The 72,089-nt window shown below is 39.3% G+C and overlaps 1 protein-coding gene across 3 annotated transcripts; it reads right to left on the bottom strand.

Moving 5' to 3' along the window:
- Positions 1 to 13,293: 13,293 nt before the first annotated feature.
- On the bottom strand, positions 13,294 to 66,682 carry Mtdh (metadherin). 3 transcript variants are annotated; one of them, XM_048457466.3, is made up of 12 exons: positions 66,305 to 66,682; positions 48,404 to 48,505; positions 39,901 to 39,985; positions 39,035 to 39,211; positions 37,523 to 37,588; positions 36,072 to 36,308; positions 31,026 to 31,124; positions 23,840 to 23,964; positions 21,852 to 21,959; positions 18,864 to 19,004; positions 15,493 to 15,649; positions 13,294 to 14,988 (listed from the first exon to the last, which is right to left on the bottom strand). In XM_048457466.3, exons 1-12 carry the CDS (start codon positions 66,680 to 66,682, stop codon positions 14,918 to 14,920), a joined length of 1,746 nt encoding a protein of 581 aa, XP_048313423.3. In that variant the 3' UTR covers positions 13,294 to 14,917. The 3 variants fall into 3 exon arrangements, with proteins under 3 accessions (XP_048313423.3, XP_048313424.3, XP_085535256.2); XM_048457467.3 differs by lacking the exon at positions 31,026 to 31,124; XM_085679130.2 differs by lacking the exon at positions 39,035 to 39,211.
- Positions 66,683 to 72,089: the final 5,407 nt, after the last annotated feature.

Raw genomic sequence — 72,089 nt, 5'->3', positions numbered from 1 at the left:
CTCTCAGAATCTTTCAGCTGCAGGCCCACCAGAAATCACTCCCCTGCTATCAGGGTCTCATGCTCAGAGCAGCTGCAGGCTGCTCAGAGCAAAGGAAAACAAGTTGTTTACAGGAAATTCAGGGTCTGGGGGTCCACAGTCCCTAACACCCCATCTCAAGGGGAGACAACCAGGCCACTGCAACAGCAAAGAAAGTTGCCCTCCAGAAGGCAACTGTCCTGCCGGTCTCACCACCAAAGCTGGTGGCACCTGCGCTGCCAGAATTTCCAGCTCACACTGATCAAGAGCACTGGAGGACCCATGTATGCACAAACGCCTACAAAGAGAAAGGGTGGTTCAAGAGTCCAGGTGAACCAATTGTTCACCCATCAGGTTTGCCACTCAGCTAGTCTGGCAGACACATCACAGCACCCACCTAGGAGAGAAGACAATACTAGACCTCCTGAAGAGAACACACCTTAAGGTTTTCGACCTTAAATCTAAGGGAGCCTGGGACCTCACAATATACACATAAAACGAGGTTATTTTTGGCTAGTCAGAGGGCTCGGCAAGCTTGCCACCAGCCCTGACAACCTGAGTTCAATCCATAGGCCCCACATGGGAGAAGGAATTGACTCCTTCAGGTTTTTCTCCTCTACAAATGTGTTGTGCCCACGCGTACTCTCTCACACAAACATTAAAAGATGAATAAACGTAATGTTTTTTCATTATTTTAAAAATAGTTAGCTATATGTGTACTTGCCTGATTCTCTGTATGTACCTTTGGAGGCCGGGGTGACATCAGATCCCCTGGAGCTGTAATTATGAGCAACTGTAAACTGTCTAATGTGGGTGCTTGAAATCAAACTGGGGTCCTCTGAATGACATGCAAGTGTTCTCAACCCCTGAACATCTCTCTGGACCCAAATTTAAAAACTTAAATGGTGATTTATTTTTATTTTTTGTTTGTTTTAAGAAAGTTTCTCTGTGTTGCTCTGGCTGTCCTGAAACTCTGTAGACCAGGCTGGCCCTCGAACTCACAGAGATCTGCCTGCCTCTGCCTCCTGCGTGCTGGGATTAAGGGCATGTGCCACCATCGCCCAGCTTGTTTTTGATTTACTTCACTGGTTTACACAGAGGTTCCTTTAGTCTGCATCTTGACTGGTGGTCCTTGGTCCTGAGTATTTCTGTTTTTGATGTTTTATATTCCTTCTCTCTGTGCAGCCTTTGCTGCCCTGTCTAGTTCACACCCTCCTCTACCCTGTTCTCTCCAGACCCAGTGCTAAAATGGATTACGGGCATGCACCACCAAACCCAGCCAGACACAATCTTTTAAACAGAGCTGTGTTTAGAATTCCTGGGAGATCAGAATCTCCTGCACCCACCTTCCTTTCTCCTTCAGAACTGTCTTAATTCTGTCCACTTTACAGTAAGTATTCAATAAATCCCAACTGAGCTGCCCATGAACCAAGGAGGGCAGAGTGGGAGGTTTTAAATGTCCTCATTATCATTCTAATTTCCTCTTTTTAAAATGCCACTTGGTCACTCTCACCGTCCAAGTTTTATAGATCCAAAGAAATGAATAATGGAATAATATGCGTTGAGTATAATTTGAATTACATTTCCGGGAACATATCTTAGTAACATTCTCTAGCGTTTCCCTTTGAATTTGGGGTAATGTAGAAATGTATGCAGAAGAGGTTTCCTGGAGCAGCTGAGCCACCCTGCATCACATAATGTCATCGTTTCTGGGTCCAGGTTCTTAGCCCTGAAGGTCTAGCGTGGCATGGAGGACTCTAGCTGCTACTGTGGTTTCTGCATAAACCCTTCAAAACCTTAGTTCTCTGCGTGTGATTCCGGAGAAACTCAACTGTTTCTCTAGTTAATCGTTGCAATGAAAATGTTTTCTCTAGCTTTACATCGTGTACCCATTAATTTCTTCTCAGCTCGCTTGCTTTTCTAACGATGATTTGATGAAAATGAATGGAAACTTATATAGGTCAGAGGCCGCTCAGACAGATGCCTGTGTCAGTGCAACTGGGTGCAAGATAAAGCAGGTTTCCTAGACAACCAGCCATTGTGACCAATCAGGGTCAGCACAGTGGGGTCAAAGCCCCGAACACCCACTGATCTTCTACGGAAAATGTGTTTCTTAAAGATAAGTGGAAGACGGTCACTTCCCAGTCACCTTCAGTCTAGAACCCCAGCCTCACCTGCACCCGTCGCCTCCCCTGGACCCGGCTAGGCTATCCTTCGGGATCTTAAAATAGAGGGATTCCACTTTTCTCTCACTCTTTGAGGGGCTTCTGATTTCCTGGGGGGACTTCTGTCTTTCATACTCCAGCGTCTCTGATATGTTTGGACCATCAGATAGAACGGTCCATTTTTCACTCGAAGGCTTTTGTTTTTTGTTTTGTTTTGTTTGGAGATTGTGATGATTAATTTTATGTATCAGTTAGGCTGTGGTAAACCACCTGTTTGGCCAGAGATCAGTCTCGAAACTGGGTAGCGTGCCAACACATTCCCATAATCCCAGCCCTGGAGAGGAGGCAGGAGAATCAGAAGTTTCAGGTCATCCCCAGCTACAGTAGGTTCCTGTATCTGAAGCTACAAGCTTGACCAAATTAGACTCTGTTAAAAGTCTCAAGTAGTCGAACCAACCAGCCACCACAGTCCACGTTACTGTGATGGTATTTTTCATACACCGTTAACAGGTCAATCGACCAAGCGAAGCAGATTGCCGCCTCAGTGGAGGAAGCCTGAGGTCCCCAGAAGAGAAAGTCTAGACTGTAGCACCGATTCCTGCTGCAATTCCCTGCCCTGCTGGCTTAGCTCCTGGTTTCAGACTAGTCAGTGCCCCCATCGTGATGTTGACTCACATCTGTAACCCACTGTTCCTGCAGCACAGTAAAAATCAGAGACAGGGGAATCACCCAAAGCCTGTGGGACAGCCACTCTGTCCACACAGCAGTGAAAAACAAGAGACCCTGTCTCCAACAATGTGAGAGACAGGGACCTGCACTCAAGACTGTACTCTGACATCCACAGACAGGTTATGACACCCACAGTCTCCCACTTGAATATTCACACACACACACACACACCACATACACAACTACGCACATGCACACATAAAATGTCACCTTATGTTTTACACAGTTAATGTAAATAAAATTTCTGGATTAAGACTGGAGAAGTGGCTCAGCAGGCAAAGGCACCTGTCCCAATGCTGACTTCCTGAATTCAACCCCTGAGAAGCACATGGTAGAACTGGCCCCTGAAAGTTGCCCTCTGATTTGCACTTATGTGCCCCCCACCAGCAAACAAGTGCACACATAAATACAGGTTGTAAATAAAAATTTTCAAAACTTAGATCACACAGTGGACATTGAAAGGCTGCAATGGGGAGCGTCAGAAAGAGTCAGAATTGACCATAGTTTGCACTGCCAGTGCCTTCAAGGTGTCAGACCTGCCCCTACCTACATCGGGAAGGTAATGTTTGGATCTCTCCCAGAGCACTACATCAGAGAACAACTTTTTCAAGGACTCTTCTGTTAGAACTACCTATTCGCTGGTAGTCCCTGATTTTGTTTCATTTCTTTTTTTAATTTTAATTTTTTTCACTTTCCATCCTTATCTTAGTCAGTGTTCTATTGCTGTAAAGAGACACCATGACCATAGCATTTTTTTCTTTTCTTTTCTTTTTCCTCTGTGTAACCCTAGTTATCCTGGAACTAGCTCTTGTAGATCAGGTTAGCCTCTAACTTAGAGATCCACCTGCCTCTGTCTCCCAGAGTGCTGGGGTTAAAGGCCTCTGCCACTATGCCCAGCCATGGCAATTCTTTAAAGGGAAAGCCTTTAATTGGGGCTTGTTTACAGTTTCAGAGATTTATTCCATTATCATTTCTTAAAATTTTCTTAAAATTAACATAATACAATGAATTTCATTGTATTTTCATACATGCATACTGTGTACTTTGTATATTTACTGCTAAATGGTCCTCCCTTGTTCCTTCTGCTAGTTTCTGTCTTCCTCAGAGTTTCCCTTCTATTTACATGTCACAGACACACACACACGCTCATTTGTGAGCATGAAGTATGTGTATATACATTTATGTACACATGTATGTGTACATACATAAGATCATTCTCTGTGGCCCATGCTGACTTGGAATGTGTTGTGTAGGCCAAGCTGGCTGGGATACACAATCATTGTATCATGACTCTTAAGTGTATTATAGTCATGAATCATCAAACCTAATTTAAAGACATTTTTTTTTCTTTTCTCTCTTTCTCCTTCTCTCTTTTCTTCCTTCCTTTCTTCCTTTCTTCTTTTTTTCCCGTTTGCTTGTCTTTTGGCTTTTCAAGACAGGCTTTATGTGTATAACCTTGGCTGTTCTGGAACTCTATCTGTAGCCCAGGCTAGCCTCAAACTCTCAAAGATCCATCTGCCTGCCTCTGCTTCTAAGTACTGGGATTAAAGGCATGCACCACTGCCTACCAGCTGTAATTCTGATTTCTTAAGATTTACTTTTATTCTCTGTATGAGCGATTTGTCTGTATGTCCCTATGTGCACTGTGCTCGTACATGGAATGGAGTTAAGGATGGTAAGCTGCCATGTGGCTGTTGACAACAGAACCCTGGTTCCCTATAAGAGCAGCAGTGCGCTTAATGGCCAAGTCATCTCTTTGGCCCCTTAAATACTGATTTTAGGGCTTGAAATCAGAAAAGTCAACGGCACTAACCATTTCACCATGAAAAAATACTGGTTACTTTAAAAATAAAAAAGTATCCCAAATTATTTGATAGGTTAAAGCCTGCTGGCCTCACCACACTTTTATCAGCTACCCAAAGATGCCTGAGGCAATGGCTTTTCACAAACTGCTGACATGCTCAAGCTTCAAGTGGAACATGTCAACTGGCCACAAGTAATTTATGAGCTATCACGCAGCGGCAGAATCTAACACTCCAGAACTTTCCTTATCTTAAACATATTCATTCTAATAAAGCCTAATAGGAATTAGATTTATTTCTAGTTAGTCTTATTTTGAAAGTCTTACAAGTGTATGTACGAATGCACATATGTATATATGTATGTTTGTGTGTATGTATGAATATATTTTGAGACAGGGTCTCATGTATCCCAGACTTAGCTGAAATTGTTATGTAGTTGAAGATGACCTTGAACATCTTATCCTTCCACCTCCGCCTCACAGATCCTGGCATGTGTCACAACAGCCAGGCCATACAGTGTGGTGGGTCTCCTGCACCCCAGGTAAGTTCTCTACCAACTAGACTCCACCCCAGCTCCAAAGCCTCACTGTTTAGGAATGTAAAATAGCACAGCTACTCTGGAAAATACTTTAATGGGTTTTGTCGTTTTAAAAGATTTATTATTTTCATAGTGTGCCTGTGTGTGTCTGTGTATGGGTATGTGTACCTGTGAGTGCAGGTGCCCACGGAATACAGAAGAGGGCGTTTTAGATTCCTTGGAGCTGGAGTTACAAGGAGCCTAATGTGGGTGCTGGAACTGAACTCAGGGCCTCTGCAAGAGTATTATGCATTCTTAACTGCTGAGACATCTCTCCAGCTCCCTTGCTTTTCAATAAAACTATATGAGCAATTATAATACAACAAAGTAATTACATTCTAGAGCATTTATCTTAGATTCATGAAACTTCTGTTCATACAAAAATAGCTACAGCAATGTTCACTGACTGAAGCTTAATTTAAAAAAAAAAGTTAAAAGCTGAAATGACAGAAATGTCTCCCAGTACATGGTTAAACAGACGGTGGTGCATTTGTAACACATTAACAAGTATATGTAGGCGTGAACTACCTACAGACGATTGAGCTCTTTTCAAGAGAATTATTCTGATTGTATTGTTCACATACAAAACACCCCCCCCCCCTTCAAAAAGGTTTTATTTTGGGGCTGGAGAGATGACGCAGAGGTTAAGTGAATCACTATCCCTGATTCTTTATCACTGCTGCTACCTCCTCCTCCTCCTGTTTGCTTTTTCGGGACAGGGTTTCTCTGTGCATCTTTGGCAGTCCTGGAACTCTGTAGATCCGGCTGGCCTTGAATTTACAAAGATCCACCTCCCTCTGCCTCCTAAACGCTGGGATTAAAGGAACACACCACCACTACCTGGCTGACTCTTGGGATTCTTATATGTGATAGAGACGCTCAGAGGACAATCTGGTAAATTTATCAAATTTACAAATTTTCATATCACCTACCCCATCAATGACATGACCTAAGATTTTTACCTTCAGCTGTGCTTAGCCATGAAGAGATTTAACAGGTAAACAATTAACTCTTGGCATCAAGAGTTCAAACCTAAATGTCCTTCCACAGGGAGCTGATTGGGTGACTGAGTAACAGCGCTGTGGTGAAAAAAGAACTGATTGCGGGTGTTTGTGGAATGATCTGGAGAGACCCCCAAGGTACACTGTGAAACAGTTAAAGCAACAGGCATCCTGCTGTTATGATACACCAGGATAGACTGTTTGTTAGTTTGTTGCTTTTCAAAACCAGGTTTCTTTGTGTAGCCATGATGTCCTGGATCTAACTCTGTAGACCAGGTTGACCTTGAACTCAGAGTTCTATTTGCCTCTGCCTCCTTTGTGCTGGTATTAAACGTGTGTGCCACCACTGCTTGGTGTATTTGATTTTACCTTTTAAAAATAATGCATTTCTCATCTCTTCAAGTGCAGTAGTATATAGCCTAGGGATGACTTTGAACACATGACCTTCCTACCTCTATCTCCCTAATGCTGGGATTACAAGCTGGTACCACCATACCCAGTAAATATTATATTGGTGGGGGGAAAGAGAGAGATAGTTCATATTTAAAAGTGCTAGCTTCTCTTCCAGAGGACCTAAGTTTGGAAAGCAGTAACATGAGGTGGCACACACATGCCTGTAACTTCAGCTCCAGGAGACCTGGGGGCCTCTTCGGGCCTCTGAGTATACACACACATCTGTGGCATTTATGCATACACATAAAATAAAAGTATTATATTTTGAATGAGTGTTAAGGTTAGTCACCAGAGAGAGAAAGGAAAGAAGAAAGGAGAACATCAAAGTGTGTGGGGAATGATGTCTGAAATTAGAACAAGAGGAAAAAAAAGACCCATACGAGAAAAATAAAAATACAAAGAAACACTGTAAGAGAGAAAACAATGAAGTAATGGAAACGCAGCTCCAGGGTGCAAGCAGAGGCACTGATGCAGGAGGACAACCACGTTGGAATTCAGGAAGGAATCTGGCTTCCAGGTCTTTGCCCTTGTTGTCTATGTAAGTCTTACCTGGTCACATGCAGCTTGCAGTCTCCTGTTTGAAAAGCAGCCCTAGAACTGGCTAGCGCCAAGGAGAAATTCCTCATGGTCAAAGCGCCCCCTTGTGGTACTATCAGATTTATTTTTTAATGTTATTTTATTTTAAATATTTACTTTTCTTTATGTGTGTGTATGTGTGTGTGTGTGTGTGTGTGTACATGTGCGCGTGAGTGTAAACCTGTGTTCAAGTTCCAGTGGATTGCAGAGGCACCAGATCCCCCGGAGCTGGAGTTGTAGGTAGTTGTGAAGGGCTTATCCTGAATGTTGGGAACTGAACCCAGGTCTTCTGCATGAGCAGCATGTGCTCTAAATTACGGACTCTGTCTCCAGTCCAGATTCCTTCTTAAACCTCTTAAACCTGCCTTGTGATTCCTAACGACAGATACCCAGGGCTCACCGGTCTGGTCAGTTGCTGTCAAAGACATCCTCGCGTTCCTCCTCTTCATCGGTGACCTGTAACTGCCGCCACTGGGGCGTTAAAAAAAGAAAAGAGATTTTGTTTTTGAGAGGGAGAGGGGAGGAAGGGAGGAGAAGGCCAGCTTCAACATACCTTGCCTGGGAAGTCCTGAAGTCACTGGCTCTTCCAGAGCTAGGGTCACAGCACGCCGTGGGCCTCCCTCCCTGGGAACTGAACTCCAGTAGGAGCTGGAAGTCATCTTAACCGCTGAGCCGTCGGTTGCGGCTTCCCACTTGGGGCCTGAAATGTACATGTAGCCAAACACTCACACACATTAACACTGTTTATTTAAAGCTCCACAAATCTTTTTGTGTGTGAGTGTGTGTGTGTGTGTGTGTGTACAAAGTTGTCAAAGGACAACTTTCAGAATGTTCTGTTTCCACCATGCAGGTTTGGGGATGGAGTTCAAGCTGTCTCCCTGGATCTGTATTTTCTTTTAGTATTTTCATGGTTTGATTTTTTTTTAATTTTACAGTGGATCTATGACCTACTTGGAGCTTAGTCCTCGCATGGGGTGAACAAGTGGTTGGTTTATTATAGACCAGTGCCTTATGGAATGAGCAGCTATTCGGCTGCTAGGTCCTCTGGAAGAACAATCAGTGCTCTTCTGAGCCATCTCCCTAGTATTTGATACATTTTCAATTAACCTTGGTAATAGAAATTAAAAAATTATTCTCTATCTATGCATGTTTTGCCTGCAAATATATCTATATACTATGTGCATCCCCTGTGCTCAGGGTCAGAAGAGGATTTCAGATCCCCAGAACTGGATACACAGATGGTTGTGGACTACCAGGTAGGTGCTGTGCAGGCAGAATTTTCCTGTGTTCCAGCAGTTGCTCCCAAATAACCACAAGAGACTTAGTGCTAATTATAGATGCTTGGCCGGTAACTCAGCCTTATTACTAACTAGTTCTTACATCTTAAATTAACCCATTCATATTAATCTACATTCCACCATGTGGCATTATCTCTCTTCCATCTTGCATCTCCTATTTCCCGTCTTGTTGGTGACTCCTTTGACTCTGCCCTTCTTCCCAGCGTCCTTAGTCTGGTTTTCCTGTCTAACCTTATCCTGTCCAGTTACGGGTCAGTCAGTTTCTTTATTAAGCCAAACAGTGTAATTTACACAGTATACAAAAGGATTATTCCACAGCAGTGCTGGGAATTGAACCTGTATCCTCTGGAAGGAGAGCCACTGCTATTAACCCGGTAACCATCTCTCCAGCCTATTCGTTTATCAGCATACATTGGGAGTGCAAGCTGCCTTGGCATGAAGGTCAGAGGACAACCCTAGCTGTGAGCCCTTACCTTTCACCTTGATTTAGGGTCTGTTGTTTTGCCAAAGGCTAGCTGCCCACCAAGCTTCTGGGAGTCTTTCTGCCTCCCATCCTACCGTAGGAAATTTAGGTGGGTTCTGGGGACCCAAACTGGGGTTCTCTATCATGCACAACAAATGTCTCACCCACTGAGTCATCCTTCCAATTTTTTTTTCCTTTATATTTTAGACAGGGTTTCTGTGTAGCCCTGGTTGTCCTGAACTTACTCTGTAGACCAGGCTGACCTTGAACTCTGAGATCTGCCTTTGCCTCCCAGCTGCTGGCTTTCTTTATAATCATTTTAATTTAATTAATATAACTAGAAATCTTTCCACTTTTGTCTCCTATCAGGGGGTCTAGAGTTTTATGTATTCACCATTTCAGTGTGCTGTTCGATTGGTACTATCTTCTCTGATTTAATAATCAAGAACTTATCAATAAGCTTTTTCAATGTTTTTTTTAAAATATTTATTTATTTATTTATTTATTTATTTATTTATTTATTTATTATGTATACAATATTCTGTGTGTATGTCTGCAGACCAGAAGAGGGCACCAGACCTCATTACAGATGGTTGTGAGCCACCATGTTGTTGCCGGGAATTGAACTCAGGAGCTTTGGAAGAGCAGGCAATGCTCTTAACCACTGAGCCATCTCTCCAGCCCCGCTTTTTCAATGTTTTATCATTGGAGTTCCTTTAATGAATATCGGTGAGCTCAAGACTTCATTGACTAGCTGATTTTGAGATGACTTCTTTTACTTTGAGATGGTGTCATTATGTAACCTAGGCTGCTCTTGAATCCAAGTACTCCAGCCTTAGCCTCCCAGGTGCTGAGAAGACTCTCAGCGCTGCACTTTAGTTTAAAAAAGGGCGTGGGGGGGGGGCCGCGGAGCATGGCTATTGAATTGCTTTTCCAAACTGGGTCTTTCTATGCCCCTGCTGACCTTGAACTCAGAGATCTCACTGCCCGGGATTGAAGGTGTGCTCCACCGCGCCCAGCTGCTACTGAATTTTGTTAAATACATTTTCAGCCTAAAGTCACAATCTTGAATCTGTTACAATTTACATTTGTGATGAAATCTGAGATTTTTGATATCAACTCCATATGCATCCTTGATCTGATTCTACTAAGAGACACATCCAATACCAGGATGGCTCCTTTGTAGGCCCCCAGTGCTTGGGCAGGCTTTCTCACACTTTTCACTATTTGGGATGCTTCAGTTCTGACCAGATATGGAAATTGTTACATTTGCCTCTTATTTTTAAATAATAAGAGCACTTCAGAGGGGAATAATTTGTAATTCCATTGCTTTAAGTCTCAAAACACTTGTTATTTATTGTACCATTGGTACCAAACACCATTGTTATCTTTGGTGTTTGGCAGATCTCTAGCCAACACACTTCATGTGAATCTCACTCTAAGTGGGGCACTTGCTGCCCCCTTACAAGAGCTTTGACCTCTGGGGCACCACTCACATCTAGCCATTGTACCTAAGGGAACTCAGGAACTTACTCAGGTGACGTGAACAGGCTGAAACCAGAGTACAAGTCACCTGGGATCCTCTCTCCTACGTTAGGCATTTGAGAGTAGTCATTTTCATCCATTATGGAACAGCCAAGCTCACTCCTGAAGTCCCCACACAGGCAATGTTTCATTTAAGTTCAGTGGTGGTTTTAAGAGGAACTTAATTGTTTATAAGTGTTAAGTGTTATATTCTGAGTGCCAAATTACATTTTAAAGTTTTAAATGTCTCTAACGTGTAAGCCCCTTGACCAAGGACAGATAGTTTCTGAAATGCTGGAGGCTGTTTATGGAGATAACAAGTCACGTGTTTTAACTCCCCAAACAAGTTTGTTTGCCCTATCTGTACTGGATGTGCTTGATCAGGTGAGGGCAGGAGGTTCACAAGCAGGTATAGTTAGGATGGAGCTTGTCTAATGTAGGCTGGAGGTATGTCAGGATGTATGCTTGCCCTTGATTGGATGGACCTGACGGGAAATGTAATGAATTACGGGTTTTCCTTCAGCCAATGCAAACTGTGACTCAGGCCATTTCCCAGGAACCCAGGCCATCTACCTGGTCAGTAGTTAATTAAAGCTTATTTCAAATTTGGCTTTAAATTGTGGTAGTTGTCTTATTCTCTTGGGATTAACAACACATATTTCGAATACCTTGGGACAAATTAAAGGGAAAGACAGACACACATAAAATAGTTATAATCAAGATGGCTCAGTTGATAAAAGTGTTTGTTGTCAAGGCTGGAGACTTGAGTTTGATCTCTGGGACCCACAGGGTGGAAGGAGAGAACAGACTTCTGGTGTGGGAAGTCCTGTATATGTGTTGCTTTTATTGGTTAATGAATAAAGAAGCTGCTTTGGTCCTATAGCAAGGGAGAATAGAGCTGGGGGGAGGGGAGAACTAAAGAAGCCATGTAGCTGCTCAGAAGAGACAGCCACCTGGGAACTTTACCTGTAAACCACGATCCTTGTGGTAAAATATAAAATAAAGGAAATGGGTTAGTTTAAGATGTAAGAGGTAGCTAGAAATATGCACAGGCTAATAGGCCAAGCAGTGGTTTAATTAATACAGATTTCTGTGTGATTATTTCGGATTGAACTTACCAATTAGGCCTCTCTCACTATGTAGCTCTGGCTGTCCTGGAACTCACAATGTAGACCAGGCTAGCCTTGAACTCTGCCGGCCTCAATAAAGGTATACATGCCAGGTTTAGCTGCTCATTTGACTCATTTGACTTTGGTAGTAAAGCCTGAAACCATGGTTTTAACAGAAAGGAAAAACAAAACCCATCAATGGAAGACCTGATTTTTTGTTGTTTTTGTTTTGTTTTTTTGAGACAAGGTTTTACAGTGTAGCTCTGACTGTTCTGGAACTTACTTTATAGACCAGATTGGCCTCAAACTCAGAGATCCAGCTGACTCTGCCTCCTGAGTGATGGAATTAACTGGAATTAACGACAGGTGCCACCAACCGTCTGGTATCTTACCAGATCACAATGTAAAAGGGCAAAGTCCCTTCCCACAGAGAGTGTAACAAGCAGTTTAAACAAAACAAAGCCGGTTTGTTTTATTTACAACACTCAGTGCATCTTACACATGACATATTTTCATTCCCCAAATCTTCTGAAAGCAATTCCAATTCCAGTTTGTGCAATGAGTTTACAGGAAAACCTTAAGATAGCCATTAGACACTTTAGAACGTAAATGCTAATTTTGATATTTCATATTATATTAATAGAGGACTGTTTTCAATTAAGAAAAACTAAACTCTGCAATTAATTAATACCCTCTGGGATCTTTAACTCAAATACAAACTGGATTAGCCTATGAAATAATACCATTAGATCTGGATAAATTATTCCGACTTCCCCTCCCCAATAAAATACATGCACAAATTAAACATGGTAAATTACATTAATGAAATTTTATTTCAATACTTTCTTTTTGGACTCTCTCAACTGTTTCTCAGTTTAGGGTACGGATGGGGAGAATGCAGTTGGAGAACTCTGATATGGCCACACTCATGGCAGGGAGGCAGGTGGCCAGCACAAAACAGCAGGCCCTCTTTATTGCCACCCCCTAATCCCCATTACCTAGGTTTCAGTGTTTTCTGGGTTGATGACAGAAACCTGTTCTTCTGTTCCGTGACAAGAAATCACTGTCCTGCTACATAAAGATCAATAAAGAGGCAATGAGCAATGAACACTTGAATAGCTGCCTTCTGAAAAAAAGAATAGCCTAGCTCATAAGCCAGAGAGAAGGAAGGCACGGAGGCCATCTCCACGCTGACCCACCCAGGGCACCACTGTGCTTGGTCTACTCCCATGACACATTGCTCCTCACAAAGACGGTATTGTTGGTACCTGGTGTAGGTGCCGTCTCCTACAGGAAGTGATTGAATCGGGAGAAATAAAGTTTCACGTTTGACCTAGCCCAAAGAATTAAAAGAAAAAGGAACAGTGAGTGAGGTAGAGTTGAGAGAGTTCAACTAAACTTCTGAGCACTGACCTTTTGGCACACTCTCAAAGTGCAGACTCCCCATCCAAGTGCCCCAGGGACACAACTGTGGCAGCCCCCCTGAGGGAACGTGAAGTTCACAGAGCCTCCTGAAGGCTCCAGTCCTGGAGTATCAGCTAATATTTACCCCAATAGTGAAGCAAATAAAAACAATGCTAACCATTTCTGAATTTATTTAAACAAGTCAATTAATTTAAAAATCCCATTCAAACAAAACTTCTGACATGTAAACACATTGCCATGTTCCTGAAACAGATGCTAACACCTGAAAAAAAGCTGTTAATTGCTTGTGAGGAAAGCTGTCCATTAATAAGGAAGGCCAGTCTGCAGCAGAACTAAACCATTTTACATCTGGTAGCTTTCCCAGCTGAAAATACCATTAAACTACAAGTCAAATATAAAGACAGTTTTGATGGATAGATCAGTACCATTGGTTATAGCTTTTAATCAGGATCATTCCCGGCGCCACATGAAAATAAGCCACTCACATCAATAAACCATGGCTTCTTTCTTTATCACGATTCGTAAGTGATGTTAAGTATGGTCCTTGTCAAACACGTTTGATAAAGGCTATTTACAATGTACATGGCCAAGCATGCACTATTAACAGTTACAGAGAGGCCTGCCAGTTTCCTAGAGATCACACAGTGCCTGAAAATGGTGACAGATCACACGTCATTTTAACCAACACAGTTTCAAGCAGAAAATGTTCCTTTTTTGACCACAATTGCAATAGGTACATGAAAATTCTTAGAAAAACATGAATCCCCTTCAAGAAATTGATGCATATTCTACACACTACAGGTTAAGGCAGTAAAAAAATGTATTCCTGATAACTGGAGGTCTCGACAATGTCAATTAAAGCTGTCTGACTACTTTTCCATTCTCCATCATATGCTCAAAAGTTGTAAATTACTTCATTTTCAAAGTAAAAAAAAATTACTAGCAACTAAGAATCAACACTGGAAAAACAGCTAGGGAAAGGAAAAATATTAAGTTTGATTTTGCCTGAAAGTTTTCAAATCATAAACAAGAGCATTATTTGTTAATCTCAGTCTTAATCATATTGAACAAATAATATAGTTTACCTTTCTTAATTTAAAATATACTGTTACTTTGAATAATTCAAGTAATGTAAGACTATCAAAAATAACTTTTTAAGCCATACAAGTCAATCGCATTTTTCAATGTTTTAATTAAGAACTTTTTAAGAACTGTAAACTAAACCAAGACAGTTTAGTTAACAAATGATAGATGACTTTTTATTTGCACTTGTGATTCTTTTAATACGAATTGCTACAACAAATATGTAAAGATATGGCAGATTACGCATTTGATCAAAGCACTTTGATTTAAGCATAAAACAGATTCAAATGGTCTAAGTTCGTGCATAAGATCCAAGGAGCTGCCTACTGGTTTCTAGGCGGCCTTCTTTCTAATCAGAATCCACTATTCCTCAGCTGCAGATGAGACGGCACAATCTGTTGTAAACAGGGAGCTGTTGTAAAACCAGATAATATTCTTCAGTTACGATCTTTCTCGTTCAGTTGAAGGTTCTCCAGGTGTCTCCCGGCATTCTAGTATGCATTCCGTTCACCTCTTACTCTCATAAATTAACTTTCCTTTGATTCCATTTTATGGTGGCTGAATTCAGTTTTGTTTTAAAAATTGGTTTAAATTTATATAAAACTCTGTACATGTTCACAAATTATTGCATAAACAGCATAATCTTCAAGACAGTGTTTGTAAACACATGTCCAATTCAGGAAAAAAAAAAAATTCACGTTTCCCGTCTGGCTTTTTTCTTCTTTTTTATTTGTTTTGGAGATTCCCAGTTAGTTTCAGACTTGGCTAAGAGGAAAAAAAAGGGAGGAGGGATGAGGAGAGAAAAGTATGAGGAGGATAGTCAGTATGGATCAATATAAAAATAACAACTACTAAGAAACTTTTAAATGTTCAGATTTTATGTTTTAAGTTTTCCAGTCTTGGATATTTTCAAGTTTGCTATTATCTGTTTCCCTTCTTTTTCAAGCCAAGGTTTTAACCGTAACTGCTTATACTCAGCTAGTGTCAACCCACAGATGATTGTTTCTTCTTTGCTTGACAGCTGGGGAAGACGAGGGAAAGAGGGAAAGGCAGCCTCAGGAACCTGAGCAAAGGAAAAGGGCAAGGAGCCAACAGAGCAGACACGCCAAGACAGCATCTCCAATCTTCACTGTTCATGTTATCTTAGCACTGGCTCTCACAACTCAATTCTGTGAGGCGGGGTGTGCTCTACTATCCTACCAGAAACCTTAGATCAGAACCTTTATACAATATAAGAAAAAAATGCAAGAAGACAAACAAAGCACTTACTCTGTGAGGGAGGCACACTGTTTTGCTTCGTATTTGACTTGGGTTTGTCTGTGTCTGGTAACACCGATGGCACTTGGGAAGAGCTCTTGTCAGGGTCACCTTTGGATAAGGTGACAGATGGCTCGGTAGAGACAGCAGGTGGAAGAGTCTTGATAGGCTATTTTGGAATAAAACCATTTCAGAATTTTGTATAAATTTCATATAATATTAAGTATTATAGTAATATCCAGAGACTAGCAGCAAGCAAAATTAAAGTGGTTTCTAGTTAGTTTATAGGTAGCACTGTACCTCACTTCTGCCCTCTAGTGATACAACTAAACAAGGTATCATCTACAACATCTATGAATATAGTAAGATAAATATATACAAGTTAAAATTACCAAAGGCTAATTTTTTTTTTTGAAATACTTTAAAAAATAACCTCTACCGATTTGGGCTACCTGACAGAATGAGTAAGATCATACACTCCCCAGTGGACTATCCATTTAATTTGGTGCATTGTTATCTTGCCTACATATGGATGGGGGGATGGAAGGTGGGGCATGCACGGCTTTAATCCTAGCACACAGGAGGCAGAGGCAGGTGGATCTCTGTGAGTTTGAGACCAGCCTGGCCTACAAAACCAGTTCCAGGACAGCCAAGGCTGTTAAACTGAGACATCCTGTCTCAAAATAAAAAAAAAAAATCACAAAAATGAAAAAGAAATTAAAATAGCTAATGAATCTCAAATAAGAGAGACTAATTCTACTCCAACTTTTCATGCTATTTCATTATAAATAGCATTTTAGAAAAGTTTAATATCTGGAAACCAACTCTGAACTAATCAAAACTGTTAAAAAGACAAAAATAGTGAATTACTTTTATTTATCTATTTAAGTTTTTTTTTTTTGAGACCCCCTGTGTATTAGCACGGACTGGCCTATGCTGGCTTTGAACTAGGGCACCCTTCTTGCTGATCCTTCTCTCCTCCCTAAGAAGCAGGAATAGTGCTAACAGTAGCACTTGTGTGCCCCACAAGCAGACTGGGAAGGGTCCTACTGATTCAAGCAACCAGTACAGATCTTCAGACTCTTGAGTCTAGTAGTGAGATTAGAAGATTAGGGTGGTAACTCATCACAGCAATATTAATATTAAAAGACTCAGGGGTGTGAGAGGTGAGCGAATCACTTCACTGCTCAGAGCTTTACCGTTCACCAGCACCCAGAACACAAAAGCAAGGGAACTCATGTTTCTCTTGCTCCTATGCTTCCTGGAGACCCCATGAACAGAAGAGAAGTGATGTGAGCTCAGAAAGCTGCTAGCATTCTTTCCTTCTACCCAGACACTGAGTCTACGTTCATGTTGCTCACATCTCCCTAAAGTTCCTTGTATTACATCACACCTGCAGCTGTCACGGACTTCTCATCTTCTTTCCTTCTGTTTTCTCACTTTACTTACATTAAGTCATAGACTCAACTGCCTTTTCATAAGCATGACTTAGGTAAAACACTAGAACGTCAAACACTCTTGGCTGTAATACTCACTCTTAAACTTTATGTAAGCGGAGATCATATTTCTTTACCACAGAACACTTTGGGGGATTGAAAGGCATCAGATTTAGATAGAAAGCATGACGGGCAGTGCCGTGGACAGGACTGTTTGTCAGAGATGGTCCTAACTCTCTGTCTTATTGTTGCAGCCTCGTTCCTCAAACAGCAGGTGGCACATAAACCTCAACAACTTTTGAATGTGTGAATGAGTCAGATAATTCAAATACATCTATTTTATTTAAATTATTTAGATTTATTTTATGTGTGTAAAGTGTTTTGCCTGCAAGTCTGTATGTGTATCATGTGCCTGGCATTCAATTAGCTACATATGGTCGTGAGCCACCATGTAGGTACTGGGAACCAAACCCTGGTCTGCAAGAGCAACATGTGCTCCTAACCACAGAGTTAACTCTGCAGCATCCTAGGATATATTTTAGACACTTCGACCAAAACACCCCCCAGAAATAGGATTTCTCTGAGAGCCCCGACTGTCCTCAAACTTCACCTGTCTCTGCCTCTCAAGTGCTAGGATTAAAGGCGAGCATGACCATGTCCCAGCCCAAGACAACTATTAATAAAAGAAAACATTTATTTTATTGATGTTATATTAATATAAACAGGGGCTTCCTCACAGTTTTAGAGGGTAGTCCTCATGGTACCAAGCACGGCAGTGGAGCAGTAGCTGAGAGCTACATCCTGTTCCACAGGCCAAAAAAAGAGACTGGATCTGGCATGGGCTTTTGAAACCTCAAAAGCCACCCCAGTGACACACTTTCTCCAACAAGGCCACAACTACCAATCATTCCACTCCTATCAAAGAGTTCTATTACTTCATAAACTGAAGTATTCAAATCTATCAGCCTATGGGGTGGGGGTGGAGGGTGCTGAAACCACCACATGTAAGTTACCCAATGAGAAATCAGGTTTTTATTTCATGTCATTGACTCAAATCTTTCATAAACTAGTCTCTTCTGACTCATCAATATTTCCATGAAAAGCGCATGATTAAAAAAATATGTCATTGTCAGGCACAGCCTAAAATTCCAGCACTTGGAATGTGGAGGCAGGAGGACCAGGAATTTATGTCCACTTTGGCTAGACAGTTGAGTTTGAGGTCAGCCAGAGCTATATGGGACCTTATCTCAAACAATAACAAAGTAAAACAAAATGAAAACAAAACAATAACAAAACTTCAAAAAATTGTTATCAAATTTTTAAACAAATGTTACATTTTGGGAAACAGAACTGGTCGTTTTAAGGTGTATACTTTGGGTAGATGTTGTTGGTTAAAACATTTCCTCTTGGTCTTCTATCCTTTACATGTCTAGATGTTTAGAAGGAAAAAGCATAGTACAACAATCTTCTTTAGCATTAGGGGACTGTTTACTATGCTCCTGGTTGCCCCCTGACTTTTTTCTTGAGATAGGGGTCTAAAAATGTAGCCTTGGTTGGCCATAAACTCAGAGATTCACCTGCCTCTGCCTCCTGAGTTCATATCAAAGGTGTGGGCCACCACTACTAGGCTTCCTCTCCACAATCTTTACTGTTCTGAAAATCTTTTCACTTAAAGGAGAAGCACATATAGCTTCTCTTTGATCAGTAGCAAATCCGTGTGCTTAGTAGCTATCATTATGTAAAATAAAAGGGTTACTTGCACATAAGCACCAATGTAGTTTAACAACCAATCTGATAACATGAATGAGTACCCAGGTGCTGCCCTTACATGGCATGACATTTTACCACACTACTCAGAATGGCATATACTTGCATACTACTTCAATAAAATGTTAATTACTGTATAATTATCAAGTCAAGAAAACTTTGTTATTTTTTAAAAATCACCTGGCTATTTTTGACGAGTACTTCAGCTGGATCACTAGTGCTCATGGTCTTCAGGGAAAACGCTCTCTCCTGTTTTGGATGGGCTTTGGAGGTATTCACAGGAAGCTCTTCTCCATTGTCCTTCTCTAGTTCCTCTGTGTCCTGCAGAAGAAAGCAGTCTGTGAGATTAAACTTCTTCACTCTTTACCGACTAAAATTCACTTTGTTCCAAAGACATCCTGAGAAAATAAATTCACTTAAAAAAGGTATCCAAGCCAGGTACGGTAAGCTCATGCCTACAATTCCTAGACCTGGAGGTCAAGGCAGAAGAACTGCTCCAAAATCAAGGCCAGCCTAGACGACAGTGCAACTTGTCTCAAATCCTGTCCCCTTAAATTACATAAACTAACACCCCTCCATCCCCAGAATGGGAACCATTCTAATTAAATAATCCAACTCAAAGAGAATAAACTAACATTCAATTTAAAAGGCGCATACAGCAAAGAGGCTGATAATGGAAACAAGACTTTAAAAACAGAGTTGCACTCAGTGATGTCTTCAAGCAGCAATGTGTTCATTCACCTGTACATAATCCACATTATAAAGGATATACAGAGAACTCCAATCTGACTGTGACATGACACATCTATGTAATTCCAGGGTCAAATCTCTTAATTTCTTTGACTTTATTCCCTTAACTATAGAAGTTCACCCAGGAAATTTCTAAAGTCCTGCCTAAGTTTTAATGCTTCCTGTGTTCACTGACTTAAAGTTTAACGACTTAAATCTAAATCACATTACATGCTTACATATATATAAAATAAATATATGCACTAGAATATTAAGTAGGAGCACAACTAAATTGTATTGTCATTTATTTAACAAACACACTCATACATGGAGAAGATGGTAGAAGGTTCCTAGCAGAAATGAACACACGGAATTTACTGCATGTCAAGGCATGGCAATGTCAGACTCTATGACTGTTCTAACAGCTACCTGAGAGGACGGCAAGAGCTCCCTTCCTGGCAGTGAGAGGGCTCAGTGGGTAAAGGCACTCGCTACCACACCCAACAACCCGAGTCTGATCCCCAGCACCCATACAGTAGAGACAATCGACTTCCCAGAAGTTGGCCTCTGACCTCTACCTCATGCTGTGGCACAGGTACAGGCACACACACATAAGCAAATGTCTTTTAAAAAGTTTCTTTCCAATACTTTTTTTATTTTTACAGTGTCCAGATTCTCTGTGTGTTTTCCATCTTTACGTGGCTTTATTTTTCCCCAAATTTCATTTTTTAATTGATTTTTATTGAGCTCTACATTTTTCTCTGCTCTCCTCCCTGCCTCTCCCCTCCCTTTCAACCCTCTCCCAATTTACTCAGGAGATCTTGTCTTTTTCTACTTCCCCCAATATTGCTGTTTCTATGGAATGTGATATGACTGCAGTAAGTGTGAACAGCAACTCAAAATTCTGGTGTGAATTTAAGGTCAGCATGTAGCTGAACCCAAAGTTCATCAATTGGTGACACCAGCTAGACTTCAGGGACCTGACATCTCAGACCTTGTCCTTCCCTGCTGCGGCTGGGGCTACATGCACACAACACCATGTCCACCTTTTCTGTGGGTTCTGGAGATCCAAACTCAGGTATTATGCTTGTATAGCAGGTACTTTATCAAATGACACACCTCCCAAGTCCCTGCCTATCTTCATGATGAACTAGACATTTCATTGATATAGAAATGGTTCTAAAGGAATAGTCAGAGACTGGGGAGGGGGAAGAGTTCACTAGAACTCAGGACATGAAGAGGCAAAAGAATACATGGATAAGTTTTTTCAGGACCACGGACTCTTAAAATTTTATTCTTCATTTCTTGTTCTGCTTTCTACTGTCTTGGAAGATCATATTGATTCTACAAGTTCAGGAAACACTGGCACCCTTGCACTTAACAATCAAGTGGCTTGTGAAAAAGTGATGCTTTCTGGAGATACAGCATCCTTGACCCCACAGAAGCTCAGAGAGCCCACTGATGTAAAGTGACAGGTGGCTGGTAGCAGCCTCCAACTTGGTGGACTACTTCTGAAGAATATGGAAGGTCATGGTTAGTTGGCAGTACGGAGAGAGTCAAAAAGTGGTGTTGGCTGGTTTTGGAGACAGGAACAGGTTAAGATGTTCCTGGGGGTTTTTCCCACCTGGAGAGGAGGATTAGAAAGCAGGTAGAGAGGGAAACAGAAGTGGACTTCAGTCTGTTTCATCCACGTGCTGGTGAAGCTAAAGGCATATGTGCAGAAGCTCTGAGATTTGTTTCTTCATGTGTGACCTTGTGTTGCCTTTCCCACCTCATCATTCCATAATAAAAAGTACATGTGCAATTTGATTTAGTTTTAAAGGTGTAAATCCCTGACTAGTTTTAGGATAATACAATTCTTTAGTAATTATTTACTTATTAGTATTTTATGTGTGAGTGCTCTGCATGTATGCTGCAGGCCAGAAGAGGGCACCAGACCCTATTACCTAGCCACCAAATGGTTGCTAGGAATTGAACTCAGAACCTCTGGAAGAGAAAGAAGCCAGTGCTCTCAACTGCTGAGCCATCTCTCCAGTCCCAGGGTAACACAATTTTTATTATACTAATATTATGTAGCAGTTCCCTAACATGCCCAAATTTTCACATGTCCAACTTTCATTATTCTAAACTCACTGGAGAGGGCAGGAGAGATGGCTGAGTGGCTAGGATCACTTGTTGCTCTAAGAGAACTGGGTTCAATTACCATCATCCACATGGTGATTCATAACTTCAGTTCCAGGGGATCTGATGGCCTCTTCTGACCTCAGTGGGTACTAGGATATATGTGATACGCATACACACACGCAGGCAAAATATACATTTTTACAGATGGTTCACCTGCTTCCATTTATCTCTACATATTCTCAGTGTCTTCATCACCTTTCCGCACCACCCACAATGGGTGTATCACAACCAACACTCACTTTTGAGGAACTTTACCTGTGAGAGAGTGTTATCTTCACCTTGCTTCTTCTTTTTCTTTTTCTTCTTTTTAGATTTTCCAGTTGGAAGAACTCCCTCTCCTTTTTCTTTATCATCATCTGAGACCTGATGTTAAAAACACAATACTGAAGTTAACTCCACTGGTTAAGCTTATATTACAACGATTACTGTGAAACAATTTCAGTCACTATGTTTGGTCTTTATTTTCCAAAATCAAAATAAGAATAAGCTATGACAAACAAAATTTTAATAAAACATTACTTAAAAACTCACTGGATGAAAACAGGTCTTTTAAAAACAGCTTGGCTGGATGCATTTGTCTCAAAACTGCCCCCAGTCAACATTACCAACAACTCTCACACACTTGATTCCATTCTTATTGTACTTCCCAGGAAAGGACTACTATCTTGAATTTTCTTATAAATTTAGGTAGGACAAAATTTTATAGAAATATACAGCATCATTAAGATCTTGCTCAAAGCTTACTGCATTTTCAAGTGCCTACTCATATTTAATTTAATATAGCTTTAATTCACCCCTTTTTGCTTTTTCTTGTCTTTGCCAGTGTTAAGAACTGGATCTAAGGCTTTGCACATATACTAGGCAAGAGATCCAACACTAAGCAGCACAAACATCCCCATTTTTCTCTAGACCTCCAACTTCATTCTAGATCCTTCTCATTTACAGATATATTAAAGCAGAGGCTAGAATATAGCCTCTCAAGGCCAACTTCCCCCCAACCTCCGTGTATATATACACACACGTGTGGATATCTGTGTTTGTATGACTAGTTCCATTTGTACCATGGCACCGGCATTCAAGTCAGAGGGCAACTTAGGTGTTAGTTGTCTTGCATCTTAAGACAGAATCTTTTTATTGTTCAATGCTATGTACTGGCTCAGAGTTGCCTGGGACTCTCTTGTCTCCACCTCCAACCTTGCTATAGAATCACAGTGATTAAAGATGTCTGCTACCAGGTGTGGCTTCATGTGAGTTCTGGGGATTTAACTCAGGTCTCAGGATTGTATGGCCAGCACTTTACCAGTGACTGCCTCAGCCCTCCCCACACTATGTATACAAATGAAGTTCATTTCTATCACTGTCCAAATGTTATTTGAAGAGCACAGGAACACATCAGAATCTATGGCAGTCTGCCACCTGTGCTAAGATTTCTACCACCATCACCCCCATACTGTGTGTCGCTGTCACCTACGGCCTCTCCTCCAGTCCTATCTACCTAGTTTTTCCTCTGAACTTTTTATTTGCTAGTACTTCTCTCTGGAAAAAAAGTTATGTGTATGATGTTTTGCACGTCTATGCACCAGATGATGTGTTTGGTGCCTGAGGTGTTGTATACCTTGGGGACTGGAGCTACAGATGGTCGTGAGCCACCATGCGGGTGTTGGGAATTAAACCTGGTCCTCTGTAAGAGCAGCCAGTGATTTTAACCCTTGAGCCATCACTCCAGTCCCCAACACTGAATTTAAACTCTTAAACACTCAATTTTCTGAAATACGGCTTTTAATTCATGATTTTTTTTTTTTGGATGAGGATTGAACCCAGGGCATTGTACATGTTAAGCACATGCTCTATTACAGTTATACCCCTAACCCTGATTCCAAAATTTATAATGAAAATGATCTAAATTCCCAGGAAGTAAATACAGTGACAATCTTTAGGCTTAATGTCCCAGACCATTCAACTGTTTCTTATATTGTTCAACACCTCTGCCTTCCTGAGACTCAATTGTCTCTGCCTCTGTGGTCTAAAACTATCCCCCTGACCCCGTCTCCCCCATGTTGACACATGTAACAGTCAGTCCTGCTTGTTCTGGAATTCGCTCTGTAGACCAGGCTGCCCTTGAACTTATAGAGAGATCTGCCTGTATCTGCCTTTGGAGAGATAGGATTAAAGGTGTGTGCCACCGCTGTCCAGCAGTCCTCAGTCTCTTTAACAAATAATCACTCTTAATTCCTTATACTTACCCTTTGATCATTAGGGATTGGTTCCTGGGACTTCAGAAGTGAAGCTCTTTCTTCATCTACCCAGTTCCCCCACTCCTCTGCTGGTGCATTCCAGTCTGAGCTGGGATCAGCAGAAGACAAACCATCTAAAAGTTAACAATGTGAATTAGTTATCTGTCATTCTGCCAGAAGCTAAAATTCAAACACTAAAAATTCTTTATGTTGAATTAAGTTGTAATTTTAAACTATTCTACCCACTGGGCATATTTTAAGAGCTAGCAAAAAGTGGAAATGTGATAGCTTTTGTCCAAATGTTACTAGGCATAAGATTAAGAGAAACTTTTAGATTCGCGAGACATACTTATTAGTTATTAATGTGACTCCCCTTTGTCAGTCTTCTAAATCTGCACTTTTCCCTCTGTCCACCTTTAACCTAGTCCAACGTCTGGTCATATTTTTGTAACCAATTTGTTTTCTAGGGCACAGAATTAAGTTTTAATCATAGTACCAAAATTCTATGCCCTCCGGTCACCTTATAACACACTTCCTCACATCTTTATAAGCTCTTCAAATTCTTCAAATCATGACAAACTAGGTAACCGCTTTCTTTCCTCGTCTAATAGTTACTGATGACTCTAAAAGTATTTGAGCCACTTGCAGGGCTTTGGGCAGCCTAATCTCAAAAACAGCTTTACTCTAACTCTAACTGTCTGAATTCGCGTCTTTCACTCCAGAAGCACTGATATTTTACATAGGAAGCTATCACCGGTCAATGCACAAGCCTACAATTTTCCTTGGCGAAGTGATTCCCAGAGTTGATACTCCCCTCTCCTCCCTGCAAACCATCCACTCCCACATACACTCTTACAGTATCTGCTTATAGCCAAGTTTTGTTTAAGATGACAGAGGTTATACTTTACTTCCAAATGGTCAGTAAGTCTTCCTTTCCTAACATTGTTTAACTGAAAGAAGTCCAATAATTTCCCATAATCTCTTAATGCTACTACAAGTTAGTAGTAGTAGTAGTAGTAGTATTAAGAGATTATGGGAAATTATTGTTGGATATACATATACATATATATACACACATATACATATATATACACACATATACATATATATACATACATATATACACACACACACACACATATATGTATGTATATATATCACTGCTTCTGGGATTTCTAATCTGTTCCGGTGACCTGTTCCTAGTGTAATGCCAAACACGACTAGGACCTATTTTAGGATCAAGGAGACAAATTTGCCTATTTTATGCTTACTGTTATTTTAGTTTTCTGAGGCTAACTTTTTACTTTTTACAGGAGAGATACTCATAAAAGACCAAAGAATGATCTGAGAGAACACTCACTGAAAATAACAAACAAAACACAAAACAAAGAAAAGCCAAAACACAAAACCTTCTGTCCATTATGATCACAAATTTATGTGAGAAAGACACATATCAATAGTAAGTATATCTTCTCAGAATTCATTTACTCATGGGGCAGTTCCTTATTAAGCTCTAACCATGCAGCAGAACCACATTAAGTAGGTCCAATAGTTGAATTAAGTGTGCAGAAGCCACTCTGCAGTTAATGGTCTCACTATTCAGTGGAGACACGTGAACCTAAGAAGAAAAGAGTGGCACATTCCACCAGAGGACTGTGGAAAACAGAACAGTGGGGTTGGGCTAAGTCTCAAGACGACAGAAGAGTTCAAAAATAAGCAGAACTTTTAGTCAGGAAAATGAGCAACAAGTGATTACAAGTGTGAAGTATGCTACAGAAAAGGCAATCCTTTCCTGTCTCAAAATTTATTATCATGTATCACAAGCAGATGGATATGATGATGTTCAGTCAGTACTTCAGAGTACTAATTCAGAGGTTAAGAACATGGGTTGTATTGTGAAACAAATGCCCATTAATAACCCTTTATCACTTAATGTGATGTAACTGGTCAAAATTTCTCCCCCTTTCATCTTTCTTTTTCTCCTCCTCCTTTTTTTTTTTTTCTCAAGACAGAACTTTTCTGTGTATCCTTGGCTCACACTGTAGACTAGGCTGGCCTCAAATTCAGATATGCTTACTTCTGTCTCCAAGTGCTGGGATAAAAGGTATTTACCCCCAAATCCGGCTTTTCTTTTTCTTTTGAGACATGCACCACCCTACCCGGCTAAATTTCTTAATCTTAAGGGGCTCCATACCAACTTCATGCAGTTCTGACAGGATGATGTAAGATGCAGTAAATGCTCAACAAGGGCAGCTACTGTGTGAACTATCAATGTGACATTAAAATCAGTTGAAACCGACAGATTTTTGAGAAATCTCCATGAGATATACTTCTAAGGATTCAACTCAGTGCCTTGCCCATAACAGGCAAATGTCCTACAATGACTACATCCCAACTCCAATATAGTTGATATATCTTAAATACAGAGTCATTTATATAAGCACAGACAGATCCAGCAGATGTCTAGAATCAACTGCTCATTTTATACAAACATTTGCTAACAATATTGTTAGAGGATTTCAAATGTAAGAGTATCACCGTGAGGGAACTCATTGATGAAAAGCTCTGGAAACTTGTCCATTAGCCATGTCTCTAAAATTGACTGCCAGAAAAGAAACTATCAAGTACAAAGAGTTTAGACAACTAAATATGCAGCATACTAAGACATGCTCATTTCCTTAATGAATACTATAGGGTATGTGAGGAGGAACAAAAATCTAGTTTAATACTTGGTGAATTCAAGTTTGGAAAACAACTGTACTCTCTGGTTCAATTTCTGTAAAAACATTAACAGAAGCATAAATCTGTCCTGACTATATAAAATCCTATGCTATTTTTCTCTCTACTGAATAGAGATTAATTTTTTAATTAACTGGAATCGAATAAAAACTACTTAATAATTTAATAATCCAAGTCCAAATATCATTATCCAGAGATTTTTCAATGAATAACGCTTAAGATTCATAGGTTTAATGTGTTAATAAAATACGTAGTTTTTGTCTGTTTTGGTAGTGATGGTATTTGAACATGGTTCTGAGTATGCTAGACAAGAACTCTACCAATGAGTTATATCCCCTGCCCTAATGAACCTCTTAAACATCGTTTTCTTGAAAATGACTCAAAGTGTATGTAGTCTTATTCATTTATTAAACAGAGCAATTTTCCCACCCCAAAATTTTTACGAGTCTGCCAATGCCTTTTAATACAGAGCTGTATTAAAATATATATTAATACGTATGTATGTATGTATACACACATATGTATATATTATATGGTTAAGAAATTTATTTCTTCATTTAATCTGCTCGTGAAATAATGTTTTAGGTTCAAGAAAGAACTGCTAGATTCAATCTGGAGATCAGCTATCTCTTTTGAGACAGGGTTTCTTTCTCTGTGTAGCCCTGACTGTCCTGGAACTCACTTTGTAGACCAGACTGGCTTCAAACTTACAGAGATCTGCCTGCCTCTCTATCTGGCAAGGGATCAGCTATTTCTATTAGAAAACTTCTGTAAACAGTAGGTTATTCTCCAGACAATCCTCCACTGAGTAGCCTTTTTCTCACTTGGCTTCCCTCTTGCCATCAAGTTAATTTGCCCATTGCTGCTGCTGGTGTCCTTCTGATCACAGCAGACCCCAGGTTTCTAAACTTTCATTATGGATTAGAGACCAGTGGCTCTCCAAGAACATTCCAAGCAGCAGATTGGGACCACTGAAGCATGCCGCCTTATGGACCGAGTAATGACTAGGTATCGCCCCACAATGATAGACAGTTATGAAGAGATTGTTGATTTTAATTTGTGACAAACTGATATTAGAAGCAAGCACAATGCACCATACAATGCATTCTATAAATTCAGGATAATTAAATCCAATGAATATAACCTCCCCCAAAAAACAAATAAAAAATTTAAACCAAAACCACATTAAAGATGATACACATATACATACACAAAAACAAAATTCAGACAAAATGAATGAAAAATAAATTTTGGATGTAGAAGGCTGTCAATATGGCACAGCAAACTTGAAGATGTGTTCTTGATTTTATATATATAAATATAAGTATTTATATATATAAATATATATTTTTATATACACACATATATAAATGTATAAAAGAATTTTTGATTTTATATACATTATATATATATAAATACATAGAAATTCTTGATTATATACGTGTGTGTGTGTAGAATTTCTCTTACAATAGAGTCTCAAGTAGTTCAGGTTAGCCTTGAACTTGACACCCCATGTAGTCAAGAAAGATCTTGAATTCCTGATCCTCCTGCTTCTTTGTGTGCTTCATCCCAAGTACTGGGATCACACTCATTGACTCCCACATGTAGTAGGTGTGTAATGGGTGAAACCCACATATTATACACATATAAATAATACAAATGCATATAAATGTTTTGTTCTGCTTTTTGCGACATGGTTTCTCTATGTAGTACTGGTTGTCCTGGACTCACTTTATAGACCAGGCCGACCTCAAACTTACACAGATGCACCTGCCTCTGCCTCACGAGTGCTGGGATTAAAAGTGTGCAACACCATTTTTTTTTCCTATAGTTTAATTTTATGTAATGTGTGTTTACCTGCATCATATATACCGTAATGTGTGCCATGCCCATGAAGGCCAGAAAAGGGTATCAGATCCCTTGGAACTGGAGTAACAGATAGCTGTGAGCAATCATGTGGGTGCTGGAATTGAATCCCTGAGCCATCTCTCTAGACCCACCAGGACTAACCCCATAAGATTAACACTTATCTATTTATTCATTTGTGTGTGCGCACGTGTGTACGTATATAGAAATGAAATGAACCAGTTCTCTGCCATCATGTGGGTTTTAGGGATCAAACTCAGGTTGTAAGCGTTGGAGCCAAGTGCCCTTACCCTCTAAAACATCTTGTCAAACACACCTGGCTTTAAGGATCTAAAATCTTACCAGCACACTCTTGCATGTAATTTTCCTTTTTTAAGCAGCCAACAATAGTATTCGTATTAGAAAACTCTCGTACAGGTAAGATAAAAATATCTAGCAGGACAGCCTGTAGCTGCTAGCTCAGTGGTCTTTACTCTCAGCAGCTCAGATTCCTTATTGCTGCTTTCCTAGTTCTGCAATGAAGAGATGATTATTTTTCTTAAAAGCAGCATAGACAATTTCTCTTTAAAACCCATTCTTTTGCATCTGTATACATCTTGATACATTATAACTTACTGAGTTTTCCCAAAACTATTCAAAGTAGACAGAATGGATTCTATTTTGTTTTAAAGTTCAATATAGATTCGAAAACAAATGATAAAGCTCAAAACATGAAATACTGAATTTTAGACCCAGTATTAAAACTAAATTTTCCAAACAAGTATCCTTAGCTGGGCATGGTGGTACACAGCTGTAATCTGAGAGCTCTAAGACTGAGAGTTTAAAGTGAGACCATGTCTAAAAAAGCCACCAACACAACAAAGAACAAACAAAACAGCCTTCTCTCCCATGTTAATCTTCAGACATGGGTCTCTCCACCTTTTTAACCTTCTATCCCTTAACGTGTAAGGACTGCTTCAGCCACTGTGTCACAAAGCTCACCTCCATGATTACTACTGTCATTGTGACTGTAGACCCAAGAGTTAAAGAGAATGGGGGACCAAGACTAGCAAGGCCTGATCCCATCCTTTAACTAGCTGTTTGTGTGGCCTGCAGAAAAGAGACTTCTTTTGCTTCACCTTCTTTATGTGAAAAGTGTGAGGAAAATAGTATCTGCTTAATACAACTGTTTAAGTATTAAGCGAGGGGATAGTGAGCAGAAACCTGAGACCAGTCCCGGGCAGACAGCCTTTATCATCATTACACTAAACACTCTGTAAGAACTGCAATATCAGGATGATGTGCATGCCTTTAATCCCAGTACTTGGGAAGCACAGTAGGTGGACCACTATGATATCTAGGTTAGCCAGGGTTATTCTGTCAAAATCTCGACCCCCCCAACAAAGAAAAAAAAAGTATTACACATTCAAGAGTAATCAAGTTTCTCTTTCAGGAGGTTTTAACACAAAAAAATTAAAATAAGGTCAAGTAAAAAAATTTAAAAGATAATTTTAAAAATCAATTAAAAAACTTTTACACAAGAACATGAAATCTATACTTTCTTTTCTAAAACAAAGACCAAAATGATGGAATATATACAAGATAGGAAAGAATGCAGCAAAAAAAAAAATTTAGAGGAAAGAATAAATTCTGAAAATTGGACTTACGGGGGTGGGGAGACTTAGAAGTCGGTAATTTAAAATGAAGATGGTGAGCTTTTCAATATGAAGACCATATTATTTTTCCCTTTCTTACTTTATTTTTGAGACAGAGTCTTGTATATAGCCTTGTCTGTCTGAAACTCCCACCTACACAGACCAGATTCAGCCTTGCCTCTGCCTCCTGGCAGAATTGCTTGTTCCACAATGCCAAGCTTGTTTTTTTTCTTTTTAATTTTATTATTATTATTATTATTTTAATTTTTGGTTTTTCGAGACAGGGTTTCTCTGTGTAACTTTGGAGCCTGTCTTGGAACTCAGGCTGTAGACCAGGCTGGCCTTGAACTCAAGAGATCCACCTGCCTCTGCCTCCCAAGTGCTGGGATTAAAGGCGTGCAACCATCACCACCCAGCTTTTTTCTTGTTTTCAAGGCAGGGTTTCTCTGTGCAACCCTGGCTATCCTGGAATTTACTCTGTAGACCAGGCTGGTCTCAACTCAGAGATCCATCTGTCTCTGCCTCTTGAATTCTGGGATTAAAAGCAAGTGCAGCCACCACCACTGAGATATTCTCTTTTAAACGTATGTTTCCATTGGAAATTGGGCTGTCAAAGTGGTTGTCTACTGGCACAAAAATGTGCACACAAATAACTCAAAGCCACTGCTATAGAGTCCATTCCTTCTTTTATAATAAAACCAGAGAAATAGAATTATCCATTTAAAACAGAAAAATTTAAAAATTACTCCTACAGAACAACTATAAGGCTGCCTCAGTCATAATGGAAAGTTAGTTTTAATTCCATAGGTATCCAGAATCAAATTCCAAGTAGTAAAGCTAGTGTCAGATTATATTACTATGACCTTTAAAGGGGAGAAATTAGGATTAAAATCAAGACAGGGTGTTACAAAGAAAATTCTGCAGAAAGTAACTGAAAAAAATTTAAAAGGACATACTTAACCCAGACCATTCATCATCGATATAGGGTTGATTACGGCTAACATCCCACTGATAATCAGAAGTGGTAGACTGAGAAACTGGCTCAGCAGTAGACCCTTAAATGAAAAATGAATGCAATAAAATTAAAAATGGGTTTTCCTAAGAATGCTTCATAACAACAGAGCTATACTTTGCACATGGACTTTATTTCTCCTAAAAGGAAAATTTTAGACATAGCAACAGTGTTAACTTAAAAGGAAAAGTAAAATTGAGGGCAATTTTAAATTAGGTATGATAATAATTAGATCCAATTCAACACCACCACTCATACCAATCAAGAGTCTAATTTTTTGTTGTCTGCAAATGTTAAAATGTTGAAGAAAAAAAAAAGCTCTGTTTTTCTTAAAGGTAAGCAGTAAAACACAAAATCTAATGCTAGCTAGGTGCTTCAACATATGCACATATCCTGAGAACTTAGAAAATGTTTGAGTTAGCTCAACTTTTAGACCATAGAAAGTTATAGATACAAACTTAATCAGACAGATGAGACAGAAGTCAGAAGTCAGAGACAAGAGTTGTCCTAAGTTCAGAGAGTTAACAGTCAGGTACATTAGAGGGAGAGTGAGAAGGAAAGGTGGGGGGAAAGTGGGACATCACAAGGTCTTAGGAACCTGATAAAAGCAGCGGTGGCCCAATTCCAATGCCCAGAACTTTATGTAAAAATCTGAATATATTTTTGGGCATTACAGTCCATGCAAGTAAGGTCAAAACCCATTGCTCTATGGCTACAAATTAATTGAAAATGCAAATGAAAACATTCTATCAGGTGCACAGAGACACATACACAAAAGACCTTTTGTATCAGGATTTCACACGTATAAGAGTCCTTAGGTGACTCTTATACTCACTCACTTTGGATTCAGAGCTCCTTACTGATAGGAAAAAATGATTAGGAAGCACAGGTTCCTGGTTAGTGTAAATAAAACTAATGATCCCTTTCCCCCTCAGTCTTCACTAGTTTATGCATTTCTACTTGCTTAGAGATGAGCTTGCTAGCATTTCACTAATGATTAATGTCTCATTATATACTCAAAATAGTAATATCTTCTAATGTAAAATTTAGCAGATTACTCAACAAATGTGGTACTATTTAGCATATTAGGCACTCAGCTGCATAAACATAAACTTATCTTCAGTAGCTCCTACTGCTTTCTCAGAATGTATGTGTGTTGTACAGTGATCAAATGAAGGAAGCAATTAACTTGCACTCTTGAAAATGAAATGTGGTTGATAAGACCATGAGTTAGCAAACTGTACCTTGTAGGCAAAGTCCAACCACTGATTTTGATTGGTTCATTAACTAAAAAGAACTTCATATATATTTATTTGTTTTTTTTCTCTTTGAGACAGGATTCCTCAGTATAACAACCCTCTCTGTCCTGGAATTTGCTCTGTAGACCAGCTGGCCTCAAACCCACAGAGATTTGCCTGCCTCTGCCTTCCAAGCCCTGGTGTGTGCCACCACATCTGGTCAAAATTTTTTATTTTTACACGGTTGAAAAAAAATCAAATGACTAGTGTTTTGAAGTCAGAAACACTCATTTGCCTATGTATTATCTCTGGTTGCTTTCTTGCTATCATGGCACAGTTGAGTTGATAGCTGTAACAGAGGGTACGGCCTATAAAACCCAAACTACTTACTATTAGCTTTTACAGGAAGAGTCTGCTGTCCCCCATTCTAGGTTAGTGTTCCAGACACCATGAAATAACATCATTAGTAAATGAAGTTCATGGAACCTATGTGAATCAAGTAGTGTAAATGAAAGTGCCCCCCACTTATATAATATTTGTTTAACATATATAGCTTCTGCTGATTATAAAAGAAAGACCTATTCATTTAAATGATGCTGGATTGACAGTATCACTAATAATGTATACTCTGAATCAACAGGTCCTAAAACATTATCGAGTATGTGTGTTCATATTATCTGAAAGGCTTACTTAAAAACTCATAATGAGAAACAAATGAATAGAAATACGGCAGATTCAACCAGAAGTTTGGTGGGTGCACTAGTAACAAGAGCATGGTCCTAGCCAAGTGGTGAGTGTGAGTTATGACCCTTGGGGCTTGTGTGTCAAATGACCCTTTCCAGGGGTCACCTAAGACCACTGAAAAATAGATTGTTTACATTACGATTCATAAAATTACAGTTACAAAGTAGCAACGAAAATAATTTTATGGTCAGCGGTCACCACAACATGAGAAATTGTATTAAAGGGTTGCAGCATTAGGAAGGTTGAGAACCACTATTCTAACCTAAAGGAGAAGGCCTTCTAGGAATATTTAGGCTAATAAACTGCCAGTGGTAGATCTAAGTCACAGAATCTAAGTCACTGGCATATAAGGACTTTGGTGTCCCCTACAACATAAAGACCTTTGCTATTTCATATATTGATTATGTTGATTTTCAAATAACAAGTGCTAAAAGTAAACAGAAATGTTTGGTTAACTACATGAAAGACTGTTTCACATACCAGAGACAGCAGAGTTAAGTGTGAGAGGTGCAAAAGAAGCAGAGTTCTGTGAAGAGGCACTCATCCCCCTAGCCACACTAGACCAAGCAGCTGGCAAAATAAAGAACGTCACTTGCAACCTTCAATTTGCAACAAAACTTGAAAGATGTACAGATTTAAAACTATGATAGCCATATTTAGAGATTATTTTAAAAATGAGAACCAATACTATAGCTATTATTTACTGAATGTCTACTATGTGGGTGGGTTCCCTATACACTGAGTTCTAATCCTTCCATCAACTCTGCTAGGCTGTTTTAGAGCTAGCAAATCATTTGCTAATACTTAGAAAACATTTAGCCATAACTAGAATTTAAAGTCAGTCAGTTTCCAAGCCTACTCTTTCCACTTTATAAACTATGTCATTAACTATCATAATTTAAGCAACTACTTTAGAGGCACCAAACTTGGTAGCTGACATACATTACGATCTTGACAATTACTTAAATATGAGGTATATTTGGGTTACATAAATAAATGTCCACAAACTCCTAATAGGTCTGTCTGAACTAGTCTATCCTTATTCTACTTTGCCATGCTACTTTTTTATTATTATTTTGAAGATATTTCTCTGAAAACAGAACATTTAGGTCAATAGGTCAATATACTGTGGCCCTATGAGGAGTCTTAGTTTAAGTACATGGCCACACAATGACAAATCACCTAATATGCATTTTTAGGTGCCCTGTTACTAGATATGACTGTATTTTAAGGAGCACACACACATCTCCTCATGCACAATTAGTCACACCTGTCTTTCCTCAACAATCCATTGTAAACTTAGTTTAATATAGTTTCCCCCCACCTCCCCAATTTCAAAAGAATCTTGAATCCAGCTAGTGAAGACCGTCCATCTAACTGGCTGTTTTATCTGTAACAACACTAGGCAAACACCACCTTTTGAAAAGGACTGGAAAGCTAAGAGTAAGAAAAGAGGTTATGTTTTTTTCTTGCAAACTAATTTTCTAGTATTCAATAGCTAAGTTATCAAAAATACCCACCATAAATAAAATAGAAGAAAAACTACATGTTCAAGCAGGGCATGGAGGCTCACAACTGTATTTCCAATACTTAAAAGGCACAGACAGGAGAACTGTCCATGAGTTCCAGGCCAGACTTGTCAACACAGAGTTTTCTAGGCTAGCTAGGGCTTCATAATAAGACTCTTGACAAAGCCAAAACCAAACCCCCAAAAGGAGAGAAAAAATTAATTCACTATATGAGGAATTACAATTCAATTTTAAAAAGTCAACAAAAGAGCATAAAGTCATTGGACAAATGCCAAAGAACATGAATAGATAACTGGGGGGAAAAACCAGAAATGATCAATTAATTCACAAAAAAACTTCCAATTGCATCAGTGATTTAAAAGTCAACTAAATAATTCATGTATTTTTTGCTTATCAAATCAGAAAAGACTAAAAAAAAGCCCAATTTGATAAGCAAAAAAAAATGATCAATAGGCATTTACACTGAGGTATCAGAGTAACTGACAACATGATGAACACATTCATGTTCTTTAACCCAATTCATTCCCAAGAATCTATCCTAAACAAATTTACTAAATGTAACATTACCTAAACAGTTTTTAAAAAGTCAGTTCCCAATAATACAGAAATAGCTAAGTAAACTATGCTATATTTAAATAATGCAGCACACAAGGCCATTAAGTAGACATGCTCATAACAGCAAGTAATACTTTGCTTACAAATTTGGGGATGGGAAAAGGAACATAAAAATGCATATCCAATTCAGTTTATGTTAAAACCAAAAACCATACATAATAGAGAAAAAAGCCCATAAATACAAAGACTAATTACAGCTGCCACTGGGTGGTGTGATAACATGTTTCCCTTTACCTATTTGCTATTTTCCATATTTAATAAAAATTTCTTTTCCTATAACATATAAGCACATGGCTCTCAATAGGGGAACTACTAATTTTTGTCATGAAAATCCATGGAAAAGGTAATTCTAATAGGCATTTTTACAGAGTATAAAAAATGGATGCTATAAACTTGCCTAGTATTTTATTTGCTCTTTTTATTTACACTCAATAAAACTACTAAAATCTATCATGTCTACTCACATATTACATTTATGACATCACTAAGAATATATAATTACATCAGTTATGCTGAGGAACAAATGTGACAGAGAATGTAAAAGCAATATATAAAGAGTAAATGATGTTATCTGTGTTAGTTTTCACCTGCTCTACTCTATGCACATGGCAGAACTAGTATTTCTTCTTCCTGTTTTTGGGGACGACAGGATCTCACATAACCCAGGCTACCCTCTAACTCATTATGCAGCTCAAGAAGACCTCCTGATCCTTCTAAGACCTGTGACTGCAGGTATGCACTACCATGCCTAGTTTAGGACTATTTCTATTGATGGTCTGCTTTCCGTCACCAATCCTGAAAAATCCAAGATGTATCAGATTACCAATTTTAAATGAATTAACTGTTTCCCCTAAGAGTTCTTACCAATGCCAGAAAATATTGAACGATCACTCCAGTTCCTTCCCCAGTCTTTCCCATTGGCATTAGCATCAGCAGGGTCTTGAGTCCAAGCAGACGGCTCTGTTTTCCTCTTGCCTGCAGAAGCAGGTGGAACAGAGTTCCACTTCTCCTCCCCTGCACTCATCTGTGAGGAGAGTTTCACAGACTTTTCATTCCAGCCTCCTCCATTGACAGTAAGATTTTCATTCAATCCCGAAGAAACTTAAAGAAAAGAAAATAAAGATTAAAAACAGATACATGATTTCTTGCTTAAAAAAACGGGGCATTTTCAAGTTTCTACAATAACTCGGCTTATGCTTCGTCCTCTCTCTCCCTTCTTATTGTCCTTTAAGCAGCCTGAGTATGAGAAAAGTAAACTAAACAGTTCTCACATGGTTACCACAGATCCCTTAAAGTTTGCTTCTGAGATAGAATCTCACTTTGTAGCTCCTAGTAGTCTCATGGTTCTCCTACCTCTGTTTCTATAGTGCTGGGATTACAAGCATGCACCACAACACCTGACTTCTTAATTTAAAAGTCGACAGAAGATTAAAATGTAACATGCATACCAGTGATGTTCTCAATGGCAAACTGACAAACTGAAAAGATGTATTCTAGTATATTCTGAATACTCACCCACTATGAAATGAAGACTTCTTAGTTAGATGTTCTTTCCTTAAATACACCTTTGTATATTATATTACGTGTAATGATGGCATGTCAGAATCAACTAAGAAATTTAAATAGACTCTATGGACCGGCCCAGACCAACTAAAGTGAGGACTCTGAGGACACGTCTGTGTGTGGCATGCTTTAGCTTCCTAGATGTGTAGCGAGGATTGAGATGCATGGACATTAAGGAAGTATTAAGAACAAGCCTAAAATGAGAAGGTGCTTTTCTTTCTGTGGCACTTCTACTTTAGGCCACCATAATGTTCCGCTTGCTTCAGCGATGAGAAATGAGTGATTTAGGTTATTTTTGTTTGTTAAGCATCCAATAACTTTAAACTATATTCATTTGTCACAAAATATTTGATACCATCAAGGAAGCAGTTAAAATTTATATGAGCAACATTTTCTTAAGATACAGAGTAAAGTCTTTTTATCCCAAATATGCTCATATTATAATCATGTCCAACAAAGATCCTTCTGTATTGGTTTAAATGATACAAACAAGAAACAAAATTGCACATAAATGATTACTGAATGTTTTTATATACAGGAAGGGAAGGAGCTAGAACATATCAAAACAGAGTGTGAGTGAGCTTCCCTTTCCATTTTTAAAATCTCTAGGCTATGATCATATTAATATAGAAATTAAAAATTAACTTTAACCCATTTTCTTTCCTTCAACATCATTCATGTAAGGAAAGAGAATGTATGCAAGTTTCTATTTTGATGGGCCTTCAGTTTAAGTTACATGTAATTTCTCTCACCCTGAAGTGCAGAATCTCCTTTTCCCGATTTAAAGTTGCTAACTTGAACATTTAGATGAGAATCACCTGGGTTGAAATAGAAATAAGATTTATTTCCACTATGCACATCAAATCAGGAAGAACACACAATTGTTATCTATAATAAACTGCTCCTTCAAGTGCCAGTTTTGACATTAAAAAGAGTGATTTTACAATGTATTTCACATATCCACAGGGAACTGAGTGTCTAGTTATCACATTTTTAGTCAATTAAAATGTTAAGTCCTGGAAAACTGCCTAATTATAAATTATTATAAGCACTGCCTGTTATTCTGCAATGCTTCTAAATTCTGAAGGTTCTTTCAGGTAGGAACTAGAGAATTGAGATCTGAAATTGGATTCAACTTTGCCTCATCTCAACACGAGCTGCCTTTTCAATCCCAGAAGCAAGCACATCAATTTAAGAAGAGCACTGCCAGATTTGGGATTATAACAGGAAATATGGCAAAAAAAAAGAGAGAGAGAGAATTACAAGATCTAACGTAAAAATTTCAATCTCTGGTGCAAAATAAGCATAATTATCACAATGTAACAAAAACAAACCAAACTAACTCAAAACACCTATGAAACAAGAGGTGCAAGCAAGGCAGGCATGCCCAAATCAGAAAAAAAGGGGAGTCACCAACAAAAATACTAAAACTATCGACACATATGATAGCAGAGTGGATAAGGAGAACTCATTGCTGTACCATGGCAGTAAATCTCAGTGAGTTAGCAAACAAAGAGCAAACACAAAAACAGCAAGGTTAAGAAGGTGATCTGCTGACAACCCAGAGATTGAAAACAGGGAGGTCACTAACAGAAGATGAAGGAAATAAACCAATGCTTTGCATCAAGTTGAGCAGCATCACTTTGCAAACCGTTGTCTTTAGGGTAAAATGTTAGCAATGCAAAGTGCTACCTTAAGGTAGTTATCAATGATAGTTTGCACAGCTGAGTTCTTGGTAGGAAGAATACTGGCTCCATCATCTTTGAAGTTCTGATCTAGCTTTATCAATACTTAGAAAATTGACAAAACAAAAACCAAACCAAAACCAAAACAACAACAACAAACTGGGGTGGAGAGACAGAACCTGCACTAACCACAACATGCTTGTTTCATGTTGGAATGAAAGTGCCCAACATGCAGAATGGTGATAAATATTCCATTCAATCAATGTCTTATTCACAGTAAGAAATGGAGATGTAAGAGGACTGGGCAAAGCAACAAACACAAGGGAAAGAAGCAACAACATCTTCTAATGTGACTCAAGGCAGAAAGGCAAATTTTAATTTAATAAGCCATTCATTAGGCAATATTAATAACACTGCTGTTATGCGGTAAACCAGGATGTGGTTCACAATACTCTCATGAAGAAGGGTATATCAGCACAATGATGTTAGCAGATCAAAATAGATTGTGACATAATATTTTGTACATCTGACTTAAAGGAGTTTGATTTGATGTACCACTCTTATGTTCCACTAATATACCTTTATTCTTCTTGGAACCAACAGGAAATGATGCAGTTGTAAGTTGCTCGGTGGTAACTGTGATGGTATTTTCTATCCCAGGGATAGTTGAATCCAATGAACCAGAATCAGTCAGCACTTTATCACGTTTACGCTGTTGTCGTTTCTCTCTGTGACTAATTTTAGTTTCCCAGGCTCCTGACATAGCCCGAGAAAAAAAATGTTATTCAGTAAGGGGAAAACAAAAAAGTTGTAGATTTGAGGGGAAAAAAATATGGGATGGGGCAGATATAATAAATTTAGATAATTAAGCTTAAAACCAAGAGTGCTGATTATATTAATTTGCTCTAAGAATTTATTCTAATCTCATGTTATTTTAGCCAAAAAAACTATCTTTATTCTAGTTTTGTTTTTTAACAAAAATTTTGCGTATGGTTTAGGAAAAGTGACAGAAAAGAATTGTCTCTTATCTTTTTATCCTGTTGGGTAGAAGGAGAGTGTTATATCTGCTACTAATACATGAGTTTAGGATATGATAATAAATGGCTTATTCAAGAATTTTGCACACAGCCTTTTTGGAATGGTAAATTTAAGAAAAATGGGAAACTCCAAACCATATTTTTAGGAAACAAAGACAAGATGAATGGCCTCTCAATTGCTCAGAATATTGAGCAAACATAAATTTAAAGGATAAGCACCATTGGATGCTTAAATGATTTAGATAACCAAAGTGTTTCTTAACAATGTCACAGATCTTTATGTTAAAATTTATGAAAATTAAAAAGAGCTACACACAAGATTAACTGAAACAAATGCAGCTTGTATACCACACACCTCAGTTAAAAAAATTTAAATATTTTCTATAGGCCTTTCCCTTGCTCAAATACCTTCATCAACTTCCTTTCCATCATGGCGTGAACTGTTCTGCACTGCTTTTGCATCTGACTTTGATTTCTTCTTATTTTTCTTTGACTGAAATAGTAAAATAGAATGTTATTTATTATTTTTCTATGTTTTTGAAAAGGCAGGAGTCAGTAAAATACATAATGAAATGTATGATACTGACAAGTAAAAAAATTAAGTTTGATTTAAAAACTTAGCATATTATGTGGCAATAAGAGGTTATCATTTGAGTGGTTACTTTGTGCTAATTACAGTAATTTTCTTTATTCTTTAAAAATACAAAAGGTATTACACCATTTTAGAGATGAGAAAATGGAGGTATAACTAGTAATTAAACATTACACAGGCTCTACTGGGTCACATTAAATTAGTAAATGAAGTTAAAATTCAAGGTCTGCTTGGTTCCAAAACCACATTATGCTCTTACACATAATGTGTTCTACATTATAGGATAAATAAAATATTGTAATATGTTGCTCTAGGGCAATGAAATTAAAACCCACTGCCATTTTCAATAATTATATACCAAATAATGGTTTAATTATTATATTGCTGATAAACCCTATGTACAACAAACTGATATATCAATTGTATAAAGCAGAATATTTGGTCAGTTTTAAAGCAACGAGAAAAAAATATTTCAGACTGTATGTTTAACAATTCAATAAAGATAAAAATACCAACGTATGATACAAATTCTGGAACAGCCTTCTAATTCCCTTCCTGCTAACTTTATATTATCCTTTCAAAAGCTTTCCAAAACCTCCACATGGTTTCTGTATTTAGAGAGGTGTCTTCAGAAAAGAAACATTAACAATATTGTAGGCTTTTGGTGCTTTGTTTTATTGAAATAAGTTCTCCTTTACCCCAGGCTGACCTTGTTGGAGGAGCCCAATTGTTGGTTCCCAGCTGCTCAGCCCCGAAATAACCAAACAGAAACCATATTATTTAAATCACTGCTTGGCCCATTAGCTGCAGCTTCTTATTGGCTAACTCTTATGTCTTAATTTAACCCATTTCTATTAATCTGTGTATGGCCACGTGGCTGTGGCTTACCGGCTAAAGTTCCAGCGTTTGTCTCCAGTAGGACTACATGGCTTCTCTCTGACTCCGCCCTTCTTTCTCCCTGCATTCAGTTTAGTTTTCTCCCCCTAGCTCTGCTCTAACCTATCAGGCCAAGCCAGTTTCTTTATTCACCAATGGTATTCACAGCATACAGAGGGGAATCCCACACCATGACCTCAAATATAGCTGAGGATGACCTCAAAAGCCTAAGCCTCCTGCCTCTTCCTTTGGAGTACTAAGATTACAGCATAGACACAGTTGTGTTATAGTTGTGCACTACCACACCCAGCCTTAAATGTCTGGTTAAACATAATTGTAGTCACTCATTACTGCACAGCATCTCTAGGTTACAGGTTGCACTGTACTGATATTTATATTATGAATAAACGATAAATACAGTCTGAATGAGCCAAGTAGATGAGTCAGACTGACATACTCATGAGTTTCCCATCTATGGATTAAACCAACTTCATATTGAAAACATACGAGGGAATAAAATGCACCTGTACAGACTTTTTTGGTGAGAACTCCCTGAACAATATAGTATAAGAATTATTTATACAGCACTTATATTTTATTAAGTACTGTAAATTATTTAGACACAAAAGTATGGAAGGGCATATATGATAGATATTACAAATAGTTAACTTTTTATAGTATAAGGGATTTAAGCACCTAGAGAAATTGATTGGTATCTGCATGGGGTCCAGGTGCCAATACCAGACAGAGATTGAGCAACAACTGTATTCTGAAATGGTATAAATTTTGAAATGTAGTAAAAACTGTTTTTTTGACATAAGAGTAAATTTTTTAAATCATTTTTTTAACAAGTTGTTTTATTCTCTTCATAACTGATCTGCATTTGACTTTTTGAATGTTCTCATTATCATGTATAGCATCCTTTATTATATTTACCAGGCTGTTCATATCTACTTTTTAAAAGAATTCAAATTTTGTAAGAATTCAGTGGCCTCAGTATATTCAAAGAACTTGAAGAATTATCATCATCATTTTCTTTAGTACCATATAGAAACCTTGAGTCCATTAGCAAGTATTCCCCATCTCCCTTTCCTCACTAAACAACTTGGCTATAACCATTCCAAGAAAAGATAATACACTGAATATCTATTACAGGCTAGAGCAGGTACAACAAACTCTGTCTGTTAAAGACCGGAGAATCAAGTGTTTTAGGGTTTAAAGGCCTGGTGGCTTTGTGATTACCACACAACTTTGCAGTATAAAAGCAGACTTATATACAACATAAAAATGAACGGATAGACTGTTCTAATAAAACTTTATTCAAGCTATATAGGTATATTAACATTTTATAACATAACTTATTAGGCTAGACAACTAGTACAAATATCTAAAATACTATCACTTCAACAGTAACCAAGTATTAAAAAATGTATTTTAATGACAATGACAAAATATAAAACGGAAGGTGATCTAAGTCTTTGGCATCTGGTGTAATCATGGCTAATCCATCTGAAACAGTGTACATGTTATACTTAATCTCAATTCAGATTAGTTATATTTTGAGTATTCAATATCCACATGTGGCAAGTGGTTGCTATAATAGTCTATGTCTCCAGAACCTACAGTAAGCATCCCCCCTTTATAGATAAAAAACTGAGGTCATAGGAGATTACAGAAAATGTCTAAGATAATGGGTGAAACTAGGAATAAGGCCCAGTTCTAACTCCAAACTCCACATTTACAAATACCCTGCTATTCCAGCTAATTCCAGCTAAAACTGCAAAAGCACATTTAATAATAATTAAACATAAAATAATTTATGTAGTACACAAATCAAGGTGGAGGTGAGCTTTCTCTATGTAGACGGTGCTACATAGGCTGTTGGGGAAATTGTCATCAACAGTCTTACTCAGCTGTGGATCCTGCATGCTAGTCTGATCTGCCAGCAAATGTCCCCACTGGTGCAATAACGGCATCACTGGTATGGAAGTAACCAATTACTTTCATTGGATTTGAGGCCTGCTCCACAGGCGGGAATTCACATTTGGTACTGGAAACATTAAAAAGGCTGTGGTAAGGATGAAGTCATAGGTCTTAGGAAGCTGCTATGACTTTGCTAAATGGACATGACGTACCTGTCAAGGTGCCTTCTGAGTATTTACTTATGACAGCAGATTAGTGCCGCTATCAGCTGTGGTCAAAGAAGCTTCTTTTTGCAATGGGCAGTGGTTACTTCAGAGACTCATAATTGTTTAAAATACTGAGATTAAGTTACTAAAATGCTCAGCCCTACATGGAACACCTGTGTCATTCCCTCCAGGGCTCACTGAACGCTAAGAGGAAGTGAAAAGGATATAAGAGCTAAAAGAAGGAGTGGAACACTGTTTCCAGACACAATATGACCATTACATTCTTTACCCCTTTAACCCCCAGTATCTGCACTAGAACTGTACAAGATGAAGCTTGTCAACAGTTCATCATGAAGTGAGGAGGTGCTTACAAGGCCCTGTCCCTCTTTGAGTTATTACATGCAGTTAATTTTGCAAGCATTATATGCAATTAATGGTTTCTGATGGGAAAGGAGAGACATTTTTTTCAGTAGTGTAGCCACTGGACACCTATGCTCATGTAAATAAACAACCCTTTATCCATGCCCTTCTAAGTTTAAATTCACTGGTACACACTAACTCTCTCCCCTACCCTTCCCTCAAAGGCCAGACACTGAAAAAGGGTAGAATTACACTCACTCAAGTACAGTAAGATTTGTTACTAACTACTCTCACTATTTGCTGAATGATATGATAGTTTACATAAGCGACCCCCAAACTCATAAACACTTTCAGTAATGTAGCAGGATACAAGATTAACTAAAAAAAAATCAGTAGCCCTCCTTTACACAGATGATAAATGGGCTGAGAAAGAAATCAGAGAAACATCATCCTTCACAATAGCCACAAATAGCATAAAATATCTCGGAGTAACTCTAATCAAACAAGACTTGTATGACAAGAACTTTAAATCTTTGAAGAAAGAAATTGAAGACACCAGAAAATGGAAAGATCTCTCATGCTCTTGGGTAGGTAAATATAGTAAAAATGGCAATCTTATCAAAAGCAACCTACAGATTCAATGTCATGCCCATTAAAATCCCAACAAAATTCTTCACAGACCTCAAAAGAATGGTACTCAAATTCATATGGAAAAGCAAAAAAACCCAGAATAGCCAAAACAATACTGTACAATAAAAATTTCCGGAGGCATCACAATCCCTGACTTCAAACTCTACTACAGAGCTACAATATTGAAAACAACCAGTATTGGTATAAAAACAGACAGGAGGACCAACGGAACTGAATCGAAGACCTGGATATTAACCCACACACTTTAAAACACTTGATGTTTGATGAAGAAGCAAAAAATATCCAGTGGAAAAAAAAAAGCATAGTTAAATGGTGCTGGTATAACTGGGTATCAACATGTAGAAGAATGAAAATAGATTCATATCTATCACCATGTACAAAATTCAAGTCCAGATGGATCAAAGACCTCAACATAAAGCCAGCCACACTGAACCTTATAGAAGAGAAAGTGGGAAGTACACTTGAACACATTGGCACAGGGAACCATATAACCCCAGCTGCAGACACTGAGACAAACAATTAATAAATGGGACCTCAAGAAACCGAAAAGATTCTATAAAGCAAAGGACACCATCAAGAAGACAAAACGACAGCCTACAGAATGGGAAAAGATCTTCACCAATCCCATATTCTGATCTCCAAAACATACAAAGAACTAAAAGAACTGGTCATCAAAAGAACAAATAATCCAATAAGAAAATGGAGTACAGGCATAAATAGAGAACTCTCAGCAGAGGAATCTAAAATAGACAAAAGACACTTAAGGAAATGCTCAACATCCTTAGTCATCAGAGAAATACAAATCAAAACAACTCTGAGATTCCATCTTACACCTGTAAGAATGGCCAAGATCAAATGATCTTGATCAAGATCACTGATGACAACTTAAGCTGGAGAGGCTGGGGGAAAAGGGAACACTCCTGCATTGTTGGTGGAAATGCAAGCTGGTACAGCCTGTTTGGATGTCACTGCGGCAATTTCTCAGAAAATTAGAAAACAACCTTTCTCAAGACCCAGTAATAAATACCACTTTTGGGCATATATCCAAAGGATGCTCAATTGTGCCACAAGACATGTGCTCAACTGTGTTCATAGCAGCATTGTTTGTCATAGCCAGAACCTGGAAATGCCCCTCGATTGAGGAATGGATAAGGAAAATGTGGTACATTTACACAATGGAGTACTACACAGTAGAAAAAAATGACATCCTGAAATTTGCAGGAAAGTGGATGAAGCTAGAAAACATCATTTTGAGTGAGGTAACCCAGACACAGAAAGACAATTATCACATGTGCTCACTCATAGGTGGCTTTTAGACATAAAGCAAAGAAAACCAGCCTACAAATCACAATCCCAGAGAACCTAGACAACAATGTGTACTCTAAGAGAGACATACATGGATCTAATCTACATGGGAAGTAGAAAAAGACAAGATTTCCTGAGTAAATTGGGAGCATGAGGATCTGGGGAAAGGGTTGAAGGGGAAGGGAGAGGCAGGGAGGGGAGCAGAGAAAAATGTAGAGCTCAATAAAAATCAATAAAAAATAAAAAGAGTTGTGCTGCAATGGGCTGGTATCTCAGCGGCTATTGGCTGAAGGAGCGGAAGGAGCTCCGCAGCAGAGTTGTTAGTTAATATCACCTTACATTAAACTTAAATATGCCTTAATTTTATCACTATTTCTAAGTTTTTTTACCAATAATGTTAATCCAGATGAAACTAAATATGCACATAAAGCTTTACAATAAATATGCAATACGTAGTTATTTGTCCCAGTCAGTTTACTGACATGAAAGATTTTCTTTGTGTACACAGTGTATTCATGCTATAAGCACTCTGTCCCTGAACTATTTCTCTAGTGATTACAGGCCTGTGCCCCGAAGGTCTCAGCTACCATCTTACACTTTTAAGGAGCTCTACTACAGCTAATACCACTAAGGGAAATCTTTGGCACAATTGTTTAGCTTTCTTGTTAATATACTCCCAACCCTATTTATTGACATATTCCACCATAGAATCAGGTACATTATTAAATCTTGTCCATACAACATTAACAATAAAAATCCCAAATAATCTGACTTAAAAATGGATAAATGATTTGGACAGATATTTCTGAAAAGACATATGGCCAGTAAGTATATGAAGAAATGAGCAACACTCCAATCATCAGGGAAATGAAAGGACTGGTGAAATGGCTGAACAGGTAAAAGTGCTTGTAACGCAAACCCACTGACCTGATTTTGATCCAAAACCTGCAGAGCCCATGCATACACCTGTGATCCCAGAACTCCTTTGGAGAACAAGGAGGTAGAGACGGGAGTATGCAGGGCAGCAGAATCAAGAGACTCTGCTTCAACAAGGTATGAGAGAATCAACTTACAAATGCTATCTACTGATCACATGCGCTGTGGTACATGCATACCTATAGACACAGAGACACACTCATACAGACGCACGTGTAAGCGTGTACGCACACACACACAACATGTAAATCCATAATGATGAGCTATAAAACAAAGGGGATTCTTCTGTTGATGGGAATATAGACTGATACAGACACTTAAAAGTGTGTATACATTTGATAAACAGCTATGACTTGTAAAGCTCTGACTAAAACTATAATACATTATACAAGGAAAACCACAAATGTAAGCAAGTAAGCACTCTGTGCATTCAGGAGGCATTGTTACAAGTTACTCTAGTTGATGCTTAGTTCAATGTATGCTGCTCTGGAATTATTTTGTTTGGTGACAATTCTCAAGCTTCTCAGTCTGAGGATACTCAAACACTAAAGTACTATTTAATTATGCTAATGTATTTAAAATAACAACTATCTACATTCATAATTATATCTACATAGTGATATTTTTCAAAACAAAAGGACATGTTTTATAGTTAGGTGGTGATGCTGCACGCCTTAAATCCCAGTACTCAAGAGGCAGAGGCCAAACTCACAGAGATTAGGTTGGCCTTGAACTCACCGAGTTCTACTTGCCTCTGCCTCCAGAGCACTGGATTAAAGTCGAGCACTACCATGCCCAGCAAATCAGTCTTTTCTGGATACCCAAGTAGGATTCCCTTTCTCCACTGAATACACAGCACCAAATACCCTATTTTATCAGATAGTTTCTTTCCTTACCTAGACTGTAATCCTTCTGAGGGTAAAAAGCATTACTATTTCTCTACCCCTTCAGTAATTATTAGCACAATGTCTGGCTAACATCCTTATATGATCTCTACTAGGAATGTATCAGTGAGGCACTGATTGGCCTCCATATCAAAACAAAGATCTAAAAAACTACAAGATGTGGTGGCATGCAGCTGTAATCCCAGCATTATGAAGGTGGAGACAGAAGAATAAGTTTGAAGTTAGTCTAGGCTATAAAAACAGAGACATTAAAATGTATTAAAAAACAAGAAAGCAAACAACTTAGAAAACTATGGCAGCTAGTTTAATCTGCTTTATACACCTAAGTTCACTCTAGCTTTCATATATAATGTGTTTGTTTCCTTTCTAGACCTAGTTGTATCTATAAGGCTTACTCAAATGACAAGAAATGTAGCCAATATTATAACTTGGAAAACAATTACTCTCTGTATAAAAACCTGTTTCTTAGGGCTGGAGACACATCCCAGTGGTTAAGAGCAATAGTTACTTTTCAGAGGACCTGAGTTCAGTTCCCAGCATGTACAATGAGCAGCTCATAACCCTTTGTAACAATTTGTTGTGGAAGTCAGAGGGCAATTTGGAGGAGTAACCTCTTTCCTACTATCATGCTGATTCTGGGGTGGAACCTGGTGACAAATGCTTGTACTTGCTGAGTCATGCTGCCAGCCATCATCCAAACCTTTTAAATAAGGATCTCAGTAGAGAATTATTTTGTTAAATAAAGTTAACTGCTTACTAAGTAGATTATTCAATTTCCCTAACAATGGAAATCTATTTAAACAATACCATCTGACAGTTTTGCTAAGCATTTTTTATATTACAAGATACAATATCAACATGAATAACAAGATTCGTAAAAGCCAGAACCTTACTCAAACAAAAAATATTCAAGACATAAATTACTTTTGGCATAATGAACATTTATTAACACCACTGTAATATTTAAAAATATTTGGTAGCATAATCTTCTTTAAAAAAAAACTTTAACTACCTATCCAAGTATGATTATTTTAAATTCTGGAGTATCCTTAAAAGGAGATACACAATCCTCTCAAATACAAAAAGCATGATTTTTTTTTTAAGTCACTGCCTTTATTAAAAATTTTGTATACAATGCCTCATGTTCCCAAGCTTACCTTTTCATTTTTCTTGTCTGTCTCTGGTGGCTGCTTTGCTGTTATACTTCGAGGAGTTCTAACAACTTCATCCTCAGGTACTTCAACAGTCCGTCCATTTGACTGCAAAGGTTACAAGAAAACATCACATCATCAAACTGGCTGGCTTGCCAAACCAAAAACAATAACACGTACAACAATCAAATTCTTCCCCAACCCAAATTAACAAGGCTGCTTTTGCATGGCCATATCATCTAAAAACCATTGGACTAGTAAGAGTGTTTTGTGATATAATTAATTTAAAAATTTATATCTTTATTTACTTTTATGGTATGAGTATTTTGCCTTGCATGTTGATCATATGTATGTCGGATCCCTGTGGAGGTCAGATTATGAACCACTTTGTGGGTGCTAGGAATTGAACCCAGGTCCTCTCCAAGAATAGTCAGTGCTCTTAATTGTTGAGTCATCTCTCCAGTACCTCTATAATGAACTAGTAACAAAATTTTGTACCATAAGTTTTCTATCACACACAGATATTAGTTCCTCTAATAAAATCAATGAAACAGAGGTAGTGTTACAGGGCTCTGAAATGTATTTACACTGTGATCACCACTAGCTGGGTAATCTTACCACCTCTGGATGTTGTACCTTAAGATTAGTTTGGCTCTGTAAAATATTTTCAAAAGTTTTTTCTTTCTCTCTCTCTTTTTAAAAATTATGTGTATGTGTGTGAATGTGGATGTGAGCATGGGGGCCAGAGGATGTCAGATCTTCTAGAGCTTGGAGTGACAGCTGGTTATAACCTACTAGATGTGGAGGCTGGGAATCAAATTCGGGTCCTCTGCAAGAGTGGTTGTACATGCCCTTACCCAGTGATCTGCTTGTCCATCCCTTCAGCAATTTCCTGCTGTGTCAGGCTAAAGAGGAAACATTTTAGGACTTATGGGCCATATAGTCTCTACTGAAATCTTCTGCAGCAGCAAAAAAGCAGCCAAAGATGATATACAGATCAATGTATGTCAGAGAAACCTAATGTTACTTTTAATTCTACAACCCACTGCCACAATCACAAACAAGCAAAACAGTTACTTCAGCTTTCCTAACATTTCTAAAATGAGAGACCAAACTTTAGGTGTTTGTGAGCAGAATCAAGTCTGTGATCCTCAAGTCCACTTTGTAATCAGGATTGTTCCTATTACTTTCTCCCCTTTTAAACAATTCTGAGCCCCATTAACAGAAATGGATAGACTGAAGAGTTCTGATAAAACTGGGCCCATGTTATCCATCTATCCTTCTTTCTGAATCCTACCACTTCTCACTTACCCATTCCTCTTATAATTGACACATTAATTAAAGTCAGTAAATTAATGTTCTAGTTTCAAAACCTTTGTTTCTAATATTTGCAGAATCGACGTCTATCAAACTGCCCATTATGATACAGTTATGTACTGGAAAAAAAAAAAAACCATGAATGTCGATACCCTCTGTATGTTTCTTTGGCTCCCCCCTCCCCCACCATTTGTTTAGTCCTATTCTGGTTTACTTAGATTTTATGTTTTTATTTTTTTTTCCTTTTTTCTTTTTTAAAAGATGCCTGCCTGGGCTGGAGAGATGGCTCAGCAGTTAAGAGCATTGCCTGTTCTTCCAAAGGTCCTGAGTTCAATTCCCAGCAACCACATGGTGGCTCACAACCATCTGTAATGAGGTCTGGTGCCCTCTTCTGGCCTTCAGGCATACATGCAGAAATAATATTGTATACATAATAAATAAATAAAATAAATAAATATTTTTTAAAAAAGATGCCTGCCTATATTCTGCCTATATTCTAATGAGAAAGAGTGAAAGAAAAAGTATGGATGTGGGTTGCTGGGGAAGTATGTGAGTGTGGGGGAGGACTGGGAGGAGTTGGGAGGAGGAAATCAGATAATATGAAAAAAATCAATTTTAAAATTTAAAAGTGTCTATAAAGAGACTTTACATGCATTTTAAAAAATAAGCAGCAGGCTGGGCAGTAGTGACACAGGCAGGTGGCTCTCTGAGTTCGATGCCAGCCTAGTGCCTAGTCTATAGTTCCAAGACAGTCAAGGTTACACAAAGAAACTATCTTGAAACACCAAAAATCAAGCAGAAGCTGGAGAGATGGTTTTGTGATTATAAGCATTTGCTGCTCTTGCAAAGAACTGATGTTTGGTTCTCGTTACACACACGGCGGCTCACAACTGTAACTCCAATTCCAGGGGATCTGATATGGTCTCCTGTCCTCCATGGGCACCAGACAGACACACATACAGACAAACAGACGGTGAATCTGCACGTATGCATGCAAAACACTCATACACATAAAATTAAAAATAAATCTTTAAAAATATCAGGCAAATGAGGCTGGGAAGAGATCATTTACAATTTAAAACTCAATTTGTAAGTTTTCCAAAGATTTGTAGCAGGAAGTCAAAACAAAAGCTGTCTTCTTAGCTGAATAAATGTCTAATTAATCAACATTTAATCTGCTGGATCTTAAGCAACCTGTGAAAAATAGGACAGTGAAGGCCAAAAGCAGAATTCCTCTCTCTTAATCTGGTTTTCTTTCTTCTGTGCTGCTTTGACCCTCTTTGGTTAAGCGCATGTAAAGGTAAGAAACCTCAGAAGGCAAAGTAGATTTAGGAACTTTCACAAAGGTACTCAGAACTGGCTGGTTTACTTTTTGATCTCAGTCTTATTTGCTATTGTCTTAAAATAGTTCTTTTAATTCTTGTCTTTTGGTTTTGAAGTAAAATCTTGCTATGTTGCCCCAGCTAGTCTCAAACTCACTATCTTTCTCATCCATCTTTTGAGGTGTAGGGTTTCAATGATGCACTACCAGTTTGGCCTCCTTTTACTTTTCTTCCTTCCTTCTTCCATTTTTTTGATATGAAGTTTCTCTGTTTAACATCCTGGCTCTCCTGGAACTCACTCTGTAGAGCAGGCTGGCCTCAAACTCTCAGAGATCGGCCTGCCTCTGCCTCTTAAGTGCTGGGATTAAAGAATTATTTTCTCTTTTAAGAACAAAGGTTTCAGGGGGCTAGGGAGATGGCTCAGCGGTTAAGAGCACTGGCTGCTCTTCCAAAGGTCCTGAGTTCAATTCCCAGCACCCACATGGTGGTTCTCAACCATCAGTAATGAGATCTGGTGCCCTCTCCTGGCCTCTATGCAGAACACTATATATATAATAAATAAATCTTTAAAAAAAAAAAAAAGAACAAAGGTTTCAGCTAGGCATGGTAATGCATGCCATTATTTCTAGTGAGTTCCAGGATAGCCGGAGGTACACAGAGAACCCGTCTTAAAAAACAAATAAGCAAACAAAAACCAAAAGCAACCAAACTAACAAAAAACCCACCATCACCCAAAGAACAAGTGTTTCCTGGCTGGGGAGATGGTTCAGTTTGTGAAGTGGCTGTAGTGTAAGTATGAGGACCTGTGTTCAGGTCACCAGAACTTATATAAAAGCTAGGCATATGTGTCTATAATCCCACCACCATGGTGGCAGGGCTGACAGTTTGGTATATAGAACAGAGGGATCCCTGGACTCATTGACCATTCAGTCAATTCAAATGATGGGCTCCAGAATCAGTAAGAAACCTGCCAACCTGCCCCCCACAAACAAACAAACCCAAACAAACCTTGAAGAAAAGAAGAAATTCAATGTTGACCATACATGTATACTTACATTTTAACACACACACACACACACACACACACACAATGTAGTTTGAAAGCAAACAGTGAGACCAAGATTGAAACTACAAATTTGTGTCAACCTGAACAGGTTTCTACTTCTAATTCACTAGATTTTTATTTCAATTTAGGTTAAATAAAAATTTAACCTAATTTTTACTTAGGTTAAAGTTATATGAAATGCTGCACAAATAATAAAAACCCAGAGACAGATATTGGGGTTTAAGCTGAAGATCAGAAAAGCAAAAACAGCCGAGCCACTAGAGAGATCTTACCTCTATCAAGGCTGAGTGACTGACTACAGACTGAACCCTGAGCCTCTGTTTCCTCCAATTTTATAATCCGTTCTAGTGCTGAGATTAAAGGTGTAAGCCATCACACCACCTGGATCTGTTTCTGCACCAATCTTGTGTAGCCCAGGGTGGCCTTCAACATTTGCCTGTCTTACAAATCCTGGGATTAAAGGTCTGTGATGCCACTGCCTGGCCTCTAGTGGCTTAGTTTTACCCTCTGATCTTCAGGAAAGCTTTATTTATTAAAACATAAATAAAATACTACTATACTGGAACATGCATGAGTCTTAAGTACACGGACGCAATGATAAAAGGCAAAGTATTATGAGAATCCAGAAGAGATACCATCCTCAGAAGAGATGTTAGATTGTGTGTCCTTACAGTAACTAGTAATTTCTGAGTACTTGTTCTGTACCTAGAGCCTACCAGAGGTTTTACATACATGATTTGATACTGGGTAAGACTTTTGGTTGTAAAAAAATCTGATCCAAGTTTCAGATAATTTCTTAGGAATTTATAAATAGATTTCTACTTTCCCAGCCCGACAAACACACTCTGCAGTCTGAGACACAGTAACCCACCTATTTATTTTAAACTCCTATTTATTTTATACTCCTCTGTATGATGTGAATACCACTGGTGAATAAAGGAACTGTCTTGGCCTGTTGATAGGGCAGAATTTAGGTAGGCAGGGAAAACTAAACTGAATGCTGGGAGAAAGGAGGCAGAATCAGAGAGAAGCCATGGAGCTGCCACCGGAGACAGATATGCTGGAACCTTGCCAGCAGGCCATGAACCTCATGGTAAAATATAAAATAAAGGTAATGAGTTAAATTAAGATGTAAAAGCTAGCCAATAAAAAGTTAGAGCTAATAGGCCAAGCAGTGATTTAATCAATACAGTTTCTATGGGGGTTATTTTGGGAGTCTAGGCGGCAGGGATGAACAAGCGGCCTCCTACAACAAAACTCCAACTCTAATTTTAAAAACTCTTCACAACCAATTGAACAACTTCATAAATATAATCTATAATACAATTTGCAAATCTTGTCATCCAGTCTAAGCTATTTCCATTAGTGGTGAAGAAGATCCCAAAGTCCAACTCTTCAGGGATTCCAAACTATCTCCTGATGAACTGTATCATGGATGCTAAGGACGGATGGGAAGGTAATACCTGTCACGTAGTTAAATTATACTATGTATGATTTCTGAAAAATAAAATACAAGTACCATTTGCAGTCTGACATCCAATGAGAACTGAGATAAGGAACACAGTTGACACAGCAGACATGTCCATGTACTCCGCCTGTTTGGATCCTGATGACGCCTTCTAGAAGTTTAGCTAGCATTCTGTACATCAGTTTTGAAATTATTAGTAGAGTTGGACAAAAAACAGGAAATGGAAAAACTCATCAGATAACACACCAAACTTAGAACCTATTTTGCTTGAATAATAACTTAAAAATATTTCCAAGGCATTCTTACACTCACGAAGTAGAACGATGGTCAATAATGTTAAAGTAGAACAAATACAAGTGTTCAGAGGGTTTATTTGTTCTTGGTATCTAAGAAGAACATAGTTATTGACAATCTTTTTATCCTAGGCATCTGGCAGTATAAAGTAAAAAGACGAAAAAGTCTTGTCACAAAAGCAAGTGGAGCCAAAAATTTGTGATGGCTTGAATAGGTATGACCCCCCACCATTGATTCATGTATTTGAACTTGGGCCACAGGGAGTGGCACTATTAGGTGTAGCCTTGTTGGAGAAAGTGTGTCTCAGTTCACTTCCTGCTATCTGAGTATCAAGATTTAGAACTCTTAGCTTCTTCTCCAGCACCGTGTCTGCCTGCAGCCATCCACCATGACGATTATGGACTAAAACTCTGAACTATAAGCCAGCCTAAAGTAAATGTTTTCCTTTATGAGAGTTGCCATGGTCATGCTGCCTCTTCACAGCAATAAAGCTCTAACTAAAACACCTTTAAAAAATTATTTTTTCAGACAAGATCTCCTGAGTAAATTGAAAGCATGGAGTCCTTGGGAGAGGTTGACGGGAAGGGGAGCAGAGAAAAATATAGAGCTCAACAAAAATCAGTAAAATTTTTTAAAAAAGGTTATTTTTTCAGTAGAAACTTCTAATTCTAAAACTAAAGCAATAAAAATGTAATAACCAAGTAAGTTGGGTTTGTTCTATGAATGCAATTTAATAACCTAGAAGATTCCATGGAAATCAGAGGTATACAGTAGAAACAACATGACCTTATTAGACTGCAAATTAGGACACTGCTTGTGAAAACTCCTCTGGTCTATGACCTCAAGTATGTCACTTAATCTCAAGGCTCTTTGTCAAATCAAGTGTATTTTCTTTTTAAATATATGCCACTTAAGCCATTATTATTTTTTTAGAAAGATTTTTATCTTTTAAAATGTTTGTATGGGTACATGTAAGCATGTGGAGGTACCCATGAAGGCCTGAAGCACTGATCCCTATGGAGCTGAAGTTGAAGGCATTTGTGAACCACCCAATGGTATGTGCTGGGAAGTGAACTTGGGTTCTCTTTTAATTGCTAAGCTATCTCTGCAGCCCCAGAATACTAGTTTTTAATAATTAAAGCTAGAGGAATAGCTTTAAAGAGAAAGTTGTAACAGTGGTAGAGCATTTCCCTAGCACAGGTGAGACTTGGGTTCAATCCTTAGTATGTATCAAAAAGAAAAATAGAAATCTTATGTGTCAAGTGACAAAATTTAATTTTTATTTTTTAAAATTTTATGTGTGTATATAAAAGCCTGTTTGAATATATGTGCACTGTGTGCTCACAGGAGTCTTTGGAGGCCACAAGAAGGAATAAGATCCCCTGGACCTGGAGTTATGAATGGTTGTGATGAGCTGCCAAGTGGGTGCTGGGTACTGAATCTTGCCCCATCCAAATTTACTTACCAGCACAAGCAAAACCACTAACAAAATAAAATAAAACCAAGAACAATCACAGTTCTACCGGGAATATATTAAAATATATATTTATTTAGCTCAATAACAAATTACCCAAATAAACTACCATTATTTTGGATAACAATCAACAAAATCTCTCGTCAGGCAGGGTTTGCCACTGCCCTGCACTCCACTCTAATATTCGAATCTAACCTTGGAAAAGACCCTTGGAAAGTATATGAGCAGGACACATTCTGGTGACCATTAAAAGGAAACAATCAGTTTTAAGACTGAAGGGATGATGATTTCAAATACAGTGATCAAAAAATTTTCTGAGGTGATTTTTATTTTTTGGCACATGTCAACTCAATTGGCTTTAAACTTGCTATGGAGCCAAGGTCTGCGTTTAACTACTTACTAATTCTGCATCTACTGTCTAAATGGTGGAATTACAGACATCAGCCACAATGGCTATCTAAGGTGATTTTTAAGGAAAGATCTAAAGATTAATAAGACTATTGGAAAAAGACTTTTCTACAAGTTTTAACATTTACTCATGTAAAGAAAATGAACTATGAAAACACTTCTGAAGAACCAGACGAAATCAGACAACAATAAAACCACCAGTGTAGCAAATTAAGAGGAAGCTACCAACTGGCTTTGAAAAGAAAGCAAGTGCTGGGAGATATAGGCCACGGAAAGAGGTTTTGATTCTGAGTACAAAACTACAAAGTGCTGGTTTGCGGCAGGATGGCAATTTTTTATTAGTAAGATTCCTCACTAGCCAAGCATGATGGCACAAGCTGGCATGCACAGCATTCAAGAGTCAGAACACCCAAATCACACTGACGCTGAGACAGGAAGCTCCTGAGTTAGAGGTGAGTTCGGGTTACCATTAGAGAAAGACCATCTCAAAAAACATGGCTGGAAAGATGGTTCAGCAGTTAAGACAGTGGTTCTCAACCTTTCTAATGTTATGACTTTAAAACAGTTCCTCATGTTGTAGTGATCCCTAACCATGATAAAATTATTTTCATTGCCACGTCATAACCACAACTTTGCTACTTTTATGAATCATAATGTAAATATCTGTTTTCCAAAGGTCTTAGGTAACCCCTGTAGAGGGTCATTCGACCCCCAAAGAGTTGCAACCAACATGTTGAGAACCACTGAGTTTAGGAGCATTTACTGCTCTTGCGGAGGATCAGGGTTCAATTCTCAGCAACCATATGGTAGTTCCCAATTCCAGGGGGGCTGACTTCCTCTTCTGACCTCCCTGGGCACCAAGCATGCATATGGTACACAGTCGTACATACAGGCAAAACACTCACATACATAAAATAATCTAAAAAAAAAATAAAAATATCAAACCTAAAAACAAACAAAAAACCAAAACAAAGATTCCTTACTAAGGCATTGAGAAAGTACTGGAAGTAGCCAATGGGAGAGTACTGCTACAACTGTGATCTTAAATGTTGCAGTCCCAAAAGACTTTTTGTAAACGGATAGCTCTGTACTGATGGATTGATTACATGATTTTTGCTTGTTTCCATCAGAAAACACAGACTGGCTTCAAACTTCTGAATCTCTTGCCACCATCCCCAAGGGTTTAGAATACCCATATTTTAAGGATTATTGTCAAGACTTAGTTTGAATAGCTAAATGGATGGTGATTTGTATTTTACAGAAACAGGAAAAGCTAGGAGAGGGCAAGAAATTGAGACGCTAATGCTTGAAAATAAACACAGGCTTCAATAGGAGACGTACAGACTTTGGCACAAAGTTGGTCCTTAGTATTCCCAAGTCCTGCACTGGAGACCTTGCCCACTCTCATGCAATCTGAGGGCGTGAGTGGATCTGCACAAGGTTTGAGTTGCTCTACAGGCACACTCTTAGCCGTGGCCAATGTAATATTCTGCCTTGTATTTCAGTTCTCTGATGTGGGATTCCCCTCTGTATGCTGTGAATATGTTGTATTACCATTTGTTAATAAAGAAGCTGCTTTGGCCTATGGCAGGGCAGAATATAGCAAGGTGGGAAATCCATGCAGAGATAGAGGAAAGAGAGCAGTATCAGGGAGACGCTATGTAGCTGCTGAAGGAGAAAAATGTGAAAAACTTACCAGTAAACCACAGCCTAGTGGCGATACACAGATTAATATAAATGGGTTAATTTAAGATATGAGAGTTAGACAGGAATTAAGTATTAATTGTATTAAGTATAAACAGTGTTATACTTAATACAATTTTTGTGTGATTATTTGGGTTTGAATAGCCAGGAAATGAAAGCACAGCCTCTGATTACAGTTCTCATCATTAGAGACAAGTGTCCCTTTAAGGTCTATTTTAAACGACTTTTTTTTTGAACTTTTGGCCTTTTTGTTAGTGATTTCACTGTTTAAGATAGCCCCCAACCATTGAGCTGAAGTGTTGTCTAGCATTCACAAGTGATTTATAAAAGGTCGCAATTGAACTTTATATAGACAAACTTCATTCAGATATAAACTCCAGTACCATCAGCCATGAGTTCAATGTTAATGAATTAACTATATTAAATAAACTCTTTAAACATAATACTCTCAAAGCAAGGTGATACCATGTACTAAATGGTGAAGATTTTTTGATTAGAGACTTACAGGAACCTATACTTGTATTTTCCCAAGAAGATGGGCTTTGAAGTATAGCTAAAAACAACAGAAAGAAGTTGAACATCATAATACAAACTTGTGATCCCAGCATAGAGGCCAAAGCCGGCTCCTGGGCTATATATAGTAAGCCATAGTCTTAGCAAAAGACTGGCAAAGAAAAAAGGTCCTTTAACAGATTTAAAAACAGAGAGATATAGAAGTATAGCAAAACATAATTATTTGTCTTTGATGTAATGTCAAGATACAAATCTAAGGTAGAATTAGATCACCAAGAGGCTTTAGTGCTGTATTATGGATCACCATGTATTATAGAAAAACACAAAAAAGATGTGAAAATTAAAGTCACACAATTGCAACTGGTTTCAAAAGATTCAACTAGCACGAGGAGATAGAAAAGCCGGCAACAAAGACATCATATCAGGACAATCAGGACATTGTTTTAAAAAGTGTAAGCAAAAGGTAGTAATAGTAGTAGGGCATATCATGAAAACTGAAATAGAAACAATGATTACAAAAGACACAGCCTATCAGAGCAATTTATTGCAAGTCAAAGAATGAAGCTTACAAAAGTAAAGTTAGAAAAGACAGTCATCTCCCACTGCAAAAATAAAAAGATGGGCTTATGTAGCTATTCACCTGGTATGAAGAATAAAAAATAAGTTGTATAAAAACTTACCGGAATATCTTTACTGAATTATGTATTCAATCTTGTTATTTTAAATACCAAGCACTGTGTAAGGTTAGACAAAACGCTGTTTTACTCACTTAGCGATACTCAAAATTACACTACAGCAAATCTTTATGAACATTTCTACAATAATACATAGAAATAACTTATCACTAAAATGAGTTTTCTTGACAGTTAACTCTTATGTGCTTCTAACTGAAAACCAAAGCAACAAACAACAAAGACTGTTCACCTACGATCATACAACCTCCTAAATTATTACTCAGCTTAAGTGATCAAATTAAAAACCTAAACTGACCTGGAGCATCACGGAAAATATATAAAGAATGATTTTTTAAAATGCCAATAGACGAGAAAAAGAATGAAGAAAAGAAAAAGGCCAGCAAGTGAAAAGTGCCCACTCCTCCTCTCAGGTTTAGAGATGGAGTACTTCCAATTCGACCTAAAAGCTAGATTTTTTTTTAAGAGGATAAAAAAATCGAACTGATATATTAAAAATATATAGGTTTAAAAAGTACTTAAAAGGCTTAATATAGCCACTCTACTAATTAAAACAAAGTTTTAAAAATAAATCTTGGGGTATTGGGGAGATGGTTCAATTGTTAAAGCATGAGGACCTGAGTTCAGTTCTCTAGAGCCCACACAACAGCCACATGTGTCTCTAACGTCTACATTGGGGTTAGCACAGGCAGGGGTCCCTGAAGCTCGCTGGCCAAGTTTAGCTAACTGATAAGCTCCAGGTTCAGTGAGAGACACTGTTTCAAAAAATAATAATAATAATAATAATAATAATAATAATAATAATAATAATAATAAGGTGGAACACTGGTTGCAGAACATGGAGAAATCAGACAGTATCAGGTATGTTCACCCTGGTAGACAGATATAAAGAAATCACTCTGGAACTGACTGGGAAATTTCCTCCCTCACTGACTAGCTTTTCATAATGTGGAAAGTGCTGTTTAGGCTGCTGGGAAATCTTACCTAGCAATGTACCCTTCATGCAACAATACCTACCAGACAATATGTGCCAATTAGTGCCCCAGTGGAAAGATTGTTAAGGGGTCACAACTGGGGAGAATTCATGCTCGGTATTATAAATCTGGTCCCAAGTTCATGGCTGGAGACACAGGTCCTCCCCATCTTCCGATCTACCCAACTTATGTCTTTTTTCTTTTTTCGCTCTCTTAAAAAGAAAGCAACAAAGAAAATCAAAACACAAAAACCAGTAAGACAATTTAGTAAAAACCTTGGCAGCAGGGGGCACTGGGGGCTGGCTACTACTGTTGCTGTGTTTAAATGGACATGATTTCAAAACTGCCTTTCTAAAAATTTATGTTTATGCCCATAGATTAGTGCTGTTCAGCCTTGGTCATAAGTTTTCTACAGTGGGCAGTAGTTAATGAAGGGACTCATAAGCAGTTAAAATAATGGGAATGCTCAGTTCCAAAAAGGACATCTGTATCAGCCCCTTAAGGCTCAAAGAACACTGTGGAAGATGAGTATAAGAAGAATGTAAGAGTTGGAGGATGAGGATGATTGCTGCGAAATGCCATCTTTTGGACACAACATGGCAACTATACGCATGAACGAACAACCGTGACTGATGTAGGAGGGTCTTCTGTCCATGTGTTACTTTTATTGGTTAAATAAAGAAGCTGCCTTGGCTTTTTGATAGGTCAGTCCTTAGGTGGGTGGAGTAGACAGAACAGAATGCTGGGAGAAAGAAAGCAGAGTCAGGCAGACACCATGGCTCTCCGAGATGGACGTAGGTTAGACTCATCCCAGTAAGCCACCCTCACGGTGACATACAGATTATTAGAAATGGGTTAATTAAGATGTGAGAGTTAGCCAAGAAGAGGCTAGATATAATGGGCCAGGCAGTGTTTAAATGAATACAGTTTCTGTGTAATTATTTCGGGTAAAAACTAGCCGGGAGTTGGGCGATGGGAAGCAGCCCGCAGCTCGCCACTTCTTTTACTACAGCTGCCAAGATCAAGACAGTCAAAAGTCCCTCATGGATGGGGCAGAAACTCACAAGGAATCCTTCTTAGTTAAGGCGTACCCGGCAGTGACTGCAGCTGAGAGGAGTCACTTTTCTTTGGGATGTGACTACTGGTAGACTGCCTAAATTAAGGTGGATGGGATGGCACCACACCCTCACACCCTCATACCCTTGTGCATAAAGGTAGCACTTGGGAGACAGAGGCAGGAGGTTCTCTGTGAGTTCAAGGCCAGCATAGTCTACAGAGGGAGTTCCAGAACAGACACCAAAGCTACACAGAAAAACCCTATCTCAACCCTCCCCCTCAAAAAAGCATATGTGAAGTTGGGGGGCATCTCAGAGGAGATGATGAGAGTTTGAGAGGAGTGGGTATGGGTATAATCAAAATACATTGTAACATATATGATATTTTCGAAGAACAAGAAAAAGTAATATATTAAGAAACAAAGATTTTCTCCAATGGAGAGTTACCAGGTATATCAACTACACTCCAGGGCAGGCCGCATGCCAGGAGTGACTGACCAGCAAAAAACAGACTTATGGCTTTTTGTGCACCTTTTGTTTCGGTGTGTGTGTGTGTATGTCTTAGTGGTGTTGTTTTGTTCTTTGCTTTTTCTTTTGTGATACAGTTTCTCTGTGTAGACCTGGCTGTCCTGGAACTCACTCTACATACAAGGCTGGACTTGAGATCAAGAGATCTGTCTGCTTCTGCCTCCCGAATGCTGGGAATAAAGTTGTGCACCACCACCATCTGGCTTATTTTGTTACCGAGAGTACAAACAATGAGAAAGAATATGAAGTTGGGTGGGGAGGACCTGAGAGATTTAGAGATGACAAGGAATGTGAACAAAATATATTGTACAAAAATTAAAATAAAATCAATTTATTAAGAAAAAAAGGGGGGGCTGAAGGAACAGTTTAGAAGAAAAACAAAAAAACAAAAAAGAAGGGGACTGAAGGAAATGCTCTTCCAGTGGAGTTCAATTCCCAGTACCCAATACAGTGGCTCATAGCCACCTGCAACTCCAGTTCCAAGGGATCCACCACCCTGCCCTCTTCTAGCTTTAATGGGCACCAGGCATGCATGTATACACACATGTGCAGGCAAAACACTCAATAATAAATGTTTAAGACAGACAGAAAGAAGAGACTGATTGAGGAAGATAGCCAACACTGATTTTGTCATCTACAATCATACATGTATACACACGCACACGCTCACAAAACATGGTATATGTGTGTGTATATATATGTATAGAGATATATGTATACACACATATCATATCATAAACACATATATACAGATTTTAAAAACGGGCTGCATGATTTAGGATAAAACTAAATAATAGAATGAAGCAATAAAAGCAAAATTATATGCAGGCAAAATATCCTAAAATATATAATGCTCATTCATAGACACTAGTAGTTTACATCACTGAATCCACCTGAATAAGTAACTCAACTAAAAAAAGATTTTTTTGGACAATCTTGCTGTAAAGCTGAGGCTGACCTCAATTTCAAGATCCTCCTACCTCTGCTTGCATCCTATGATTACAGGTGCACTACCATTGCCTGGGTAGAAAAGTCTTTATTGCTTTTGTCTCACACCATAGTCCATGGCCTGGATCTCAGTATGTAGCCCAGGCTACCTTTAATCTCACAGTTAATTCTCCAGCCTCAGCTGCTACTCTAACTAGCTTGGAAAAAAAAAAAAAGGTCAGCTGGGTATAATGCCATACACTTTTAATCCCGGTCCTACAGAGGCAGAGGGACCTCTGAATTTGAGGCAGGACAGCCAGAGCTACAAAGTAAGCCTTTGTCTCTAAAATAGGTAAATAAATAAATAAAAAGAGAAATAAAATTTCTTATAGTATAAACTTCATAGCTCTATTCCAGAGAGTGATTTTCAAATTAATCAGCCTGTCATGAATACAAATTTAAAAAGCCAAACAGTGGGGTACACCTGCAGTGCCATAAACTTGGGCTGAAGTAGGAGCCCAGGAGTCAGCTTTGGTAACAGTCAAGTACAAGAAAGCAGATTCCCTAGATCCAGTTCTAAAGCTTGAACTTTAAAGGTCTGACCTATGGCTCAGGAATCTACAAGTTGTAAGGAGCATTCAAACTGACTCTACTGCAAATACCAGGAAGGAGACCCTTTCAGTGTTTTAGCTAAAATCTTCAATTTAGACACAAAATAAGTCAAACAGATTAGGTTAAATGATTGACTCAAATTTAGGACTCCCTATTCCTCCCAAGATGACTGTTTTCTTCCAGCTTTTGCCACCTCTCAGGCTTTTCCACTAATTGGATTCAAACTCTTAACTTTAAAAAGCAACCACTGTGATCAGGCATTTGATGCCCCCTGGGACCACAGTGGGACTATATTGTTAATGTTTTGATAAAATCCTCCAGTATTCATTGGGGAGTGATTATGTCACCCACAAACATCCCATACACTTAAAATCATCTTTAGATTAATTATACTTAATAATTAATAGTCCAAAATAAACATTATGTATATAGTTGTTATGTATAGGTTAGGGAATAACGACAAGGAAAAAGTCTGTACCTAATTTAGTACAGCTGCAGTTTTTTAAAACAATTGCTTTTTTCAGAGGGTCATGCATCTCTGGATGACCTCAAGCTCATAAACTGTAGGAGATGACCTTGAAAGTCTAATTCTCCTGTCTCTACTTTGAATGTTGGGATTATAGGCATATGCCAAGACTCCAGTTTATGCATGCAGTCAGTGCTAGTCATCGGACCCAGGGAGTCATGCATGCCAAGCAAGCACTCTACCAACTTAGCAACATCACCAGTCCCTAAAAATGAAGTTTTGCTCTTTAGTTGGTTTAATCTGTGAAAGTAGACATCTTCCATAATGAGCATAAAGCTCCCTGAGGACACACTGAGCTTTTTACTTTTGTCCTCTTCATAGTAAGACATAAAACATTTACTTTTCTTGCTTTCAACTTGAATCTAGACCCTGTTTGTTTTTTCTCCCCTAAGTAAAAATGTACCACAGTACAAGGAATATAATAAATAGGAAATAATGGAGTTAATACTTAGCCTTGAAAAGTAGTATTTTTCTAATGGGGGGTGGGGCCTTATAGTTAAGCAGGAAGCCAATTTTGTGGGTCATACAGTGCTTTTTTTTTTTTTAAAACAACAACAACAACGAAAAAGTGAGTTTGTGCCTGTGCTGGAATGTAAAATAAATTTCTGAATCATAGTAAAAAGTTTTAAGGGTATAACTTCTTCAATATATTTTTATTATTTAGCAGATAAAACTACTCATTTCCTCCAATTCACATTCAAGGATCCAGTCTCAATTCCAGCTCTCAAAGACTTATTTATTATCCATTTCCCTTTCCTCAACACAAATGAAAAGAAGGATGAGCCAAATCTTAAGCGTGACGCCCGTTTTTCACAGTGAAGTGTATTTCTTCTTCAGATGAGTCACCTGGTGTCATGATGCACTTCAATGGACTCCTGGAGCACGTGTCTCTCGACTCAAGTTCATCTGAAATTCTAAATGTTCTAAAGAGGCTTTAAAATTTTCACAACTTGCCACAATCCACACAGGCCTTAATGTATGTGGTTTGTTTCAAGATGACCTTTACTCTGATGCCAAATGTTCTACTTTCATCACAACATTACTTAACCCTTGATGCTGTCTACAGAACTTTTAATTATGAATATGCTATGTGGGCTGTTTTCTCTTCTCTGAACTTAAGTATTACATGATCTTTTTTTTTTTTTTTGTTTCTCTGTAGCTTTGGAGCCTGTCCTGGAACTAGCTTTTGCAGACCAGGCTGGCCTTGAACTCACAGAGATCTGCCTGCCTCTGCCTCCCGAATGCTGGGATTAAAGACCCACCACCTAAGGGCCCCACATTGATACTTTTTAAAGAGGTTTCCTATTATATCTTTCTACTCATCAAGAAAAATATATTTATGATATAAGCTGCCAGTCTTCTTTTTCGTACTGTTACTAACAATATTCTGTTTTGAAGTGAAACTCAGCTTCCTGAAATAACTTTCCTAAATTTCTCATACTGGAATTAGTCTCCACCCTCCAAATCACACCAACATGTGTTCATACCGCTACTTAGCAACTATGGGTCCATGACTATACTATGAATCTGTCTTCCACCACAGCCACCACGACTGACTTTAACTCCTATGTGCACTCCTTTTACCTCTCACCAAACATACCAGAGCACATCTCTCCATAATAAGAACCCGGTACTGGCTTACTGAATTGTTCTAAAAAGTTAAGAAATGATACAAAAATAGGAGGTATTTCATTTGTTCGTTCTTTCTTTTTTGGACACAGGATTCCTTTATGTAGCTCTGGCTGGCCTCAGAGCTGACCTGAGCCTGTAGAACAGGCTGGTCTGTTCCTGTGGTGAGATTAAACGCATGCGCCCTTATACTCGACTAATAGATATTTCTAATGTTGCACATCTTTTATATTCTCAACTGTATAAAGTATTTAAAAAAAATACATAAAACCAGTCGTTCATGGTGGTGTCCTCATTTAATCCCAGCACTCGGGAGGCAGAGGCAAGTGGATCTTTGTGAGTTCAAGGCCAGCCTGGTCTACAAGGCTGTTAAACAGAAAAATCCAGGCTTAAACCCCACCTCCCCCCAAAAATGTAAAACAGTTGAGTGGGATAGGAACTTTCCACCAAGCCCGACTACTTGAGTACTGTCCCCGGGCAGGACCCACGTGGTGGAAGGAGACAAACGACCCCAACAAGTTCTCCTGACTTCCACATGCGTGCCATGGCACAAAATCTCCCCCCAAATATAAATATAAAAATTAAGTGTATTGCGGAGAAATGGTAACACAGAATACAGAAGTAAAAGAACAAGGCCTGATAAAAACAGGATACCTTTTTTGCATTTCCACACGTGGTCCGGCAAACTGGGATTTGAAACCCTCTCCCAGCATCAGCTTTCTAATCTGTCACGTCACCCCATTTTACTTTACTAAAAAGCAAAAACAAAAAAACCTCCACACTGAACCGTACTACAGACTACTCCGCTGAACTTGCCTTAACTTTTGCTCAGGGGGCCAAAATAAAAAAAAACAGGAACAATAGTCAGCTCCCTCGTGCCCAACTCCCGTGTCAGATACCCCACTGACCACACTCACCGAGACAGGGCAACCATTTCCCTTTAACATTTCCAACTACGATGGAAGTGTGTCCAGACCTGGACATCTTTAATCCTCTTTAAGCCGGAGTTTTTTAGGTCACCGTCTATCCTCCACTTGCTACGGTCTCAGGTCTCAACGTGACTAGAGATAGGCATCTCTCTCCCAGGCAGTCTTTCCAGAACTTCCCAACGTCACCGTAAGGTTCCTCCACATGCAGCTACTTCTGCAGGCCTCCAGGAAGAGGGATGCAGCGGGGGCGGCCAAGGTCCCCAGACGATGGCTCTAAGTTTGGGTACTTTTATTCCTGACTCTGGAGTTCATTTCCATCCAGGAAACTTGACTTCCCTACAGGTTCTTACACTTTCTGACTATCCCCTTCCTCCTCCAGGACAGTGTTCGCCTCCCATCACTTAGTCCTCCGCCCTCACTTCACCCCTCCGGCCTCCCCTGCCCACCCGGCTCCTCGCCCCTTACTCACTTTGGGCTTTTCTGGCGGCTTCTTCCGGTTCTTCTTCTTCTGCTCGTCGCTTCTATGAGTCTTTAGCTGGGCTGGGTCTTCGGGGGCCGGGGCTGACGCGGCCGCCTCCTCCCGCTTGCGGGGCGGGTTCCTCCGCTTCTTGCGGGCGCCGGCGCAAGCCGCGGCCCAGCCGTAGCCGAGCAGGAAGAGCAGCAGCAGCCCGAGCGCGCCGGTGCCCACCAGGATCACCCAGCCCGGGTACCGCTTCGGCTCCAGCCCCAGGTCGAGGCCCAGTTCGGTGCGCAGGAAACCTAGGCCGGACGACAGCAACTCCCGCAGCCGGGCAGAGCCCTCCTCGGCCTGCTGGGCCAGCTCGTCCTGCCAACTCCGTGCAGCCATCTTCCCTCCCGTCACACAGACTCGCGGGATGACGCCGGGGCGCACGGACGCCGCTCGAGGAGTCGTGGGAGGCGACGGGGGCCGCGACACCTCAGGCCGAGCGCATCGCGGCCGTCCCGCACGCCCGAGCGGGGGATCGGGGAGGGCCGAGGGGCTCCCGGTCCCCGCAGCCGGCCTCACGCCGCCGCCAGGAGGACAGGAGGCGGCGGGGACAGAGTGTCTCCAGAGGCGGCCGCTAAGCGGCGTCGGGGCGCCAGCGCCAGGCCCCGCTGTCCTCCCCCGGCGGAACAATGGCGGCTCCGGCCGCAACACACGCCGCGCGCGGAGGCCGGCGCGGGTCACGTGGGCGCGGTGGGCGGGGCGCGGGTCACGTGAGCGCGGTGGGCGGGGCCGGCCTGTCGCCGGCCTCGGGGTTCCCTTCCGCAGGGTGCGGTGGGCGGCGTGCGGTGCTGTGGAACTGGGGAAGCGGGAGCGGAGGCATGGTAGCCAGAGCCCTGCGGGCCCGGGTGCTCTGGGAGCGGGGAGGTACTCCCGTGTATGAGCAGGCTTTCCCCGCGCTTTCCTGCAGAGTTGAGCGACTTTTTCACCCTAAGGTCACCGGTCGGTTGAATGCTTCCCGAGGGGGCTCCATCTAGTCTGAGACCGCGGCACGTGTAACTCACAAATTGAGTATTTCTTCGGGGCGGACTAGCATTTACCAGTTGCCAACGTGTGTGTCCGTTGGCTCATTCACTCCTACTGCCTGTTGTCAGACTCCAGAATTAAAAAGTCTGGCAAGCCCGTGGGCGGCACTATTATTTTCCTACTAATTTGTAGCCTTAATAGGAAATATTGAGACGAAGTGCATTAGGTTGTATTTATATGCAGAGGAAGCTTCCTTGTGGCGTATTATTTTAAGCTTTCATAAAACACAAAGAGAGTTGCATGTGTTGCCCGACAGTTGAATGTAGCATTAAAAGGAAATTAGGTGGGCTGGGGAATGTCGCTCAGTGATGGAGCAGGCTTGCAGAACATATGCAAGGCACCAAAAATAAATAAATGAGGCGCTTCTTCAGTTCTTAATTATAAAAATACTTGGGGGCTTCCTTAGGATTTAAGTTTTGATTTTGCTAAAAGTGAACAGTGTCTCTCATTAAATGATAATTAACATGTAAGCAACTGAAGTAAATACAAACTAAAATTCTATTAATGTATTTTGACCTACTTTGCGTCAGTATTGTAATGAGTATTATGATTAATGGGTGGAGTGGAGTTTTGTAAGAAGCCACTCTTACTGAGTTATATGCAGGCTTATAATTATGGACTGAATTATAAAGGCCATAACCTAAGTATGGGGTCTGCATGAACTCTAAAAATTAGCAAATCCCCTTCATATTTTTGGAATAAGATCTATAACCCCACATATTTGTGTTGGTTCCGGACACAAGGGGTAGAAGTTCTACTGATCATTCTAGATTATCACCTACAGATTTATGAATTAAATGATTATAGTAATTGAGGTGAGCATGCCAGTCCCTTTTGGCAGTCTCACAAGTAAATATGATTTAGTAAGATCATATTGTCTTGGTTTTTCCCCATTTGCTGTATTTGGTATCAGGGACATACTCATTATCCCATTTCCCTCTCTCCCTCCTCTTTGTGTATGTACAACTATATGTACTTTGTTTTTGTGGTCTTGGTGGGGATTGAACCCAGAGCCTTAAGCATGGTAGACGAGCACTCCCCTACCGAACAATATCTTTATCCACCATGCATTTATATTTTAAAAACAAAAAAAGTGGGGTCACATCCTACTGGTATCCATTCAGTGTAGCTTTGAGCATTTGTGATAGTTGAGAAAACCTGTAATAATATAACTGTATTTCCAGAAAGTTAGGTTTATTAATTACAACAGCACAAAGATTAGATTAAGATTTAAATGAATCAGGACTTTGGAAGACTCAAGGCCAAACAGAAGTGCACGTGATGGAATACTAGCTCTGGTCTAAGATGAAGAGCCCTAATTCCTTGAGAATGACCAAGATAAAATGAAGTGTAAAGTGTGCTGAAACCCTTAATGAGAAGTTCTGAGTTGGAAATGAGGAGTGCTTTTTCTGAGTGACCTGGGCCTGTCACTCATAAAGGAATGAACTATAAACTTATACAGCAGCATGAATGTATCTGTTAATGCTGAATGAAAGGAGCCAGACAAAAAGTACATGGTGTATGGTTCCATTTGGGTATAATTAGAAAGTGAAAACTGATCTGCAGTGACAGCAAATCAGTGGTTACGTAGGGACAAGGGATAGGGACCAAGAAGTTTGAGGAAAGTATTAAAGAGATGCAAGGGAAGTTGGGAGGTCAGGCAGCTAGGGTAGGAGGAAGCCGACTTCCAGCCAAGCCCCACTTCAAACAAAAACTCAAACAATTTTTATTGCTGTGATAAAGTACTATGACCAAAAGCACATTGTGGAAGAAAGAATTTATTTGGCTTCTGGTTTCAGAGGGTTGGGGTCGATGAGGGCATGGAGTCACGACAGGAGGAAAACGAGAGATCACATCTTCAGTCACAAGAAGTAAGGAGAGGGAACTGGAAGAGGGGTGGCTATACCCCTCGACACCCTCCCCCAGTGGCTCGCTTCTTCCAGCAGGGCTCCACAGCCTAAAGTTCCATAACCTTCCTAAATAGCGTTACCAAGTGTTAAAGCGCATCCACACACTGGCGACATTTCTCATTTAACTCCCTCCCAGACAAGCAAAAACTCAGCCCGGGTCCTGCAAAAGTGAATTTCAAGCAAAGTGTTTTCCCACCCATGATTTTGAAGAACAGAATTTTTCAGCATTATACTATTGTTTATTATGGGGACAATATTTTACAGGTTTATATATGAATATGCACATGCAATTGTATTGTTACATAAAACAAATATTTAAAATTTATCAATTTTACTGGCAAGATCTTTTTAATTAAAAATATCTTAATTCTTAAGAATGTCATACTTGTACAATCCACTCACCAGTTCCCTCTAACTCCCTTCACATGGCCTCTCAACATGTACCCCCAATTTCATGTCTCTGTCTTTGTATCTCTCACTAGTGTTTTGCTATAGGCACTGTGGCTGTTCCTGAATCTACTGCTATTTCAGCTGCTGACCTCAGTTCCACAATCCCTGCCCAGCTGCTCAGGCTGAAGCCCTGAGGGACTCTGTGACCCACTGGAACTGCCTCTTGCCACTGCCCCCATATGTAGTTTTTAACTAAATCTCTATTGTTCTAATTACCAATAGAGACTTGGGAGTCAGATGTTGGGGTGAAAATTTGCTAGCTCAGAGAGGCTGAGAAGCAACCAGCTGACCTTTCTCTAGCCAGCAGCCCAGCAAGAAAGTGTTTTTCCAGCACCCCAAACCAAAAAAAGAGTTCCACCCTCCAAGTTCCTCTTTACTACTTCCTGTGTGTGTCTGTCTTCCAAATTCCTTCTGACTCTATGGTTACTTTCTGTTAACTAGTTGCTGGCTCTGCCTTCTGACCCAAGGTTGATTTTTATTTAATTAGTGTATGCTTGGGGTTCACAGTGTGATCAAATATCCCACAACACACTAATGCTGTCCTGTCCACATGTACCAGGTTCTTTTGGGCCACCAACAGCTCCCAAGTCACTACACAGAGACGTACTATTCCTTTTGAATGTGTAGTCTAGCTTAGGCACGTTTCTGGATAGCTCTTTCATCTTAAATTAACCGGTTTCTCCTTATCTCCCTTTTGCCTCGGGGCTTATCACCTGTTTTCCACCTATAGCTCTTACTCTCACTGTTTCTCTTGTCTGTTGGCAACGGCTGTCTGAGTTTTTGCCACAGGTGTCTCCTCTCCTTGTTGGTTCCTCTTTCTCCTATTTATTCTCTCTGCCCCCAGCTGATGCGGGAGAATTGTCTGTATTCTGTCAATCATATTTTAATAAAACGCTGATTGGCCAGGCAGGCAGTATAGGTGGGAAAACCAGACAGGAAGTAGAGGTGATGCAATGAGAACAGGAGAATTCTGGGAAGCAAGGAGGTTCCTCAGCAACTCCTGCGCAGATCACTGAAGAAGCAACATGTAAGCTGCCCCTGCTGGAAAAGGTACTGAGCCATTATGGCTAACATAGATAATGATAATGGATTAATATAAGTTACAAGGACTAATAAGAAGCCTGACTCAATGGGCCAATCAGTTTATAACCTTATGGAGTCCTGTGTGTAATTTCTCTTTGGGATTTGCCAGCTGTTGGGGTACCGGGCGGGACAGAAGCCCCAACAAGCCGGCCCCCGTCATGTTACACCCAGCCCCACCTATCCTCTCTTCTGCCTAGCTATTGGCTGTCCAGCTTTTTATTAGACCAATCAGGTGGCTTAGGCAGGCAAGGTAAAACAAATATAACACATCTTTACATAATTAAACACAATCTTTAGATCATACAAATGCAACATAAACAAAAGTAACACCTTTGTACAGTTAAAGTAATATTCTGCAGCATAAACAAATGTAACACATCTTTGCCTAGTTACAATAATACCACAACACATGGATATGTGGCTATTCACCCAAACACAGGAAAATTACCAGTCAGAACAACCTCAAAAAAAAAAATTAAAAAAACCTATTCCTTTTTGGCCTCCAGCTGTCAATTAAATGGCAGAATGGCAAGAAGTTATATTGCTCATCTCTGTGATTTTTTTTTTCAAAAAAAGAGTTTTATGTGTATTTCATGCTATTTTATATCTTAATTCCTTCTGCCAAGCACTCTCTACCCACGGTCACCTGACATTCAGCAGAGCCTCCAGCCTAATCAAGAACCTCCCAACCTAGCCCAGAAGACCCAGAATTTCCAATGAGTCTCAGCCCATTCCCAAGGGAACCACAGCAGGACCACCAACCCACAGACCAGTTCTGTTTTGCCTACATGTTTAAGTACACCTTGTGCATGCAGTACCCACAGAAGCCAGAAGAGGCACCAGGTATCCAGGGGGTTAGAGTTACAAGTGGTTGCTTGTGAGTCACCTGTCTGGGTGCTGGGAAACAAACCTGGATCCTCTGTAAGAGCTGCCTGTGTTCTTAACTGCTATGCCATCTCTAGTGCCTTCTCTTGTGATTGTATATACTTTATTGTTGGAGAGACTATTGATAGATTTTGTGTTGCCATCAAATATCGTCAGAACATGCTAGCAACTAAATAAATATTCATCATTATTTCCCTGAGGGTGGAATTCCTGGCACTGTCATGCTTAAATAGTAGTGTATTAAATATAGCTAAATGTTTTTAGTCTGAAAGTTTCCTTTCAATTTTTGTTGTTTGTTTGTTTCAAAGAGCCTGAAGAAGTACTCTTTGAAGCCAGTAAATTTTTTTATTTGTTTGTTTTGTTTTTTGAGACAGGGTCCCTCTGTGCAATCCTGG

Source organism: Myodes glareolus, chromosome 19 (assembly GCF_982192425.1).
Source record: "Myodes glareolus chromosome 19, mMyoGla1.1, whole genome shotgun sequence".
Taxonomy (NCBI): Eukaryota; Metazoa; Chordata; class Mammalia; order Rodentia; family Cricetidae; genus Myodes; species Myodes glareolus.
Note: the sequence above shows the minus strand (reverse complement) of the source record. Positions and strands in the feature narration are given on the sequence as shown.

What these genes read in the sequence shown, in the direction of transcription:
- Mtdh (XM_048457466.3), bottom strand. Translation starts at nt 66,682, where the DNA reads ATGGCTGCACGGAGTTGGCAGGACGAGCTGGCCCAGCAGGCCGAGGAG. An exon ending in AGGAGATTCTGCACTTCAGG is followed by an intron (nt 36,309 to 37,522) that starts GTGAGAGAAATT and finishes CTTTTCTTTAAG; the next exon opens with TTTCTTCGGGATTGAATGAA. An exon ending in CAATCCCTAATGATCAAAGG is followed by an intron (nt 21,960 to 23,839) that starts GTAAGTATAAGG and finishes TTTTAACATCAG; the next exon opens with GTCTCAGATGATGATAAAGA.